Genomic DNA, 67,000 nt, shown 5'->3' with positions numbered 1-67,000 from the left:
CCCCTCTGGCAATGGACCCACCACCGTTCTTGGCAAATTTTACAAAAGGATAACGATCTCCACAACCTTCCTTATTACAAATCACTATAGAGTCTAAAGCACACAAAAGAATAACAACCTCCACAACTTTCCTTATTACAAAATCACTATAGAGTCTAAAGCACACAAAAGAATAACAATCTCCACAACTTTCCTATTACAAATCACTATAGAGTCTAAAGCACACAAAAGAATAACAATCTTCACAACTTTCCTTATTACAAATCACTATAGAGTCTAAAGCACACAAAAGAATAACAATCTCCACAACTTTCCTTAATACAAATCACTATAGAGTCTTCAGTTAGTTTGTAATTGTATCCCTTTTTGCTCCCCCTTTTGGTTGATTTGGATAATGTCCACAGAGTTCATTAGTTTTTCTTAAGAGTCACTTTCAAGTTCCCAGGCTGGCTAGTCACTCTCCACTGGTTATTTGTGGCAACCGGGCCTTTCACTCGGCTGGCGTGAGTCCACCCCTTTTTGGCCGTCCTGACTGCCGTTTCTGTGGTAAGCAAAACAAGAAAGGGACCGTCCCAGCATGGAGTTAAGGAATCTTCCTTCCAAGACTTAATAAGTACTTGATCCCCTGGTTTTATCTTATGGATTGTGATATCCAGAGGTGGTCTCTGTGCCAATACTCCTTTCTTTTTCAATTCCTGCCTTCTGCTCATAATTTGGGTGATGTAAAATTTAATATGAGAATCTTTTAGGCAGGGGTGATCTGTGGGGGCTTCCATATCATAAGGCATTCCAAATAGCATTTCAAATGGGGAGATTCCCACATCAGTTCGGGGTTGAGTTCGAATGTTCAATAAGGCAAGAGGTAGGCACTTAACCCATGACATTTTTGTTTCCAGCATTAACTTTGTGAGTTGTTTTTTTATTTCTCCATTCATCCTTTCCACCCTCCCCGAGCTCTGTGGATGCCATGGGGTGTGATATTTCCATTGAGTCCCCAAAGCTGTCAGGACATCTTTTGCAATTTTAGAGGTGAAATGGGGTCCCCGGTCCGAGTCTAAACACTCAATTAACCCATACCGGGGGATAATTTGCTCTAATAATACTTTTACCACAGTGTTCAAAGTAGCTTGGGCTGTAGGATAAGCTTCCACGTAATGGGTTAAGTGGTCTACCAGTACCAATAAATATTTATACCTCCCCACTTTTGGTAATTCTGTAAAATCTATTTGTATATGTGAAAAGGGTCGTTGTGCCAGTTCCCTTCCGCCCATTGGTCTTTCTCTTAATTGTTGTTTATTTATTCTTTGACAGGTTAAACATTGTTGGGTTACCTGTTTTGCAAGATTATAGACCCCTATGCACATATATTTAATTGCAAATTGGTCAACCAGGGCTTGAATTCCCCAGTGGGTTTTCCTATGGATTGCTTGCAGGACCCTCATTGCCATTCCTTTTGGGAGTACCTCCCGCCCGTCCGGTAGTATCCACTTGCCTCCCTCTTTTTCCTTCACCCCCATTTGGTTTAATTTTTGTTTTTCCTGTACCATGAAGACTAACACATGGTTAATGGGTCCATGGAACCGGCAATGTTTGTCTTGGGGGCTATCACAGGCACACTGTATCGAATCAATCCCGTATGCATCCCAACAAGCCCAACATGGTTCTTCCTCTAAGTCAGCTCCACAAGTGGAGCAATCTTCCCTTCGTGTGACCCCCCCCCTTTATATGGTTTTAAACTCCCCGTACTGAGTTTCCCATCCCCACTTGATGTCCTTTTACATGAACAATAGCTATTCTTTCTGGACCTCTCAAGGCCTGGAGCACTTTCCGAATTAATTCCCCATGTATCAACCCCTTTCCCTGTGAATTGATAAGTCCCTTTTCTTCCCAAATTTTACCAAATGTATGAACCACCCCATAAGCATATTTTGACTCAGTATAAATGGTCCCAACCTTTCCTCTTAGTAGTTCTAAAGCTCTGAGTACTGCATACAATTCACATGCTTGTGCTGACCAGCTGGGACTAAGAGGACCAGATTTTATTTTCTTAAGAATATTCCCATCCACAATAGCATACCTAGATTTCCTTTTCCCTTCAAGGACCTGAGAGGATCCATCTACATAATATCGATATCCTTCCTCTAATTCCTCCTCTTCGAGGTCTGGTCTTATTTTTGTTTGTTCCTCTATTTGCAAAAGACAATAATGAGTTAGTCCCACAACTGGTTCCCCGTATAGAAACTGGGCTGGATTTTCTAAGCTTGTGGTTTCAATACTTAACCTAGGAGAAGAAATTAGGATGCCTTCATACTTTAGGAGTCTGGCATCTGTTATCCATTTATCAGCTTTTTGTTGTAGTACTCCACGGATGTTATGAGGAGATAAAACCTTCAGCTCACTCCCAAAAGTTATCTTTCCAGCTTCTTCTACCAAAAGGGCAGCAGCCACTATCGATTGCAGACAGGCAGGCCACCCTCGACTAACAGGATCGAGAAGCCTTGAGAGATATGCCACTGGTTTCCTTCCTCCAGCCCATTCCTGGGCTAACACCCCGTATGCCACCCCTAATTAATGAATAAATGAATAAAAAGAATGGTCTTTTTAGATCCGGGAGGCTGAGAACCGGGGCATTGACCAGTTCAGTTTTTGATGATTTTAACCGGGTCTCATCCTCGGAGCTCCATTTTAATAGCCCATCTGTTGTTAATTTTTCATACAGAAATTTAACTTTCCCACTAAAATTTTCAATCCATTGTCTGCAATAACCAAAAAGTCCCAGTAACTGTCGAACCTGCCTTTTAGTTTTTGGAGCTTCCAGGGAAAGTATTCCTTGGACTCTATCAGTATCCAATTTCTTAGTCCCCTGAGTCAGCCAGTACTTAACTTCCTCTTCCACAAATTGTAATTTCGACTTTGAAACTTTGAGTCCCTTAAGGCTCAAATAATTTAGGAGTTTTATAGTCTCTTCCCTTACTTTTTCTTCTTCTTTCCCTGCAATTAATAAATCATCTACGTATTGTAGAAGCACAACCCCCTCCCCCTGTGAATATTCTGCCAATATTTGTTCCAGAGCTTGCCCAAACAAATTTGGGGATTCGGTAAACCCCTGGGGAAGGACTGTCCACCTCAATTGTTGTTTTCTATGTGTATCCGGGTCTTCCCATTCAAAAGCAAAATAATCTCTAGAGGTTTCCTTAAGGGGACAGGCCCAAAAAGCATCTTTAAGATCTATTACACTATACCACTGGTTTTCTGGGCCAAGTTGGCTTAAAATAGTATGTGGATTGGCTACGACCGGGAATCTTTCAACTGTTCTTTTATTGATTTCCCGCAAGTCATGCACCAATCTGTAACTGCCATTTGGTTTCTTTACTGGCAGGATGGGGGTATTGAAAGGGGACATGCAGGGTTCTAAAAGTCCCTTTTCCAAAAGTCTCTTTATTTCTGTTTTCAGTCCTTCCCTCCCCTCTTTGGGTATGGGATATTGCCGAATCCTGACAGGGATTTCTGGGTTCCTGATAGTTACCTCAAAGGGTTCAATATTTAATTTCCCCACACTGTCGGGGGTATACCAAACTTCTGGGTTAATCTTTTTCTCGTCTTCAGCCCGGAGAGGATATAGCTTTACTGTTAGTTCTCCTTTTTTTGCCTCTATCCCTATCCCCAACTCGACCATCAAATCTCTCCCTAATAGATTATAATCTGCTTCTGGAACTAGTAAAAATGACCCAATTCCTAATTTAGAATCACTTTCTAAGAGTACATCCTTAATTACAGGTACTCCAAAGGGTTCCTCTTTGGCCCCAATCACCTGTATTATTTCAGGTGAAACCTTACACCCTTGGGGAAGGGTCTCTCCGCCCCTGAGTCCACAAGGAACTCATATTCTTGTTGCTGGGGACCTATTTTTAATTTTACCAGGGGTTCTGTTCTTTCTCTTGTCCCCAGTAGATAGAGCCCCCGACCCCCTTAATCTTCTTTGAACTGTTCCTCATCAGCAATCCTCTGCCGACACTCTCTCCTCATGTGTCCCTTCTTCCCACAATAGAAACAGACAATGCTCTCTCCACCTCTTGACTTCCCTTCAAACCAACTCTCGACTTCCCTTCAAACCAACTTCGCTGAACGTCAGTCCGACCTCTGGACCTCCAGTTCCCCCCCTGGGGACTCCGCTGTCCCCCCCCACTGCTGCTAACACGATTCCAGACTGCTTTTTAAAACTCTCATCCTCTCTCCCAACACACACCTTTTGAGCCTCTCACAACAACTCATCCAATCCTCTCGCCTGCCATCCCTCCAACCTCTCCAACTTCTTCCGAATGTCCACCCAAGAATCGACCACAAAATGCACCTTCAAAAGTGTCTCACCCTCTGGGGTATTGGGGTCCACCCCTGAATACAACTGGAAAGCTTTCTTCAATCTCTCCCACTATCCAAAGAGCTGCATATTCGCTCTCCTCTTGGTTAAAGGGCTCTTTGGAGTTAACATATATATTTAGAGCTTGACAGATCCAATCCTCAAACGACCCAAATACGGGCCAATATAGTTGGTCTCCCCTTATTTGTTTACCTCCCCAAATTTCCATACAATAATGGATCATTTTAACCTTATCTTTTCCTTTTCTAGAAGGAAAGGCATCCCAATACTCTACCATTAAGCCTAGTGGACTCTCCTCTGGGATCTGAGGAAGTTTTACCGAGATTCTCCCACCCATGGGTTCAGCAGATTTACTTTTTCTCTGACCCATCTTCTAGAGTGCCTTCTCACACTCAACACAAACAATACGACAGTCGCTTCCCCCAATTCGTGGCCCACTCCGTCGCCGGATATGGGAAACGCCCTACTATGGGGTCCACACTCACTTGGGGAATCTGAGCTGCCAGTTCCCCTCTCACACACACGTTCGCATTCGCTGCACTCCAGGACTCCCACCCCTGACCGAGCGACCAGGCGGACCGGACTACTCACGTCTTTCCGGCGCCTCCGTTTCTCGACCGGGGCTTCGCCCTGTGTGTCTTCTTATGCACCTCAATCACCCCGGGACTACACACCCCTAAACGACTCTTAAAGACCCCGTTTCCGGGGTCGAGGCTTTGTCCCTTTCACATGCACTCCGGAGCCCGCTTGTACGGGGCCCACCGTCTTTTTCACACGCACACGCATTCCGGAGCCCGCTTGTACGGGGCCCACCGAGCACATACACTTATACTAAATTAGTAAGCCGAAACTTGGGGAAGTTTCTCTGGGGATCCCCCGCCCCAGGAACTTTGACGCAGTCCACCTCCGCGTCTGGGTTAGGCCCGCTTGCTCTCCTCCTAACCCAGGAGCCTCCCCACCGAGGGTAACTCGACGCCGAGGGGGTGCAGCTCCCCTCCTCCTACGTCCCCCAACCCTGGATGCGCTTGGAACATTAGTCCCTCAATCCAGCAGGTTTGAATCAACCCTGGATGCTCTTGGAATATTAATCCCTCAATCCAGCAGGTTTTAATCAACCCTGGAAAAAGGAGGCCCACCACCCACCGGGGGCTACTTACGCTTCCTGCGTGTTCACTCTTCCGCGGTTCTTCGTGCACAAAGATTAACGGGGGTACCTTTGCTTGCTACTGAGTTTTAGGTTCGTCGGTAAAGGCCCAAGGAGGAAGCCCCCCCTTAGGTCCACCGCAAAAAGGCGGTGGGGCGCCTCACCCTAGTGGGGCCTCCCTCCCAGGTTTCCTTTATCCGAGTCACGGCACCAAATTGTGATAAATTGAGGCAAATAATTTGATTCAGCCTTTTTAAGGTCAATTAGAATTTTATTAATTACAGCAAGCAGTAGCAAGCAAAACAGCGCTGGGTGGGTAGGGGTCTCCAAGCCGCCCCTCCTGCAGTGTCCCACACTGCAGTGCCCCACACCCCACTCCCCTTATTCAGTCTTTTTTTATAGTTTCTTGGAGGTTCCTTCATTCGCGTCTCTTGCGATAGCGGTGGGCGTAGCTTGAGCATCCCTCTGCATCGTGTCTGCGTTGTGTCGAGGCAGGTGATCGTTGGTTTCACAATCGGCTCCGGACAGTGATGGGCGTACCCGGAGCACTCCTACGTTGTCTAGTCCGGTGGCCGCCGCCCGGTGGTCGCTGATTTCATAATCAGCTCCGGCCATCCCCCAACATCCTTAGCCTGTGTCTGCAAGAGAAGCTAAGAAAAGCTCCCTAAATGGTGATTAATCATACTTGTGGTCTTCCGTTTTGCAATATGTCTAGAGCCTTGCAATATGCCTATAGCCTTGCGGTTTGTAGCAGTTGCTTCCTGTTTCCCAACGTCACAGATGCTTCCCCTATCTCCTAACAAGCAAGCTGGTCCCTTATACTTTAATTTTATATTTCCCCCTTTAATATTCTAATTCTTTTGATGAACAAACAAGTTACCACAGTTTATCACAAGGATATTGCTTTTAAGGTTATTCCTTGGTTCACAAGGCACGCTTGTCATGGCTTAAGTGCCCGAGAGCATCCGGACGTCAATAATTCTTTGCTTTTTATTGTCTTGTAATTGTCCTAACTCTAAATTTTTATTACTCTAATTGTATTACGATTTTATAACATTTTATTAAACTTTAAAAATTTTTAAAACCAAGTGATTGGCGTTTTTCACACTTCATGAGGCACACAGGGATGTTTTGGGCTCTCTGCTGAGCTGTGCAGGGATCCCTCATGAGGCACACAGGGATGTTTTGGGCTCTCTGCTGAGCTGTGCAGGGATCCCTCATGAGGCACACAGGGATGTTTTGGGCTCTCTGCTGAGCTGTGCAGGGATCCCTCATGAGGCACACAGGAGTATTTCTGGCCTCTCCTAAGCTGTGCAGGGATCCCTCATGAGCTGTGCACCAGGGTAAATGTCAGGGGCTTTTTCACTCTTCACAGCACAGCAAAGGGACACTTGGCCAAGGTTTTGCAAGGCTGGGAGAAAGCCTCTTGCAAAGCCTGGGGCCCAAAAGGCTGTGGGCACAGCGGCCGGGCGGAGCCCATCCCCTGGGGCCAGGCCGGGCTGCTCAGGCCGGGCCGGGCCGGGCCGGGCCAGGCCAGGGCCCCGGCAGGGAAGGGCCGCGGCCCTGGGCTCTGATGAGGCTGCTGAGCTCCGCCCTGGCCCTGTGCTGCAGCCCAAGACATTTCCAGCCAGGGCCGTGCCCTGGGCCACAGGAGGCACCGGGGCTACAAGTGAGGCCGCGCCTTCTGGCTCTCAAGGGGGCTGGCTCTGTTCCCTGGGAGGATGCAGAGCCTTGTGCCTCGGCCTGATGGGGCAAAAATCCCCCCAACATCCCTCTGTTTGCAAAAATAAAGGCTTTGCGCTCATTCATAGGAAAAGCTGTAGGGGTGGCCTGCAGCTAATGTTCTTTTGTTGGCTGGACCCCAGTCCTTGCTCAGGTCTCAATGACTGACCCAGCCCCAAGCTGCTCTTAAGACTGATTTGAACAAAGGCACTGAACTTCTTTTGACTACAAATTCTCCAGGAAAACAAGCACAGGAACTTGGCTAATGTTGGTGACAAAAACAGAGTGCAGAGTTGAACCTTTGAGGCCGCCTCACTGCCACCTCCCCCCACCCTTTTCTTTTGAATTGATTCAATATTCTGAATGCCAGTTCTTGCATGAAATGGGCCCTCAGCAAGGAGCTGCTGGGCCTCCTTGTGGTGAACAGGCAAAATGCAATTAAAAGGAGGCTGATGACTTTTATAAAAAATGTGCCTGTTCATTAAAACTTATAACAACAGAGGCCGAGGCCTCAGGGTAAGCCTAGGGCCTGCGCCACAAGCCAGAGGTAGCTCTAACAGCGCTGTGTGACAAGGTGTTCCTGCGGGCACGAGATGCCCTCAAAAGAGCCCGGCTGCTCCGCACCCAGGGATTTTTTAAAGTCTCTTGGGGGTGCTCGATTGGTGCCCTTTGGATCCTCTTGCCGACCGGTCCTTTTCTTGGTGGCTGATCGCTCTGTAAGATGGTGCAGTCCTGACCAATCATTTTGGAACACAGCAAACTTACTGGGTGGCTCGTTTCCCAATCGTAGTTCCAGTTGCTGTCATCGCCCTATGATGTCACTTTTCTAGAAGATTCTTACCTTATTACCACCCCCCTTTCTCTGTTTAGTAGCCATACACATACACTTCAACAACTGTACATTCCACTCAACAACTCATCCCATGAATTATATAACAACTCATTATATTCATTAACAATCCATAACAACTTATTGTAATAATTAACCATTAAGAACTCCACCTTTGAAAGTGAATTTATTTATAACATCCTGGGTGTCGCCCAAGGGAAGCCGTTTCTGTCTTGCATCACAGAACTGGCAGGTTTTTTGCAAAGACAGCCCTTTACAAAGGACTTGTTGCGTGCATTAACATCCGAGGGGCTGCTTCCAAAGACAGACAAAAAACCCATGAACAACCAGCAAACCAACCAAACCACATATTAAAAATGAGTACTTTATTTTTAGCTCTTGCTTTTAATGTTTTCCCAGCCGGCCTCCTTTTCCACTGCAGTATTTTTCTTTGCACAGATAAAAACCCTTGCCAGATGATGTGACTTAACAAGGAAAACACAACAAACACACGATGGATATATTAAAGCTAAACATGCAGACTCCCATTATCACAATCGTCATCATATCATTTCTGTTCATTTTTATGTCAGATTGTTTTCAGAAGGGTGAAAACACTATCTGAGATGCCTTGGCTAGTTTGATGCCATAGCCACTTCTTATCTCTCCTTTCTTATGATCTGTCCTTCCTGTAGTTCCTCTGCCCATTTGTTGCTCTTGGAGCTCTGCCTCCTTCACCTGATTTTTATCTTTTTCTGGATTTGTGGGGATGTTTCTGTTGGTTTTGTTGTTTTCTTGGTGGTTGTTGTGTTTGCCTGTTTGATTTGGTCACGGTTTTACTTTTGCTTTTTGGGTTTTTTTTCATCATCTTAACAGCAGAAATCAGCTTGTGATTTGTATTGTGAAGTTTTGATACACAGGTGTTGCACATAAAGGTTGTTTTTGTTTTTAAAGTCATCTCAGACACAGACCTGCAAGCCCCTGTGACTTTGAGAACGGAGTGCTCTCAGACAGCAAATTGTGCATGGATAGGAAACTTGTAGTTCCTATCTCCATTACACACGGCAAAATGTCAAGGGGTTGGAATGGTACCAATTGTAGCCTTTCTTTTGCCTTCTTTTGCTGCCATGCCATAAAACCGTGTCAGATTCATCAATGACCTCGGTTCTTCCAGGATGGGGCGTGCAGGGATGATCCCTCAGCTCGTGTGTGCACCTGGTGTGCACCAGGCCAGACACGTGACTGTCATCCACAGCCAGCCTCTGTCTGCAGAGAGAGCAGGGAGCTGCAGCTCTGAGGAACTCAGGGCTTAGGGAGCAAACAGACCAAATCCCTAATTTATATCAGTTACTTCACTCGAGTATTTTCTGCTGATAGATTTTTATTTTCCTGCCCAGAGCTGGAAAAAAGAACGCTGACAGTTTGCTATAGCTATGAAGTGAAGAGACTCTTCTCAACAGGTTCCAGCTCGGCTGCTTCTTGGAATAAAAGGCAAAGCAAAACTCTTCTGTTGGTCACATCAAACCAACATAGGTTTCATAAGTCTGTGAAAGACATAAGAGTGTAAAAATTATTCCATTTTATAGTACTTACAGTTTTCTAATTCAGCCATGGGGAAATTATGCCATCCTTCACAAAATCAAATAACTGGAAAAAGCACTGGAAAATAATCTTTTTTTAAAACTAAGTTTTTTAAACTAAGTTTAAAAAAAGGGAAAGAATTCCATAAAGGAAATCAAATAGTAAGAATACAGTAATTTAAACTTCTCAAAGCCCTTTGCTAATGGAGCCCTGAAGCCCAGTCATGTGCAGTGCGGCCTCGGCGGTGCCTTTGAGCCCAGAACTGCCAAGGGTCAGGGCCGGGATGAGCCTTCACCCAAAACAGGCTCCAAGACTGAGTGGGAATCAATCCAGAACAGGGCTCACACAAAGAGCAAAGCCTCGAGGCCAAAGCCAAACCTTCATCAGGTTGGATTTGTTTGAACACTGAACAGGAGCAAATTTGCTTGTCTGGTAACATCAGTGTCACCATGAAACTTTACATGAGCTACTAAATAAGCACTGTCCTGTCCTGAGCTGTGTGGCCCAAATACTGTTGAGAACTTGCCCTGCCTCTGCCCTGTGCCCCCGGGGCTGCTCTTGGCCTGGCAGCCTCAGTGGGAGCCAGCACTGGCTGCAGCCCCAGCGGGCCCCCCAGGACAAGGCCCAGCAATGAAGAGGCCAATGAAAGCACTGGGCAGCAGCAGAGCCCTCAGCAGAGTTCTTTGGACAACCACGGACTGGCCACAGCTCCAGTGCAGCATGACTACGAGTCAGGCTACCAATGCTATGAGCAGAGTTACAAGAAAGCTGTGGAGAAAAATCAACAACTGACCGTCTGCTCTGGTACAGCTTCCGAATGCCAAGATAGCAGCCGATCAGCACGAGGGGCACGGTGAACAGTGTCACCACCGTGCCTATCATGCAGGACCTGCGCACATCCTGGGGGCAGACAATTCTTGGGAGGCGCACTGGATCCGGGGCAAATATTCCTGTTTCAGTGATAACGTCTGTGGGAGCAGTGGGGAGCGTGAGCCCGTGCTGTGCTGCGCTGCCGAGCTGGCAGCACGGTGGATACGGCCAGGACGTTCTCAGTTTCCCCCAGAGCTGGGGCCTGCAGGCCCCTTGCCGCCCCTTGGCACAGGCTGTGCCACCCAACAAAGCCCAGCAGGCCGGGAGGAGAGCCCGGGGCCAGCGCAGCTGCTTGGGCAGTCGCTGCTTCGAGGGACACGGGCCAAACCCATCCCTGAGCAGCCCCTGCCAGCCCTGGCCCTCCCTGCCCTGGGACAGCTCCCCCAGCCCCAGGGGACAGAGTCAGGCCCTGTCAGGACACACAGGAGCCTTGCTCTCCCTCTCTGCCCTTTCCCCACCATGGGCACCCCGTGCAGCCACTCCCAGGTTTCGGGGCGTGTCTCCCATGTGTAAGAGCCCGTCTGAAGCCCCTCATTTTCCATTCTGCCTTCCGATTGCCACAAGAAAGAATCCCTTCCTCCACTGCAGTTCCGGCTTAGAACAGGACACAGCACAGGTGCAACCACTGAACCGTCACGCTGGCTGTTCTGAACAAGGCCTGGCAAGAACTTGGCAAGGACTTGGCAAGGACTTGGCAAAGACCTGACATGGACCCAGCACGGGACAGCCTGATGCGCAGCCTGCTTCTCATCTCCGTTCTTAAGCCAAATGAACTTTTGGGGTGACTCCCGTGGTCCTTCATTGAAGACCCCTCATCTGCCTCGTTACCACTGTGACAAACAAAGAATGAGAACCCTCCTCCCAAGGACTGAGACTGAGACCCCTACTACAGGGAAGAGGGGAAATTGGTGGTCTGACCACTAATGACATGACCTGTTTCCCTTCAGTAATTTTAATGGACTTATTCTTCATTGTATTCGTCTTGCTTTGGTGGTTTCTGTGGACTCACCTGTTCCCGCGTGGCGATTACAATGGACTTTCATTGTTACACTTGTTCCCCCCTCTTTCCTCTGTGGACTATAACTGGACCCACAAGTCGACCAGAACTTCGAAGACTTCCCCGACACGACAGACGGATCCCCATCGTCCGGACCACTGAGGATCTCGCCTGTGTTGGTAGCTATTCCCATACCCCTCTTCTCTCTCTCTATCCTTTATCTCCTTTCCGATCCCCACTATCGCATTTGCTGTTTTGGCCCCTAATAAAGGTGCATTTGTTGTGATTAACTGACAGTCCCTTGTTGTTTGCCTTTTTTGCACTTTTGGGATCGGTGAAAAGAACCATCACGACACCCCGCAAGAAGCGGATCGTGACATTAAAATTGGCGTCACGGACAGGATTTCTGTCTAGACAGAAGGGCTGCAGCTGAAAAGGCACCCACACTGTCTTTGGGAATTCACAAAGGATCCCCTAGTGCAAAAGGCGGGACTCTGTTGTTTTGTTGTTGGTTGTGTGTATCTGGTCTGGGAAGGAAGGGACAACTTGAAGAAACTAAGCAGAGCCTCCCAGGCAGATTATTGTCCTTTCACCCACCCCGGGAAGCGAAGGGCGACACAGCGAGGGCTGTGTAGTTTTGTGGAACTTAAGTTTGTACCTCCCTGTCGTGGTTTTGGTCCCTTCACAAAATGAGTGACAATCTTAGCCTTGAAATTAAAGCTGAATTTCATGCACTACTAGCCAAACACAATGCAAAACCTTCTACAGAAGGAGAAAAATGGGCACAGAGTAATTGGTTGAACTTAGAAAATGTTATTGATAGAGTGTGTTCATTACAACATGAAACAAAATTCAAACTGGGCAAAAATAAAACTATCTTATGCTCAGGTTTGGGAGCTTGTCTTATGGCAGCTATAGAAAATGGCTTCGAGCGAAGAAGTGAGGAACATGCTATAATAGACTCCCTTCAAAATCTAGTTGAAATTTTGCAAAAACAATTATATGAAGCAAAAAATGTGATCTATGCATTGCGAGCTGCCTTAACAGAGGAACATATTAACAAATCACATAATGCTGATTCCTCTACAGAGCTTGAGGAGAAGGAAACTCCTCACATTAAACAAATCTATCCTCATCAAGAACTTGAAGCAGCAAGTAATTGTGGGGAACATTGCTGCCATCACTTGAGACCCTTGATTAAAACAGAGTATAACTATCTCAGTGATGATGATCTCCAACCTCACATCACAACCAAACACATACCATCACAACTAAACACTGCCACCGAGCTAGCTAAGCTTAAAAGGGAATACGGACACCCTCCACATGAATCAGAAACAGAATATGTTTTCCGGGTGTCCCTCACTGGTGGTGATCAAATTCAATTAACTGAACAGGAAGCCAGTGGGTATTGGGGACATGGTGTCTTCTTAACAACAGGAGAGAAGGTGACACATGGTCCCTGACACAGCGTGCAGCTTTTTGGGCCGGGGGAACAAGCCCCTTGGAAAGGGGAGATCCCATAGCTAGAATTAGTACCCCTGACCAACTCTTGGAAAATGTGCACAAAGCTGCTTGCCTGCAAATGACTCACAAAAAGAAATTAATTCCTGACTTTGAATCCCTGATGCAATTACCTGTGAAGCCCGAGATAATGACCCCTTTAATTTGTGGGCTTCCAGAATCACTCAAACCTACAGCAATTCTCCTTCAAAAAACTATAGCAGCTGTATCTCCTGTAGAAAGACCAGACAGATTTCCTAGTAACTGGAACGACCCATTTGTTCCCCTTTATGACTTGTTGAGGAAAGGGGTGAAATGGGATTGGAGTCTTTCTCAGGAGTCAGCATTGCAATTGCTGATTTTTGAAGCAACAGCTCATCAAGCACTGGGCCCTATCCATCCTACAGATCCTTTCCAGGTGGAATGGGGATTTGCCTCCTCAGGGCTGTCAGTACACATATGGCAGCGGGGTCCTGAGGGTCCGACAAGACCTGTTGGTTTTTACTCACGTGGTTCCAAAGATGCTGAGAAAAGATACACTACCTGGGAAAAAGGATTGCTTATGGTTATCTTAGCTTTCATAGAAGTAGAAAAAATTGCACAAAACAACCAATTGTATTGAGAGGCCCCTTCAAGGTTATTAAGACAGTCACTAGTGGGACTCCCCCTCCTGACGGGGTGGCCCAGAGGGCCTCAGTGAGAAAGTGGTATGCTCAGGTTGAACATTACTGTAACTTCTTCTCAATGACAGAAAGACCTGTAAAAACTTTAGCAATCCAAGAAACTGACAGCTTGGACAAACCTGCCTCTGTAATCAAAGTAACCCCTCCTTTCTGCCCCAAACAATCAGCAAACTCTTGGTTTACTGATGCTTCTGCTAAAGGGAAAGGAAAAGTATGGAAATATAGGGCAGAAGCCCTCCACTTTTCCTCTGGTGAGCAAATGATTACAGAGGGAGAAGGTAGTGCACACGTTGGGGAGCTGAAAGCTGTCTGGAGTATTTTTCAACGAGAAGCACAGAATTCCTCTTTGGTCTGCATCTACACTGACTCCTATGCTCTGTACCAAATGATCCTAATAATCCAGCTCATGACCCTGGCCAACCTGTTCTGGTGGACCTCTCTTACTATAGGACTAGTAGCACTTGTGCTAAAACCCCCTCTGAATAAATATGCATGGGAAGCCTCTGGTGCTCTAGGGAAAGAGCATTGGACAAATGCATGCTGGATAATTCCATCATTCTAACTTTCCTGCCTCTCGGCGGCAGAATTCTGTTGTGTTTACTTTTTCAGAAGAACTCCGAGGGACATGAAGACCACCTAATCCATGATAAAACTGGTAATATTTTTCTGCATCCTACCACAACCCCATGGCCAGAAACCAGCTGAGTGGCCGTGGTCTGAAATAATTGTGGTAGCATGCAGAAAAAAGTGAAAGGATCTCTTTAAGCACAAAAAGGTCTGCACGCACCCAAGCGTGCAGGATTGTTGGCACAATTTTACACTAACACAGACTGCAGAAGTGGTTTGCTTATGGGAAAAAACACCAAAGGGCTTTCTTTTAAGTTTATAATAAATGCTGTAGCCCAATCTACTACGGTTTATACCACCACCACTACCACCACTCGAGCCCAGCCACCAGTTATGCTTACCCCGAAAATTTTTGAAGTTGGACCATATATAATCAGGAAAACTGGCCAACAACAGATATTATTTAATCCAGCATGGTCTCTTAAACAAGTCAAATTGCTGATGCAAAACAATGTCTCAGAAATACAACCAGCTTGTTCACCCTTTTTGCAAACCTCTTTTCAGGGTTGGACAACCTGGCTGCGACAGTGGAACCCTCCTAAAAACCGGGTGCAAAGAGACATAACTGGTGTCGTGGGAACGGGACTGGGAATCCTAAATAGTATTGATTCAGAAGTATTAATGAATAAATTGGCCTCCACGACTAAAGATTTAACCAAAATACAGCAGCCACTGCAATCGTCCTTATCGGCCTTGGGAACACATCAGTGGTTGCTATCAAACATTCTACCAAATTGGGAAAAGATAAATGTAAATGATAGCAAATTGATAATTGATGCACTTAATGCCACACAAAGCAACGTTTCCTTAGCTCTTAGCTGTATCCAGGCTCAATTATGGATGCAGTCAGTTGCTGCCTCAATTATAAGAGAAAGTGAAGAAGGCACTTTTCCTACTGAAATTAGGAAAATAGTCTGGGACAGTGCCACTGACTTTGAAAGAGATTTCCAATCCTGGTGGAATTTAGTGAATTTTACCTATGACCCTAACACAAACACAGCCACAGCATTTGTGTTGACCATAAGTAATGCCTCGGTGCATTTGATATTCCCTATCATTGCACTAGGATTAAATCATGACGGAGCCACTTTCTATCCTTCTGAACATAGAGAATGGGCCCGTCAAATTAATGACAAATGGCAAACTGTCAATTCAGAGTCCTGTACTATCCGAGAACAACTAGGGTTTATCTGTGAAGGTAATGCAATTATAGCTCAAGATATCTGTTTAGACACAGAACAAAATAGCTGTCATTTTGACATTCATCCTAACGAGACTTCTGAAACAGTCCTTGTATATACAGGCAATGGGTGTGCCTGCTTTGGAACCACTTGTGATACTGTGTTTATAGAAAGTACAGTAGTAGATACTAAAAATCATTCAAATTTTTGTGCTTGCAACTTTACTAAAATTGCAGGATGTGATTTTTCTTTTGTAGCTCCAGTTACCTTACATGAACTTTTAGAATCCAATCTCACGTTGATTCACAAGCTACTGCCTACTCCCATTGGGATGAACCTTACTTTGGTAAAGCAACTATTACTTCATCAAGATCTAATAGAGATCCTAGGAAAAATCAAGGAGAATGGACAGAAAACTCTGGTAACTGTTCATCATGATGTGCAAGAAATACATCGTGTTGTAGAAAGGGTGAAAAGTGATGCCGTGCACAGGTGGTGGGATACCCTTTTCGGGTGGTCGCTCACTGCCACCGGTGTCCTGAACAAATTGTGTCATCCCATTGTTGTTCTTTTGATTTTAGTTATGATTGGTTTTGTTTTATCAGTAATCTTGCTTATTGTGAATTGGAGAATGATGAAACGATGAACAAAATTGACATCTATAATTAATGCACACCACTTGGCCGACATCCTTTACACTATAGATGTTCCCAGGACTGTAGACACAAGGAGATTATAAGGTTAGAAGATATGTTTTACATAATTTTCTCTTATGATTTGTTTTAATCACTGTTTTAATTATTTTTGTTTATTGATTAGAAAATTGTACTGAGTAATATTGATTATACTAGGTTTATTATTTTATTGTTTAATATTGATTATACTGGTTTATTATTTGATCAATCTGTTGTTCAATTGATGAATATTGATTATTATCTAAACAATTTATTGTTTAACTATTACTGGTTTAATTAATACTTATTGTATTCTGCTTATTATTTAATTATAATTTGCTTACTAATTGTTTTAGTTTTTCTGTTTTCTCTTTCCTTTCCTTTTCTCTTCTCTTTTCCCTGGGATTGCTGCCAACACTTGACGAGTCCTGAAGACTCCACGACGACACCATGGAACCCTGCTGATGAAGATCTTTCGAGGGCAATCGTCAGTCACGGGGTGGTGTAAGAGCCCGTCTGAAGCCCCTCATTTTCCATTCTGCCTTCCGATTGCCACGAGAAAGAATCCCTTCCCCCACTGCAGTTCCGGCTTAGAACAGGACACAGCGCAGGTGCAACCACTGAACCGTCACGCTGGCTGTTCCGAACAAGGGCTGGCAAGAACTTGGCAAGGAGTTGGCAAGGACTTGGCAAAGACCTGACATGGACCCAGCTCGGGACAGCCTGATGCGCGGCCTGCTTCTAATCTCTGATCTTAAGCCACTGAAGGCTGGCAGTGAAATATCACTGTAGGATCTTGCTGCACTTGGCTTTTGGCCCCTTCTTAAGAGCTTTGCCTTCAAGGGCAGGAACATGTTTCCTACTGGGAACTGGAATTCCAGACCCTTGGAGTGTGTGCCGTGCAGGACCATAGAGACTGGGATCATGCGGACTGGGATCATATGGACTGGGATCATGGGGACTGGGATCCTACAGACTGGGGGTGCACAGACTGGGACTATGTGGATCAGGACCATCCAGACTGGGATCATACAAACTGGGATCATTTGGACCGGGATGACTGCACTGAACAATGTGAACGGAGGCGGTCCCACGCTGCCCAGGGCTCCCTCCCAGTCACTCCCAGCCACTCCCAGTCCCAGTGCTGCTCTGGGGTGCAGCCAAAGCTCCCCAGAGTGATCTCGGAGGTCCCAGAGCAATCCAGGTACAGATCCCAGCACCGGTCTTGGAGCAATCCTGGTCCCGATGCCGACCTCGGTCTCAGTGTCGGTCCCAGAGCACCCCCAGTACGGGTCTCAGTGCACCCACTCGATGCCATGTTCTCTAGCCCAGGTGTTGGCAATGCCGCTCTTGAAATGAGTCCCCTTGTCTGACTCAGTCCTCTCAGGGGTGCCATGCCTCCCCAGGACTTGCTTTTCCAGGCCCAGGATGGTGTTGGGGCAGTGCTGTGAGGCACAGGGGAGGTCTCCAAGCATCCCGTGGTGGCTTCTACCATGGTGAGCACGTAGCGCTTGCCTTGGCGTGTCTGGGGCAGTGTGACGTGGTCAATCTGCCAGGCCTCCCCATACTTGTACTTGGACCCCCGCCCACCATAGCACAGGGGCTTCACCCGCTTGGCCTCCTTGATCACAGCACACGTCTCACAGTCATGGATAACCTGAGAAATACTGTCCATGCTTAGATCCACCCCTCGGTCTCGTGCCCACTTATAGGTGGCATCTCTGCCCTGATGACCTGAGGCATCGTGAGCCCATCGAGCTCAGAACAACTGCCCCTTGTGATGCCAATCCAAGTCTATCTTTGACACCTCTGTCTTTGCAGCCTGATCTACCTGCTCGTTGTTTAAGTGCTCCTCATTAGCCCGACTCTTGAGGACATTGGCATCTACATGGCAGACTTCCACAGGTACCTTCTCAATCCGAGAGGCAATGCCTTTCCGCTCATCAGCATTCCAGACTGGTTTTCCTCTAAGCTGCCAGTTGGCCTTTTTCCTCCTTTCCAGGCAGCCCCACAGAGCATTGGCTGCCATCCATGAATCGGTATAAAGGCAGAGCTTTGGTCACTTCTCTCTCTCAGCAATGCCCAGGGCCAGCTGAACGGCCTTGAGTTCAGCAAGTTGACTTGATCCACCTTCTCCTCAGTAGCTTGTGCAGCCTGCCGTGTGGGGCTCCATACGGCTGCTTTCCACTTCTGGTTCATCCCTACGATGCGACAGGAACCGTCCGTGAAAAGAGCGTAGCGTGTTTCCTCTGCTGGTAGATGTTTGTATGGTGGAGTTTCTTCAGTCCATGCCAATTGGTCCTGCTCCTCTTCATCAGTGAGACCAAACTTTTCACCTTCTGGCCAGTTTGTATTTCCAAAATCCTAGTTCTGGTTCCAAATACGGGTGCACTGTGTGATGAGAGCAATCCACCTGCTCTGTGTGGCGTCGGTGGCGTGGCAGGATGTGGGAACCTTTCCTTGAAACATCCACCCCAGCACCGGCAGTCGGGGTGCCAGGAGGAGTTGTGCTTCTGTGCCAATCACCCCCAAGGCAGCTTGAACTCCTTCATAGGCGGCCAAGATTCCCTTCTCTGTGGGAGTGTACTTGGCTTCAGACCCTCTGTAGCTTTGGATCCAGAATCCCAGTGGTCGGCCTCGAGTCTCCGCAGGCACCTTCTGCCAAAGGCTCCAGGACAAGCCATTGTTCCTGGCTGCAGAGTAGAGCACATTCCTCACCTCTGGTCCCGTCCTGACTGGGCCAAGGGCGACTGCATGAGCGATCTCCTGCTTGATGTGGGCAAAGGCTTGTTGCTGTTCAGGGCGCCAGTGGAAATCGATCTTTTTGTGGGTGACCAGGTAGAGAGGGCTCAAAATTGGGTTTTACTCAGGAATGTGCAATCTCCAAAAACTGGCTTCTAGCAGAATCTGGACAATCCTCTCTCCTTTCTCAAATACTTCCATTGCTGTGTTCCTCCACACAATGATGCCATCGATGTACTGCAGGTGTTCTGGAGCTTCACCCTTTGCCAGTGCAGCCTGGATCAGTCCATGGCAGCTGGTGGGGCTGTGCTTCCACCCCTGGGGCAGTCGGTTCCAGACAGTCTGATAGTCCAGGCAAGGTGTTCAACTGCTTCATGTCCTCTGCCTCTCCAGCAGCTATGCCAAAAGCCCACCTGAGTCCCTTTGGGTCTTTGTAGTAGCCATTCTGGAGGAAGTCTATGCCCAGAATACACGGGGCCTCTGGGCCGGTCACAATGGGATGTTTCTGCCACTCCTTCCCAGTCAGGCTCACCTCGGCTCCCAACAGGGTCAATTGCTGTGATCGATCCCCCCGTCAGCCCGGCAATGGAAACAGGTTCTGCCCCCACATGTCCCCATGGTATCAGGGCACACTGCGCACCAGTATCAGCTAAGGTTTCATATTTCTGTGGCTCTGATGTGCCAGGCCATCGGATCCACACTGACCAGAGATCCGGTTTTCCCGTGCCTCTCCCTGGCTCGAGGCAGGGCCCCTCTAGCCCTGGTTCCCATTTCTTCCCTGGCCATACATACTAGAGGCTCCTTCAAGGGGATCTGACAGATCATACCCGGCAGCTCGGTCACGGGAGGCTGAGGCTACCTTCACCTTAGTGGAATTCTCTCGATTAGTGTTTCCCTGCTTGCATAGACACAGCCATGCTGCCAGGACAGAAGTGAGCTGATGAACTTTGGACCTGATTAGCATAAAAGATTTGCTAGTCAGAATGCCTTGGCAAGAAGAAACAGAGCTTTGAAGACTGCAAGAAGACTGAATCAAGAAAGAAGATTGAATCAACTTCTATGAGCAAGACATATTGCAAAATGGATAAGTTTGATTATGTGAAGATTAACCCAATCATTGTCAAAAAAAATTACTAGTCTTCCAAGAATTGTGTATAAGCATGTGTAGCCCATGTGAAAAACATGTTCACTCTCCTGTGAAATGTAAAAAGTTTAATAAAAGACAATAGGAGACAAGGACCACAGAGCAAAGGTTATTTATGGCCGGGTGCATCATGGCACTCAGCCAAGAGCACCCTGTTACCTTCGGGGATCCCCCTTAAATACCTTTTCCCTCACATCAGCCTGTTGCATATTCACAGCCCCTTATGCATATCCATAACCTAGTTTACATTTTCCAGGAACTATTTTACATGGCCCCTCCTTGGGTCCCCCTTTTCAGAGCATGCGTGTTTCCTGGCTGGGGTTTGGCTCCTTCTCTTTATCACTTCCAGTTCGGGCCTTGGTCCACACTGCCTTCAGACGGTGAGTGCTGATCGTTGGCAGATCTGTAGCAGGTGTCCTCATCCTGTGTTCATTGGATGTTATCCCATCCAAGCAGGCATTTTAACACAAGCAGACTTCTATCAGCTATTGCACTACTATGTCTAAGCTTAATTAACAACAAAATTAGAAACTATATCTTTGGAACAAAGTTACTTGAACATCACACATATAAAATCCACTTTGATATTTGCAAAAGCCAATATTATAATATGTATTGATAACACTCCTCTCCTGCAAGGAAAGGCTGACACAGCTCGGCTTCTTCAGCCTGGGCAAGAGACTGAGACTTGATCCAACTGTGGCCTTCCAGGACCTGAGGGCAACCTACAAGAAAGCTGGACAGGGGCTTTGTAGGAGGGCAGGCAAGGACAGGACAAGGGAGAATGGATCCAAATGGAAAGAGAGTCGGTTTAGGTGAGGGATTCAGAAAAAAGACTCTCCTGGAACAGGTTGCCCAGAGAAGGTGTGGCTGTCCCATCCCTGACAGTGCTCAAGGCCAGGCTGCATGGAGCTCTAGACAAGCCAGGCTAGTGCAAGGGGTGCCCAGCCACAGCAGGGGGGTTGCAGCCGTGTGATTTTTCAGATCCCTTCCAAGCCAAACCATGCCACGACTCCATGATTCTGGGATACTTCCCCTCCTCATCCTCTGGCAGAAAAAGTAACTTGGCCCCAAGTTCCACATTGCAGACCATGTCCTTTGGCAGCCTGCAACTGTCTCAACAGAAGATGAAAAGAGATCAATTTAATGACACGATTTCCCTTTACTACTTGGAAATTAAATGCTGCACTCCTGTCCAAAAACTGTCGGAAAGTGTCAGAAAAGGCAATTCTTCCCCATGAAATGCTACACCTCAGCCAAAGAAGAAAGAAGCCACAAGCCAACACTCTTCTTTATTGCTACATTGTTTGATTTGGTTACTTCTCTAATAGGAATTCCTTTGGGGTTTTATTTGTTTGTTTCTCTCTTTCGTTCCGCGGGGCGCGCGGCGGCTCCTCCGTTGGGTTCGCGGAGGCAACGGAGGAACGTTCGCGAGCTGCGGCGGTTCAGCAGCAGCAGCAGCAGCAGCAGCAGCAGCAGCAGCAGCAGCAGCAGCAGCAGCAGCAGCAGCGCTTCTCTCGATCAGTTTTCCGCTCGACTTTGCACTCGCTCCCCATCCCCTTCTCCCTCTCACGCTCACTCCACTCCACTCCCGTCCCGTCTGTGTCCCGCCTCTCCCAGCCCGGCTGATGCCGCGTCCCGCAAGGCGCCCCTCGGCGGGGCCGCCCCGTGCCCGCCCCTGCCCGTCCCGCCGCGGAGCCGCCTCCGCCGGGCTCTCTCCGTACTGGCTGTGGCGCCGCTGGAAGTGCCGCTCGCTCTGGTGCTGGCGGAGCAGCGCGGTCTTTTGGCTCCGCCTGGCGCGGGCTCTGGCCCGGCCCCGGCCGAGGCCCCGGCCCCGAACGAAGCCCCTGCCGCGGTTCCGCCCGCAGCCGCCCCGCTGCCGCCCCGCGCCCGCCCCGTCGCCGACAGCGTCGCCGGCGGCTTCCCCGCTCCGAGCTCCGCCGCTCGTCAGCTCGGCCGCCGGCCCCGAGCCGCCGCAGCCCGGGGCGGCTCGGCAAGCAGCAGCGCGCCGGGCGCTCGGCTTGCCGGGGCAGAAGAGCGGGAGCGCGGTGCCGCCCGCACGGGCAGAGAAGCCTCCCCTGGAGCAGCTCTACCGCGAGGGCCCGCTGCTGGGGAGCGGCGGCTGCGGCAGCGTTTACTCCGGGACCCGGCTCGCCGACGGCGCCCCGGTAAGAGACGGGGCCGGAGCGGAGGGGGCGGCGGGCGGCGGGCAGCGAGCTCAGCCCGGCGCTCGCCTTGGCTTGCAGGTGGCCATCAAGCGAGTGTGCCGCGATCGCATCCCGGAGTGGGCGCGGCTGGTGAGTGAGCGGGGCCAGCGGGAGAAGGCGGCGGGGCGTGCCGGGCGGGGCTAAGGCGAGGCCCGGCAGGGTGGCAGCCGGAAGGCTGCGAGGGGAGCGAGCGGGGAGTGAGCGGGGCCCGCGCAGCGTCCCGGGCCGGGCAATGGCGAGCGGCGGCGGGGCCGGGCAGGGGGTGGCCGAGGCGCGGCGCAGCATCGGCCCCGCTGAGGGCATCGCGGTCCCCCCGCAGCACAACGGCGCCCTGGTGCCCCTGGAGCTGGCGCTGCTGCGGATGGTGTCGTGCCCTGGCTTCCGCGGCGTCGTGCGGCTCCTGGACTGGTTCGAGCTGCCCGACGGCTTCGCGCTGGTCATGGAGCGTCCGCAGCGCTGTCAGGACCTCTGGGACTTCCTGCACGAGCGGGGGTTCCTGACGGAGCCCGTGGCGCGGGGGCTGTTCCGCCAGGTGCTGGAGGCCGTGCGGCACTGCACCAGCCGCGGCGTCCTGCACCGCGACATCAAGGCCGAGAACGTCCTCGTCGACCTGGCCACGGGCGAGGCGAAGCTCATCGACTTCGGCTGCGGCACGATCCTCCAGGACACGTTCTACACCCGGATGTCAGGTGAGCCCAAAGCCGGGGCCCAGCCGGGCAGCGGAGGTTCCCCCCTTGGCTGGCAGAGGGGGAAGAGGGAGACAGGGAGGGGAGGGTGCAGAATCCTCCTTCAGCCGGCTGCAGCCAAGTTGCTTTTCGGCGGGGCAGGGGCTGGCTGTTGTGGAACGGGGGCGGGCTGGGAGGGAGGGAGGGAGGGAGGGAGCAGCATCGGCCTGATGAGCTGTGCCCGTGTCCCATAGGAACGCCGGAGTACAGCCCACCGGAGTGGATCCTCTTTGGCTGCTACCATGGCCAGCCAGCCACCATCTGGTCCCTGGGCATCCTGCTCTATCACCTGGTCTGTGGGCACCTTCCTTTCCAGACAAACGAGGACATCGTCCGGGGCCAGCTCTTCTTCCCGCCCTGGGTGTCTCAAGGTGGGGCTGCGCCTTCAAGGCTCGGGAGGAGGAACGGGGCTGGGAGGGGGCAGCTGGCACATCAGCATCCTGCTCTTGCAGCTAGTGAGGCGGTTGATCTCCTGGGCTTAGCTGGAGGAGGTGGCACGTGTGCCTCTGTGCTGCTCTCCTCCGGAAGGGAGGATCGATGGGAAGCTTTTGGCTGCAGCTCTGAGCACTCCTAGTGTGGCCTGGGCACCGTGGAATGTGGGAGAGCATGGACAGGAGCCTTGTCCCGCTGAGCGGCGGTTTCTGGTTTCTCTCTGCAGAGTGTCAGCACCTCATCAGGTGGTGTTTATCCATGGACCCCACAGACAGGCCATCACTGGAAGACCTTTTTGAGCATTCTTGGCTGCAGGAGCCCTGCCTGGCCCAGGAGACAGCAGAGATCCATCCCTCTGCTCAGTAGGATCCAGGAGCCCAGCAAGTACCAGCTGCACGCGTCTGGTGACACTCCAAGAAAACCCCGGAGCGTTTCCCTGAGGCCGCGGCACGGAGGAGAGAGCGCAGCCGAGGAGATGCTTCCGCTGGTCCCCGGCGAGTTGTGGAGGGAGCGGCTCAGTGCTCCCCGTGCCACTGGAGAAGTGGTGGCAGTGCGGTGAAGGTGCCACGGACTGGAACAGGGGAAACATCCCCCTGCAGCTCAATGGCATCGGGATGTCCCCGCAAGCCGAGGCACAGCTGGCGTGTTCTTCTGGAGCACCACGTGGAGCTGGGAACACCATCCTGGAGCTGGCCGCTGGCGGGGCAAAGCCGAGCGGCTTTGGCTGCGGCCCCTTCCTGGAGGACACGCTCTGCGCCCCGATGAAATCAAGATGAGTCCCCAGCCGGCGCAGGGGCGGGGGGATGCTCGTGCTTCCAGGCATGGCAGGGCTCGGCCTGGCCACGCGCCGCAGGTTCCCCGCTCGGCGGCGCTGGGGAATATTAATTTTTTCCCATGGCTGCCGAGCTGCTTTTTGGTGGGACAGGGGACGGATGTTGTGGAAGGGGAGCCGGCTCCTGGCCTTGCTGACAGCTTCTGCCAGCCAGCCTGGCACGGGCTGGGGCGGGGACAGCCAGCCTGACAAAGCATCCATCCATGTGGATGGGGGCAGCAGAGGGGGACGGGTTCCGAAGCCGTGCCCCAGCTGGTCTGCTTTGCAGGCCCTCGAGGAAGGGGTGCGTTTATGGGCGGGAAAGGTGGGGTTTTTCCCCACCCGTGGACAGGTTTCATTCTCGCATGGAGTGGTCAGACCCTCCCCAGGCCCGTGAAACGGTGACAGGCTGTGTTGTTTTTCTTGTTTCCAGGTCTTGTTTTGAATTGACTTCCATGCAATTGTTCTTTGTTTTTCCCAGGAAGATTACACCTGGTGCCCGGACCGCATTGGGAAGCGCCTGCACCGTCCGTGGAGCACATCCAGTGCCAGCGCTACCCCAGGGGCCACGGTCTGCAGGGACATCCCCTTCAAGAAGGACGAGGACCTCGTGCGGGATCGGCTCCTCTCCTGGCAGCAGGTCTGCAGAGGTGGGTACCCGGCTCCACAGCTGGGCTGGCAGAAGGGCTTCGGGCAGAGGGCAGCGGGCACACGGGCATCCCGCCCTTGCAGCTGCTGAGGAGGCTGCTGTGCTGTGCTGAAGCGGAGGAGGTGGAACGTGGCCTGCCACGCTGCCCTTCTCTCGAAACAGAGAATGGCTCGGGAGGTTTGGGCTCTGAGCACAGCCAGCAGCCTGGCCCGGGCACAGGCCATGGCAGGACAGGGCACAGGAGCCTTCTGTGACTGACCGTGGCTCTCTGGTTTCTCTCCGCAGGCTGCCAGCACCTCATGCCATGGAAACGGCTCCGCTCGGCCTGCCAGGCTGGGAGGGCTGGAGGGCGGCGGGTGTTCACTTGCTGTCAAAAAGAAATCGTTCTATTTTTTTGTCATCGTCATGATCAGAGCATTTCTTTCATCCTTTTCCAAGCTTTTGGCCTCCCTTCCTCCAGGGTAATCTTTTTGTGTCCTTCCTCAGCCACTTGATGGCATTTGGCAGGGGGGGTTAAGCAATGTGAAAAGTTCAACAACAGCTCCTGTTGCCAACTGCAGCAGCCCCTTCAAGAGCCCTGAGCTTCCAGCGAGGTCCACGTGTGCCTTGCAAAAGGGAGTGGTTTGCAGCGATGGGGTTGTCACCCTGCTGCAAAAGCTGGGAGGAAATCACAAGTGGCAAAATGCCAATTTGGCTCAACCCCTGCCCAGGTTCTGCATCTTTCCCCTCTGCTCGGTGACAGGCAGGCAGGGCTGGACTCCAGCAAGGTTCAAGTTCTTGGTGCTCCCTGGCATCGAGGGGATCAAGTAAAGTCTTGTATGCAGTGACTGCAATAGGGCTACTGAAGGGAAAAAGGAGATGTCGTGAGGTGGGGAATCCTTCTTGTCTCCTTTGTCTCCCCAGGAGCCCCTTGGAAAGGGAAATGCCCACACGGGTTTATCTGACTCCTTCCCAGCCAGCCTTTCCCTCAGTCCCGGCTCTCATTTGCTCCGCAGGCTTCAGCAGCTCGCTCAGCTCAGAGGAGCTCTCAGAGGAGAAAACGCTGCCTGGCGTGGGGCTGGCTGATCCCTGTCTCATCTTGATTCCATTTCCCCGCTCCCTCCCCCATCCAAGAGAGCGAAGGATCCCCCGCAATCCCCCGGTCCTGCAGCAGATCCCGGGCACGTTCCCTCCTCCGCTCCTTGGTGGCCCTGGGGAGGCTCCAGAGCCCTCCCTGTGTGCGGGACAGCTGCTGCAGCACCGCTGTGCCAGCGTGCGAGCGGCGCCCCAGGAGCAGCTGCGCGAGTTCCGAGTCTGAAGTGGAATCCTCAGCGCACACAAATGACAACTGGCATTTCAGGGGCTGGCAGGAGAAGCTAAATCCTGCTCGCTGCCCTTTCGAGCCATGGCCTCGCTGGTGCAATTGGAAGAATTGCCCCTGCCCAGGAAGCTCTCAGGTGGAAGAGAGGAGCAAAAGCCACGTGTTTCTGAAACACAAACTATCAGAATAAGGCTCCTTAACACTAATTTGCTATTTAAGAGGGGATCATTTATTGAGGCCTGAGGTCCAGTGAGGGATAACTCCTAACCTTATGTGGACATGGAATTCGACCAGTGTGTTGCTTATACACAGTTGCTAAATGTGTATTACAATTTCCCCATTTCCATAAAACCCACCCCAAGTTCCCAGATCCAGCCCTTGTTTTCTCCATCACTGCATTCTTGAGCCAGATATCTTCTTCTTCTCTGCCAGCCATCCTTGCTGGGACAGCAGGACCTGCATGCCTTTTTCCTATGCTAAAAGTTCACAGGCAGGGTAAAAATGGAATGAACCCTTTTGGTATCAAGGCCAAGGCTTTGTGTGGCCAGGCAGAGGCAGGCAGGAGGCAGAGCTGTCAGCAAAGGAAGGGGCCAGCGAGGTGGGGCAGCCGGGGGATGAGGACAGCCGGCAGGGACAGAGGCGCAGGGCAGGGACACCGTAGGACAGCCTGGGCTGCAGAGGGCACAGGCATGTGCAGCAGCTGCAAGGCCCTGACAGAGCCAACCTGTGCAGCACTTTGGCCGTGGCTGCTGGCCCTGGGCCTGAGGCCACCAGGGGACAAGTGACCCTTGCAGCCCTGGGGCCTCACTGCCTCTTTGTCCCTGCTCAGCAGCCTGGCAGGGGCTGCCCCAGGGTCCTGCCCTTGGCATTGCACAGCCCCACATCCCAGGGCCCATCCCGGGAAGAGCCCTGAGCAACCAGGGAGGGACAGGATCTGCCTTGCCAGGGGCTGGGGCTCAGCCCTTGGCCCTTTTGCATTCCTGAAACACATCCCCACGATTTCCCTCATCCAGCCCCTGGCACTCAGAACAGCTGAGGAATGGAGTCACATCCAGGGGTGTCCCCAGGGCTCAGGACTGGGGCCAGGTCAGTGAAATCTCTTTAGTGCTGATCTGGACGAGGCCATCGAGGGCACCCTCAGGCAGTTCCCAGGTGAGCCCAAGCTGGGTGGCAGTGTGGCTGTGCTGGGGGGCAGGAAGCTCTGCAGAGGGATCTGGACAGGCTGGAGCCGTGGGCCCAGGACAATGGGATGAGGTTCACCAAGGCCAAGGGCCGGGTCCTGCCCTGGGCTCACAACCACTCCAAATCCGTGGCCATGCCCTGCCCCTGATCCCCACAGCCCGTCCTGTTTCCTTCATCCCTGCATTGCCAGGGACATTCTGAGACAAGATAGCTCTGCTCTGGCTATGGAGGGAGGTTCAAGCGCCAGCACTGGAGTGGGAACCACAACTCATCAGGTTTGTGTCCTTTGGGGGTGAGGAACTGGTGAGAGTCAGAGGCACAGAAAGTTTCTCTTCATGGCCATCAGACCATAGTAGAACAGGACACAATTTAATAACAATCACACTCTTCCCTGAGCTATGTGCAACGTCCCAGCAGCGTCTGATGAGTCCACCATCCACAGGTGATTTCCATACTAAAATTGATTTTAGATAAATGTGGTTCTGTGATAGATATAAACACAATTAAGTTCTTTTATCAGGATGCTTGTCCTGAAGCGGGGGCAAAACAGCTCAGAACAATCTCTGAGCAGGGGCCCGCTGGGGCTGCAGCCAGTGCTGGCTCCCACTGAGGCTGCCTGGCCAAGAGCAGCCCCAGGGGCACAGGGCACAGGTAAAGCAAGGTGGGGAGGAGAAAGAGCGGGGACGAGATTGCCCTTGAAAGGCAGACGCACTCTGGGGCCCGCTCCTGGCCAGGGAGCCTGCCCAGAGCCGTCCCCTGCTCGCCGGGGCCTTGAGGGGCAGCTGTCCAGCTGGACCAAGCTGTGCCAGCAGCTCCAGCCGTGCTGGGGAGCCTTGCCAGCTCTGGGCCCTGCTGTGCAGGAGAGTCCCAGTGTGCCACTGGCAGCTGGGGGCCTCAGCCACTCCTCTCTCCAAAGGTGCTCCTGCCCATCTTCAGAAGACGAGCCTAACAACGCAGGCAGAGAGAACTTGACCCGTGTTCCCAGCTCTTCACTTCTGTCCCCATCTGCCCTGCCACAGCTGCAGCACTGTCTTGAGGCCATCCCCAAACTCACCCCTCCACAACGAGACCCTCAGCCCCTGAGCCCCCTGGTCCTGTTCCCCAACCACGACTGAAGGTGGGCAGGCTCTGTCAGCCAGGGCAGGGCTTGGCCCACATTTTCTGTTCAAATAAAGACATAGAGTTGTCAGAGATATGTCCAGGTGGTAGCAGCAGCAAAGCCCAGCCGGCACCAGCGCTGGCTGAGCTCCATGCCCAGGAGCAGCCGTTCCTGGGCTGAGGGCACATTTCCTCCAGTGGCATCATCTGGGCCTGCACTTCATGAGGCACACAGGGATGTTTTGGGCTCTCTGCTGAGCTGTGCAGGGATCCCTCATGAGGCACACAGGGATGTTTTGGGCTCTCTGCTGAGCTGTGCAGGGATCCCTCATGAGGCACACAGGGATGTTTTGGGCTCTCTGCTGAGCTGTGCAGGGATCCCTCATGAGGCACACAGGGATGTTTTGGGCTCTCTGCTGAGCTGTGCAGGGATCCCTCATGAGGCACACAGGAGTATTTCTGGCCTCTCCTAAGCTGTGCAGGGATCCCTCATGAGCTGTGCACCAGGGTAAATGTCAGGGGCTTTTTTACTCTTCACAGCACAGCAAAGGGACACTTGGCCAAGGTTTTGCAAGGCTGGGAGAAAGCCTCTTGCAAAGCCTGGGGCCCAAAAGGCTGTGGGCACAGCGGCCGGGCGGAGCCCATCCCCTGGGGCCAGGCCGGGCTGCTCAGGCCGGGCCGGGCCGGGCCGGGCCAGGCCAGGGCCCCGGCAGGGAAGGGCCGCGGCCCTGGGCTCTGATGAGGCTGCTGAGCTCCGCCCTGGCCCTGTGCTGCAGCCCAAGACATTTCCAGCCAGGGCCGTGCCCTGGGCCACAGGAGGCACCGGGGCTATAAGTGAGGCTCTCAAGGGGGCTGGCTCTGTTCCCTGGGAGGATGCAGAGCCTTGTGCCTCGGCCTGATGGGGCCAAAATCCCCTCAACATCCTTCTGTTTGCAAAAATAAAGGCTTTGCGCTCATTCATAGGAAAAGCTGTAGGGGTGGCCTGCAGCTAATGTTCTTTTGTTGGCTGGACCCCAGTCAATGTCAGCAGGCAAAAGAAAGGTGTTGCTGAGGAATGACCTTGGATCAAGCAAAACATTTACAGTTCAGGGCAGTCCATTTGTGCAGATGGGGGACGCTCTGGGGGTACAGCTCAGGCCATGAGCTCACAGCAGGCTCTGGGGTCACAGCAGGCTGAGGTCACAGCAGGCTCTGAGGTCACAGAGGTGCCAGAGCCCCGTGGTTGCACAGCACCACAAGGAGCCAGCAGTCAGTCCTTGAGCACAACTGTTGCGGCAGCAGCGGCGGTGGCAGCAGTGGTGCTGACATTGGGACAGCGGTGTCAGGACAGTGGTGGCAGCAAGAGCTGGGGACTGGCAGAGGGCAAGGCACCATGGCCCTTGCTCTGCGCCTCTTCCTCCCGCTCCTCCTGGCCGTGGCCCTGCCTGCCAGGGCTGCCCAGGCTGCTCCGCTGCAAGCGCGGGGAGCAGGTGAGCCGGCAGCCTGGCTCCCCTTTCCCGGGACAGCGCTCCCTGCTCCCTGGAAAGTGCTGGGGGATGGTTTTTCCCCTGGGCTTTAGGGAGGGTTTCCTCTGTGGGAGGGAGAGAGCCCCCATGGGCCCTGGGCTGCTCCAGCTACCCTCCCAGGGATGTTGCACAAGAAAGGAAATCGTGTGGAGAGTGGCCAGGAGCCAGCCCAGAGCTCCCCAGGCCCCTGAGCAGCTTTGGCCCTGGCCATTCTCATCTGGCCCCCACAGCCTTACCCAACCCCCTTGCAGTGCCCAGTTCCCAAAGGCACAGGGGGATCCCAGCAGACCAGGAAATGGTTCTGATCTCTGATCCCTTCTAGCTCGGGATGGCGACATGGCTTATCCAGATGCCGTATTGGATGACAGCTTGGAGAATTCTCTTGGAGAGATTCTCTTGGAGAATGCTGGAGGCAAGTTTTCTGTGTGCCTTTCCTGAGAGAATAATCAGTGCCTCATGAGCCATTTCCCTTAGCAGCATCACAGGGTTGAAAGATTCTGGAAAACTTGCCCGGCTCCATTCTGGATCCCTGAGGGATCCCACAGAATGGCTGTCAGTGGCAGGAAGGAGCATTTAGCTGTCCATCTTCCTTCCGTGTGCAATTCCAGTGTGCGCTTCCGTGTGCTCTGTGCAGCCAGGAAGAAGAGCAGAGAGGGAAGGGGCCGGGCCCAGGGCTGTGCCCCGGGGCTGTGCCTTTTGCAGCTCCTTTGCCGGCCCCGGGGTGCCTGAGCTGCTCCTGCTGCTGCTGCCAAGCCCTGGCCCTGCCTGGGGCTGGGTTTAGAGCTGCTGGCAGCTCCAGGGAATCCTTTCTCCCCCGAGGACGGCCCTGCAAGGGGCTCCTTCCATGCCAGTGTGGGGCCACCGCAGGCACGTGGTCCCCCTGGCCCTGCTCCTGAGTGGAAGGCAGAGCTGAGGGAGTGCTTTGGAGGGCACCAATCACCCAGGGGCACTCACTGCCACTCTGGCCTGAGGGGGACATGGAACATCTTTATGTTAAGGTCCTTCTCCATGGAAGAACGTAGACAGCGGAGACAAGAAATCCCTGGAGGCAGCCAAACATCTGGACCAGATGCTAAGTGATCTGGAGAGACGCCGTGGTGGGTGCATTTCTGTCAGCCTTCCCCTGGGACTCAGCAGCCGGGGGCTTTCCCTGCACATCTGGAAACGCCGTGCCCAGCACAGAGGGAAGGGATCCATGGCAGCCTGGCTGCCCCGCTGCTGCTTTCCTGCCCTGCAGGGCTGTTTCCCAGCCTGGCCTGGCTGCAGCTTCTCCCCAGCCTCTGCAGGAAGGCATTTGGCACCAGCTGGCAGGGAGCCCAACCTGCACCATGGGCCCGAGATGCCTGCAATTTCCCGGTCTCCGGGTAGATCAGGAATGGCACCTGTTTGTAGAAGGGAGTGGCCTGGCCAATCCCAACAGTTTTGATGATTTCCTGAACCATGAGCTTGTCCAGTATTGCCTCTTGAAGATGCCATCTCCCAGAAGGGGAACGGCTCCATCTAATGCAGCTGTGCCTCTTCCTGTCTCCAGAGATGAAGCGAAAGGCTGTGCTGAAGGCAGCATTTCCTGGAGGAAGCAGTGGCCCATTGGCAGCCCCTGCTGCAGGAAGTGAGGCGATGCCAGGCACAGTCACAGGAGGTAATTGCTGAGGCCTGAGCTGCCATCTCTGCTGTGTGGCAGTACCTGCCCTCCAGGGATGTTGCACAGGGCCTGCAAAGAGTGTGGAGAGTGGCCAGGAGCCAGCCCAGAGCTCCCCAGGCCCCTGAGCAGCTTTGGCCCTGGCCATTCTCATCTGGCCCCCACAGCCTTACCCGACCCCCTTGCAGTGCCCAGTTCCCAAAGGCACAGGGGGATCCCAGCAGACCAGGAAATGGTTCTGATCTCTGATCCCTTCTAGCTTGGGATGGCGACATGGCTTATCCAGATGCCGTATTGGATGACAGCTTGGAGAATTCTCTTGGAGAGATTCTTTTGGAGAATGCTGGAGGCAAGTTTTCTGTGTGCCTTTCCTGAGAGAATAATCAGTGCCTCATGAGCCATTTCCCTTAGCAGCATCACAGGGTTGAAAGATTCTGGAAAACTTGCCCGGCTCCATTCTGGATGCCTGAGGGATCCCACAGAATGGCTGTCAGTGGCAGGAAGGAGCATTTAGCTGTCCATCTTCCTTCCGTGTGCAATTCCAGTGTGCGCTTCCGTGTGCTCTGTGCAGCCAGGAAGAAGAGCAGAGAGGGAAGGGGCCGGGCCCAGGGCTGTGCCCCGGGGCTGTGCCTTTTGCAGCTCCTTTGCCGGCCCCGGGGTGCCTGAGCTGCTCCTGCTGCTGCTGCCAAGCCCTGGCCCTGCCTGGGGCTGGGTTTAGAGCTGCTGGCAGCTCCAGGGAATTCTTTCTCCCCCGAGGACGGCCCTGCAAGGGGCTCCTTCCATGCCAGTGTGGGGCCACCGCAGGCACGTGGTCCCCCTGGCCCTGCTCCTGAGTGGAAGGCAGAGCTGAGGGAGTGCTTTGGAGGGCACCAATCACCCAGGGGCACTCACTGCCACTCTGGCCTGAGGGGGACATGGAACATCTTTATGTTAAGGTCCTTCTCCATGGAAGAACTCAGACACTGGAGACAAGAAATCCCTGGAGGCAGCCAGACACCTGGACCAGATGCTGAGTGATCTGGAGAGACGCCGTGGTGGGTGCATTTCCCTCAGCCTTCCCCTGGGACTCAGCAGCCGGGGGCTTTCCCTGCACATCTGGACACGCCGTGCCCGGCACAGAGGGAAGGGATCCATGGCAGCCTGGCTGCCCCGCTGCTGCTTTCCTGCCCTGCAGGGCTGTTTCCCAGCCTGGCCTGGCTGCAGCTTCTCCCCAGCCTCTGCAGGAAGGCATTTGGCACCAGCTGGCAGGGAGCCCAACCTGCACCATGGGCCCGAGATGCCTGCAATTTCCCGGTCTCCGGGTAGATCAGGAATGGCACCTGTTTGTAGAAGGGAGTGGCCTGGCCAATCCCAACAGTTTTGATGATTTCCTGAACCATGAGTTTGTCCAGTATTGCCTCTTGAAGATGCCATCTCCCAGAAGGGGAACGGCTCCATCTAATGCAGCTGTGCCTCTTCCTGTCTCCAGAGATGAAGCGAAAGGCTGTGCTGAAGGCAGCATTTCCTGGAGGAAGCAGTGGCCCATTGGCAGCCCCTGCTGCAGGAAGTGAGGCGATGCCAGGCACAGTCACAGGAGGTAATTGCTGAGGCTTGAGCTGCCATCTCTGCTGTGTGGCAGTACCTGCCCTCCAGGGATGTTGCACAGGGCCTGCAAAGAGTGTGGAGAGTGGCCAGGAGCCAGCCCAGAGCTCCCCAGGCTCTGGGCAGCTTTGGCCATGGCCATGGAAATTTGGCCCCCACAGCCTTACCCGACCCCCTTGCAGTGCCCAGTTCCCAAAGGCACAGGGGGATCCCAGCAGACCAGGAAATGGTTCTGATCTCTCATTCCTTCTAGCTTGGGATGGCGACATGGCTTCTCCAGATGCACTATTGGATGACAGCTTGGAGAATTCTCTTGGAGAGATTCTTTTGGAGAATGCTGGAGGCAAGTTTTCTGTGTGCCTTTCCTGAGAGAATAATCAGTGCCTCATGAGCCATTTCCCTTAGCAGCATCACAGGGTTGAAAGATTCTGGAAAACTTGCCCGGCTCCATTCTGGATGCCTGAGGGATCCCACAGAATGGCTGTCAGTGGCAGGAAGGAGCATTTAGCTGTCCATCTTCCTTCCGTGTGCAATTCCAGTGTGCGCTTCCGTGTGCTCTGTGCAGCCACGGAGAAGAGCAGAGAGGGAAGGGGCCGGGCCCAGGGCTGTGCCCCGGGGCTGTGCCTTTTGCAGCTCCTTTGCCGGCCCCGGGGTGCCTGAGCTGCTCCTGCTGCTGCTGCCAAGCCCTGGCCCTGCCTGGGGCTGGGTTTAGAGCTGCTGGCAGCTCCAGGGAATCCTTTCTCCCCCGAGGACGGCCCTGCAAGGGGCTCCTTCCATGCCAGTGTGGGGCCACCGCAGGCACGTGGTCCCCCTGGCCCTGCTCCTGAGTGGAAGGCAGAGCTGAGGGAGTGCTTTGGAGGGCACCAATCACCCAGGGGCACTCACTGCCACTCTGGCCTGAGGGGGACATGGAACAACTTTATGTTAAGGTCCTTCTCCATGGAAGAACTCAGACACAGGAGACAAGAAATCCCTGGAGGCAGCCAGACACCTGGACCAGATGCTGAGTGATCTGGAGAGACGCCGTGGTGGGTGCATTTCCCTCAGCCTTCCCCTGGGACTCAGCAGCCGGGGGCTTTCCCTGCACATCTGGACATGCCGTGCCCAGCACAGAGGGAAGGGATCCACGGCAGCCTGGCTGCCCCGCTGCTGCTTTCCTGCCCTGCAGGGCTGTTTCCCAGCCTGGCCTGGCTGCAGCTTCTCCCCAGCCTCTGCAGGAAGGCATTTGGCATCAGCTGGCAGGGAGCCCAACCTGCACCATGGGCCCGAGATGCCTGCAATTTCCCGGTCTCCGGGTAGATCAGGAATGGCACCTGTTTGTAGAAGGGAGTGGCCTGGCCAATCCCAACAGTTTTGATGATTTCCTGAACCATGAGTTTGTCCAGTATTGCCTCTTGAAGATGCCATCTCCCAGAAGGGGAACGGCTCCATCTAATGCAGCTGTGCCTCTTCCTGTCTCCAGAGATGAAGCGAAAGGCTGTGCTGAAGGCAGCATTTCCTGGAGGAAGCAGTGGCCCATTGGCAGCCCCTGCTGCAGGAAGTGAGGCGATGCCAGGCACAGTCACAGGAGGTAATTGCTGAGGCTTGAGCTGCCATCTCTGCTGTGTGGCAGTACCTGCCCTCCAGGGATGTTGCACAGGGCCTGCAAAGAGTGTGGAGAGTGGCCAGGAGCCAGCCCAGAGCTCCCCAGGCCCTGGGCAGCTTTGGCCATGGCCATGGAAATTTGGCCCCCACAGCCTTACCCGACCCCCTTGCAGTGCCCAGTTCCCAAAGGCACAGGGGGATCCCAGCAGACCAAGAAATGGTTCTGATCTCTCATTCCTTCTAGCTTGGGATGGCGACATGGCTTCTCCAGATGCCCTATTGGATGACAGCTTGGAGAATTCTCTTGGAGAGAATCTCTTGGAGAATGCTGGAGGCAAGTTTTCTGTGTGCCTTTCCTGAGAGAATAATCAGTGCCTCATGAGCCATTTCCCTTAGCAGCATCACAGGGTTGAAAGATTCTGGAAAACTTGCCCGGCTCCATTCTGGATCCCTGAGGGATCCCACAGAATGGCTGTCAGTGGCAGGAAGGAGCATTTAGCTGTCCATCTTCCTTCCGTGTGCAATTCCAGTGTGCGCTTCCGTGTGCTCTGTGCAGCCAGGAAGAAGAGCAGAGAGGGAAGGGGCCGGGCCCAGGGCTGTGCCCCGGGGCTGTGCCTTTTGCAGCTCCTTTGCCGGCCCCGGGGTGCCTGAGCTGCTCCTGCTGCTGCTGCCAAGCCCTGGCCCTGCCTGGGGCTGGGTTTAGAGCTGCTGGCAGCTCCAGGGAATCCTTTCTCCCCCGAGGACGGCCCTGCAAGGGGCTCCTTCCATGCCAGTGTGGGGCCACCGCAGGCACGTGGTCCCCCTGGCCCTGCTCCTGAGTGGAAGGCAGAGCTGAGGGAGTGCTTTGGAGGGCACCAATCACCCAGGGGCACTCACTGCCACTCTGGCCTGAAGGGGACATGGAACATCTTTATGTTAAGGTCCTTCTCCATGGAAGAACTCAGACACAGGAGACAAGAAATCCCTGGAGGCAGCCAGACACCTGGACCAGATGCTGAGCGATCTGGAGAGACGCCGTGGTGGGTGCATTTCCCTCAGCCTTCCCCTGGGACTCAGCAGCCGGGGGCTTTCCCTGCACATCTGGACACGCCGTGCCCGGCACAGAGGGAAGGGATCCATGGCAGCCTGGCTGCCCCGCTGCTGCTTTCCTGCCCTGCAGGGCTGTTTCCCAGCCTGGCCTGGCTGCAGCTTCTCCCCAGCCTCTGCAGGAAGGCATTTGGCATCAGCTGGCAGGGAGCCCAACCTGCACCATGGGCCCGAGATGCCTGCAATTTCCCGGTCTCCGGGTAGATCAGGAATGGCACCTGTTTGTAGAAGGGAGTGGCCTGGCCAATCCCAACAGTTTTGATGATTTCCTGAACCATGAGTTTGTCCAGTATTGCCTCTTGAAGATGCCATCTCCCAGAAGGGGAACGGCTCCATCTAATGCAGCTGTGCCTCTTCCTGTCTCCAGAGATGAAGCGAAAGGCTGTGCTGAAGGCAGCATTTCCTGGAGGAAGCAGTGGCCCATTGGCAGCCCCTGCTGCAGGAAGTGAGGCGATGCCAGGCACAGTCACAGGAGGTAATTGCTGAGGCCTGAGCTGCCATCTCTGCTGTGTGGCAGTACCTGCCCTCCAGGGATGTTGCACAGGGCCTGCAAAGAGTGTGGAGAGTGGCCAGGAGCCAGCCCAGAGCTCCCCAGGCCCTGGGCAGCTTTGGCCATGGCCATGGAAATTTGGCCCCCACAGCCTTACCCGACCCCCTTGCAGTGCCCAGTTCCCAAAGGCACAGGGGGATCCCAGCAGACCAGGAAATGGTTCTGATCTCTCATTCCTTCTAGCTTGGGATGGCGACATGGCTTCTCCAGATGCCCTATTGGATGACAGCTTGGAGAATTCTCTTGGAGAGATTCTCTTGGAGAATGCTGGAGGCAAGTTTTCTGTGTGCCTTTCCTGAGAGAATAATCAGTGCCTCATGAGCCATTTCCCTTAGCAGCATCACAGGGTTGAAAGATTCTGGAAAACTTGCCCGGCTCCATTCTGGATCCCTGAGGGATCCCACAGAATGGCTGTCAGTGGCAGGAAGGAGCATTTAGCTGTCCATCTTCCTTCCGTGTGCAATTCCAGTGTGCGCTTCCGTGTGCTCTGTGCAGCCAGGAAGAAGAGCAGAGAGGGAAGGGGCCGGGCCCAGGGCTGTGCCCCGGGGCTGTGCCTTTTGCAGCTCCTTTGCCGGCCCCGGGGTGCCTGAGTTGCTCCTGCTGCTACTGCCAAGCCCTGGCCCTGCCTGGGGCTGGGTTTAGAGCTGCTGGCAGCTCCAGGGAATCCTTTCTCCCCCGTGGACGGCCCTGCAAGGGGCTCCTTCCATGCCAGTGTGGGGCCACCGCAGGCACGTGGTCCCCCTGGCCCTGCTCCTGAGTGGAAGGCAGAGCTGAGGGAGTGCTTTGGAGGGCACCAATCACCCAGGGGCACTCACTGCCACTCTGGCCTGAAGGGGACATGGAACATCTTTATGTTAAGGTCCTTCTCCATGGAAGAACTCAGACACTGGAGACAAGAAATCCCTGGAGGCAGCCAGACACCTGGACCAGATGCTGAGCGATCTGGAGAGACGCCGTGGTGGGTGCATTTCCCTCAGCCTTCCCCTGGGACTCAGCAGCCGGGGGCTTTCCCTGCACATCTGGACACGCCGTGCCCGGCACAGAGGGAAGGGATCCATGGCAGCCTGGCTGCCCCGCTGCTGCTTTCCTGCCCTGCAGGGCTGTTTCCCAGCCTGGCCTGGCTGCAGCTTCTCCCCAGCCTCTGCAGGAAGGCATTTGGCATCAGCTGGCAGGGAGCCCAACCTGCACCATGGGCCCGAGATGCCTGCAATTTCCCGGTCTCCGGGTAGATCAGGAATGGCACCTGTTTGTAGAAGGGAGTGGCCTGGCCAATCCCAACAGTTTTGATGATTTCCTGAACCATGAGTTTGTCCAGTATTGCCTCTTGAAGATGCCATCTCCCAGAAGGGGAACGGCTCCATCTAATGCAGCTGTGCCTCTTCCTGTCTCCAGAGATGAAGCGAAAGGCTGTGCTGAAGGCAGCATTTCCTGGAGGAAGCAGTGGCCCATTGGCAGCCCCTGCTGCAGGAAGTGAGGCGATGCCAGGCACAGTCACAGGAGGTAATTGCTGAGGCTTGAGCTGCCATCTCTGCTGTGTGGCAGTACCTGCCCTCCAGGGATGTTGCACAGGGCTTGCAAAGAGTGTGGAGAGTGGCCAGGAGCCAGCCCAGAGCTCCCCAGGCTCTGGGCAGCTTTGGCCATGGCCATGGAAATTTGGCCCCCACAGCCTTACCCGACCCCCTTGCAGTGCCCAGTTCCCAAAGGCACAGGGGGATCCCAGCAGACCAGGAAATGGTTCTGATCTCTCATTCCTTCTAGCTTGGGATGGCGACATGGCTTCTCCAGATGCACTATTGGATGACAGCTTGGAGAATTCTCTTGGAGAGATTCTTTTGGAGAATGCTGGAGGCAAGTTTTCTGTGTGCCTTTCCTGAGAGAATAATCAGTGCCTCATGAGCCATTTCCCTTAGCAGCATCACAGGGTTGAAAGATTCTGGAAAACTTGCCCGGCTCCATTCTGGATGCCTGAGGGATCCCACAGAATGGCTGTCAGTGGCAGGAAGGAGCATTTAGCTGTCCATCTTCCTTCCGTGTGCAATTCCAGTGTGCGCTTCCGTGTGCTCTGTGCAGCCACGGAGAAGAGCAGAGAGGGAAGGGGCCGGGCCCAGGGCTGTGCCCCGGGGCTGTGCCTTTTGCAGCTCCTTTGCCGGCCCCGGGGTGCCTGAGCTGCTCCTGCTGCTGCTGCCAAGCCCTGGCCCTGCCTGGGGCTGGGTTTAGAGCTGCTGGCAGCTCCAGGGAATCCTTTCTCCCCCGTGGACGGCCCTGCAAGGGGCTCCTTCCATGCCAGTGTGGGGCCACCGCAGGCACGTGGTCCCCCTGGCCCTGCTCCTGAGTGGAAGGCAGAGCTGAGGGAGTGCTTTGGAGGGCACCAATCACCCAGGGGCACTCACTGCCACTCTGGCCTGAAGGGGACATGGAACAACTTTATGTTAAGGTCCTTCTCCATGGAAGAACTCAGACACAGGAGACAAGAAATCCCTGGAGGCAGCCAGACACCTGGACCAGATGCTGAGCGATCTGGAGAGACGCCGTGGTGGGTGCATTTCCCTCAGCCTTCCCCTGGGACTCAGCAGCCGGGGGCTTTCCCTGCACATCTGGACACGCCGTGCCCGGCACAGAGGGAAGGGATCCACGGCAGCCTGGCTGCCCCGCTGCTGCTTTCCTGCCCTGCAGGGCTGTTTCCCAGCCTGGCCTGGCTGCAGCTTCTCCCCAGCCTCTGCAGGAAGGCATTTGGCATCAGCTGGCAGGGAGCCCAAACTGCACCATGGGCCCGAGATGCCTGCAATTTCCCGGTCTCCGGGTAGATCAGGAATGGCACCTGTTTGTAGAAGGGAGTGGCCTGGCCAATCCCAACAGTTTTGATGATTTCCTGAACCATGAGTTTGTCCAGTATTGCCTCTTGAAGATGCCATCTCCCAGAAGGGGAACGGCTCCATCTAATGCAGCTGTGCCTCTTCCTGTCTCCAGAGATGAAGCGAAAGGCTGTGCTGAAGGCAGCATTTCCTGGAGGAAGCAGTGGCCCATTGGCAGCCCCTGCTGCAGGAAGTGAGGCGATGCCAGGCACAGTCACAGGAGGTAATTGCTGAGGCTTGAGCTGCCATCTCTGCTGTGTGGCAGTACCTGCCCTCCAGGGATGTTGCACAAGGCCTGCAAAGAGTGTGGAGAGTGGCCAGGAGCCAGCCCAGAGCTCCCCAGGCCCTGGGCAGCTTTGGCCATGGCCATGGAAATTTGGCCCCCACAGCCTTACCCGACCCCCTTGCAGTGCCCAGTTCCCAAAGGCACAGGGGGATCCCAGCAGACCAAGAAATGGTTCTGATCTCTCATTCCTTCTAGCTTGGGATGGCGACATGGCTTCTCCAGATGCCCTATTGGATGACAGCTTGGAGAATTCTCTTGGAGAGAATCTCTTGGAGAATGCTGGAGGCAAGTTTTCTGTGTGCCTTTCCTGAGAGAATAATCAGTGCCTCATGAGCCATTTCCCTTAGCAGCATCACAGGGTTGAAAGATTCTGGAAAACTTGCCCGGCTCCATTCTGGATCCCTGAGGGATCCCACAGAATGGCTGTCAGTGGCAGGAAGGAGCATTTAGCTGTCCATCTTCCTTCCGTGTGCAATTCCAGTGTGCGCTTCCGTGTGCTCTGTGCAGCCAGGAAGAAGAGCAGAGAGGGAAGGGGCCGGGCCCAGGGCTGTGCCCCGGGGCTGTGCCTTTTGCAGCTCCTTTGCCGGCCCCGGGGTGCCTGAGTTGCTCCTGCTGCTACTGCCAAGCCCTGGCCCTGCCTGGGGCTGGGTTTAGAGCTGCTGGCAGCTCCAGGGAATCCTTTCTCCCCCGTGGACGGCCCTGCAAGGGGCTCCTTCCATGCCAGTGTGGGGCCACCGCAGGCACGTGGTCCCCCTGGCCCTGCTCCTGAGTGGAAGGCAGAGCTGAGGGAGTGCTTTGGAGGGCACCAATCACCCAGGGGCACTCACTGCCACTCTGGCCTGAAGGGGACATGGAACATCTTTTTGTTAAGGTCCTTCTCCATGGAAGAACTCAGACACTGGAGAAAAGAAATCCCTGGAGGCAGCCAGACACCTGGACCAGATGCTGAGCGATCTGGAGAGACGCCGTGGTGGGTGCATTTCCCTCAGCCTTCACCTGGGACTCAGCAGCCGGGGGCTTTCCCTGCACATCTGGACACGCTGTGCCCGGCACAGAGGGAAGGGATCCATGGCAGCCTGGCTGCCCCGCTGCTGCTTTCCTGCCCTGCAGGGCTGTTTCCCAGCCTGGCCTGGCTGCAGCTTCTCCCCAGCCTCTGCAGGAAGGCATTTGGCATCAGCTGGCAGGGAGCCCAACCTGCACCATGGGCCCGAGATGCCTGCAATTTCCCGGTCTCCGGGTAGATCAGGAATGGCACCTGTTTGTAGAAGGGAGTGGCCTGGCCAATCCCAACAGTTTTGATGATTTCCTGAACCATGAGTTTGTCCAGTATTGCCTCTTGAAGATGCCATCTCCCAGAAGGGGAACGGCTCCATCTAATGCAGCTGTGCCTCTTCCTGTCTCCAGAGATGAAGCGAAAGGCTGTGCTGAAGGCAGCATTTCCTGGAGGAAGCAGTGGCCCATTGGCAGCCCCTGCTGCAGGAAGTGAGGCGATGCCAGGCACAGTCACAGGAGGTAATTGCTGAGGCTTGAGCTGCCATCTCTGCTGTGTGGCAGTACCTGCCCTCCAGGGATGTTGCACAGGGCCTGCAAAGAGTGTGGAGAGTGGCCAGGAGCCAGCCCAGAGCTCCCCAGGCCCCTGGGCAGCTTTGGCCATGGCCATGGAAATTTGGCCCCCACAGCCTTACCCGACCCCCTTGCAGTGCCCAGTTCCCAAAGGCACAGGGGGATCCCAGCAGACCAGGAAATGGTTCTGATCTCTCATTCCTTCTAGCTTGGGATGGCGACATGGCTTCTCCAGATGCACTACTGGATGACAGCTTGGAGAATTCTCTTGGAGAGAATCTCTTGGAGAATGCTGGAGGCAAGTTTTCTGTGTGCCTTTCCTGAGAGAATAATCAGTGCCTCATGAGCCATTTCCCTTAGCAGCATCACAGGGTTGAAAGATTCTGGAAAACTTGCCCGGCTCCATTCTGGATCCCTGAGGGATCCCACAGAATGGCTGTCAGTGGCAGGAAGGAGCATTTAGCTGTCCATCTTCCTTCCATGTGCAATTCCAGTGTGCGCTTCCATGTGCTCTGTGCAGCCAGGAAGAAGAGCAGAGAGGGAAGGGGCCGGGCCCAGGGCTGTGCCCCGGGGCTGTGCCTTTTGCAGCTCCTTTGCCGGCCCCGGGGTGCCTGAGCTGCTCCTGCTGCTACTGCCAAGCCCTGGCCCTGCCTGGGGCTGGGTTTAGAGCTGCTGGCAGCTCCAGGGAATCCTTTCTCCCCCGTGGACGGCCCTGCAAGGGGCTCCTTCCATGCCAGTGTGGGGCCACCGCAGGCACGTGGTCCCCCTGGCCCTGCTCCTGAGTGGAAGGCAGAGCTGAGGGAGTGCTTTGGAGGGCACCAATCACCCAGGGGCACTCACTGCCACTCTGGCCTGAAGGGGACATGGAACAACTTTATGTTAAGGTCCTTCTCCATGGAAGAACTCAGACACTGGAGACAAGAAATCCCTGGAGGCAGCCAGACGCCTTGACCAGATGCTGAGTGATCTGGAGAGACGCCGTGGTGGGTGCATTTCCCTCAGCCTTCCCCTGGGACTCAGCAGCCGGGGGCTTTCCCTGCACATCTGGACACGCCGTGCCCGGCACAGAGGGAAGGGATCCATGGCAGCCTGGCTGCCCCGCTGCTGCTTTCCTGCCCTGCAGGGCTGTTTCCCAGCCTGGCCTGGCTGCAGCTTCTCCCCAGCCTCTGCAGGAAGGCATTTGGTACCAGCTGGCAGGGAGCCCAAACTGCACCACGGGCCTGCAATCCCCTGCAATTTCCCGGTCTCCGGGTAGATCAGGAGTGGCACCTGTTTGGAGAAGGGAGGGCCCTGTGGCAGCCCCAAGAGCCGTGGCCTTTTCCTGATCCTTATCCATGTCTTTGAAAAGTAGAACTTGCTGAAGATGCCATCTCTCCAATGGGGAATGGTTCCACCTGATCCAGCTGTCCCTTTTCCTTTCTCCAGAGATGGACCAAAGGGCTTTGCTGAAGGCAGCACTTCCTGAAGGAAGCCGTGGCTCCGTGCCAGCCCCCGATACACGAAGGGAGGAGATGCCAGACAGTGCCACAGAAGGTGATTGCTGTGCCAGGCTCAGCCAGGCTGAGCAATCCTGCTGGGGTCCCTCCGTGGGAGACATGTCCCAAAACCTGGGAGTGGCTGCACGGGGTGCCCATGGTGGGGAAAGGGCAGAGAGGGAGAGCAAGGCTCTCGTGTGTCCTGACAGGGCCTGACTCTGTCCCCTGGGGCTGGGGGAGCTGTCACAGGGCAGGGAGGTCCAGGGCTGGCAGGGGCTGCTCAGGGATGGGTTTGGCCCGTGTCCCTTGAAGCAGCGACTGCCCAAGCAGCTGTGCTGGCCCCGGGCTCTCCTCCCGGCCTGCTGGGCTTTGTTGGGTGGCACAGCCTGTGCCAAGGGGCGGCAAGGGGCCTGCAGGCCCCAGCTCTGGGGGAAACAGAGAACGTCCTGGCCGTATCCACCGTGCTGCCAGCTCGGCAGTGCAGCACAGCACGGGCTCACGCTCCCCATTGCTCCCACAGACGTTATCACTGAAACAGGAATATTTGCCCCGGATCCAGTGCGCCTCCCAAGAATTGTCTGCCCCCAGGATGTGTGCAGGTCCTGCATGATAGGCACGGTGGTGACACTGTTCACCGTGCCCCTCGTGCTGATCGGCTGCTATCTTGGCATTCGGAAGCTGTACCAGAGCAGACGGTCAGTTGTTGATTTTTCTCCACAGCTTTCTTGTAACTCTGCTCATAGCATTGGTAGCCTGACTCGTAGTCATGCTGCACTGGAGCTGTGGCCAGTCCGTGGTTGTCCAAAGAACTCTGCTGAGGGCTCTGCTGCTGCCCAGTGCTTTCATTGGCCTCTTCATTGCTGGCCTTGTCCTGGGGGGCCCGCTGGGGCTGCAGCCAGTGCTGGCTCCCACTGAGGCTGCCAGGCCAAGAGCAGCCCCGGGGGCACAGGGCACAGGCAGAGCAAGTTCTCAACAGTATTTGGGCCACACAGCTCAGGACAGGACAGTGCTTATTTAGTAGCTCATGTAAAGTTTCATGGTGACAGTGATGTTACCAGACAAGCAAATCTGCTTCTGTTCAGTGTTCAAACAAATCCAACCTGATGAAGGTTTAGCTTTGGCCTTGAGGCTTTGCTCTTTGTGTGAGCCCTGTTCTGGATTGATTCCCACTCAGTCTTGGAGCCTGTTTTGGGTGAAGGCTCATCCTGGCCCTGACCCTTGGCAGTTCTGGGCTCAAAGGCACCGCCAAGGCCGCACTGCACGTGACTGGGCTTCAGGGCTCCATTAGCAAAGGGCTTTGAGAAGTTTAAATTACTGTATTCTTACTCTTTGGTTTTCTTTATGGAATTCGTTCCCTTTTTTTTAAACTTAATTTTAAACAAACAAATTCTTTTCCAGTGCTTTTTCCCGTTATTTGAGATAGTGAATGATGGCTGGACCATCGAGGATCTCGTCTCGACAGTGGTAGCTCTATTCCCCTTCCTCTCTTTTCTCTCTATTTCCCTTTTCTGTCCCTTCTATCGCATTTGCTGTTGGTACCTAAATAAAGATGCATTTGTTGTGATTCAAGTGATGGTCCCTTGCCATTTGCAGTTTTGCACTTTTGGGATCGGTTAACAAACCATCACAAACACCCCGCAAGAGTGGATCGTGACCGGTTGTGGGGGATCCTTCGCTCTCTTGGATGGGGGAGGGAGCGGGGAAATGGAATCAAGATGAGACAGGGATCAGCCAGCCCCACGCCAGGCAGCGTTTTCTCCTCTGAAAGCTCCTCTGAGCTGAGCGAGCTGGTGAAGCCTGCGGAGCAAATGAGAGCCGGGACTGAGGGAAAGGCTGGCTGGGAAGGAGTCAGATAAACCCATGTGGGCATTTCCCTTTCCAAGGGGCTCCTGGGGAGACAAAGGAGACAAGAAGGATTCCCCACCTCACGACATCTCCTTTTTCCCTTCAGTAGCCCTATTGCAGCCACTGCATACAAGAGTTTACTTGATCCCCTTGATGCCAGGGAGCACCAAGAACTTGAACCTTGCTGGAGTCCAGCCCTGCCTGCCTGTCACCGAGCAGAGGGGAAAGATGCAGAACCTGGGCAGGGGTTGAGTCAAATTGGCATTTTGCCACTTGTGATTTCCTCCCAGCTTTTGCAGCAGGGTGACAACCCCATCACTGCAAACCACTCCCTTTGGCAAGGCACACGTGGACCTCGCTGGAAGCTCAGGGCTCTTGAAGGGGCTGCTGCAGTTGGCAACAGGAGCTGTTGTTGAACTTTTCACATTGCTTAACCCCCCCTGCCAAATGCCATCAAGTGGCTGAGGAAGGACACAAAAAGATTACCCTGGAGGAAGGGAGGCCAAAAGCTTGGAAAAGGATGAAAGAAATGCTCTGATCATGACGATGACAAAAAAATAGAACGATTTATTTCTGACAGCAAATGAACACCCGCCGCCCTCCAGCCCTCCCAGCCTGGCAGGCCGAGCGGAGCCGTTTCCATGGCATGAGGTGCTGGCAGCCTGCAGAGAGAAACCAGAGAGCCACGGTCAGTCACAGAAGGCTCCTGTGCCCTGTCCTGCCATGGCCTGTGCCCGGGCCAGGCTGCTGGCTGTGCTCAGAGCCCAAACCTCCCGAGCCATTCTCTGTTTCGAGAGAAGGGCAGCGTGGCAGGCCACGTTCCACCTCCTCCACTTCAGCACAGCACAGCAGCCTCCTCAGCAGCTGCAAGGGCGGGATGCCCGTGTGCCCGCTGCCCTCTGCCCGAAGCCCTTCTGCCAGCCCAGCTGTGGAGCCGGGTACCCACCTCTGCAGACCTGCTGCCAGGAGAGGAGCCGATCCCGCACGAGGTCCTCGTCCTTCTTGAAGGGGATGTCCCTGCAGGCCGTGGCCCCTGGGGTAGCACTGGCACTGGATGTGCTCCACGGACGGTGCAGGCGCTTCCCCATGCAGTCCGAGCACCAGGTGTAATCTTCCTGGGAAAATAAAGAACAATTGCATAAAAGTCAATTCAAAACAAGACCTGGAAACAAGAAAAACCTACACAGCCTGTCACTGTTTCACGGGCCTGAGGAGGGTCTGAGCACTCCATGCGAGAATGAAACCTGTCCATGGGTGGGGAAAAACCCCACCTTTCCCACCCGTAAACGCACCCCTTCCTCGAGGGCCTGCAAAGCAGACCAGCTGGGGCACGGCTTCGGAACCCGTCCCCCTCTGCTGCCCCCATCCACATGGATGGATGTTTTGTCAGGCTGGCTGTCCCCGCCCCAGCCCGTGCCAGGCTGGCTGGCAGAAGCTGTCAGCAAGGCCAGGAGCTGGCTCCCCTTCCACAACATCCGTCCCCTGTCCCACCAAAAAGCAGCTCGGCAGCCATGGGAAAAAATTAATATTCCCCAGCGCCGCCGAGCGGGGAACCTGCGGCGCGTGGCCAGGCCGAGCCCTGCCATGCCTGGAAGCACGAGCATCCCCCCGCCCCTGCGCCGGCTGGGGACTCATCTTGATTTCATCGGGGCGCAGAGCGTGTCCTCCAGGAAGGGGCCGCAGCCAAAGCCGCTCGGCTTTGCCCCGCCAGCGGCCAGCTCCAGGATGGTGTTCCCAGCTCCACGTGGTGCACCAGAAGAACACGCCAGCTGTGCCTCGGCTTGCGGGGACATCCTGATGCCATTGAGCTGCAGGGGGATGTTTCCCCTGTTCCAGTCCGTGGCACCTTCACCGCACTGCCACCACTTCTCCAGTGGCACGGGGAGCACTGAGCCGCTCCCTCCACAACTCGCCGGGGACCAGCGGAAGCATCTCCTCGGCTGCGCTCTCTCCTCCGTGCCGCGGCCGCAGGGAAACGCTCTGGGGTTTTCTTGGAGTCCCACCAGACGCGTGCAGCTGGTACTTGCTGGGCTCCTGGATCCTACTGAGCACAGGGATGGATCTCTGCTGTCTCCTGGGCCAGGCAGGGCTCCTGCAGCCAAGAATGCTCAAAAAGGTCTTCCAGTGATGGCCTGTCTGTGGGGTCCATGGATAAACACCACCTGATGAGGTGCTGGCACTCTGCAGAGAGAAACCAGAAACCGCCACTCAGCGGGACAAGGCTCCTGTCCATGCTCTCCCACATTCCACGGTGCCCAGGCCACACTAGGAGTGCTCAGAGCTGCAGCCAAAAGCTTCCCATGGATCCTCCCTTCCGGAGGAGAGCAGCATAGAGGCACACGTGCCACCTCCTCCAGCTAAGCCCAGGAGATCAACCGCCTCACTAGCTGCAAGAGCAGGACGCTGATGTGCCAGCTGCCCCCTCCCAGCCCCGTTCCTCCTCCCGAGCCTTGAAGGCGCAGCCCCACCTTGAGACACCCGGGGCGGGAAGAAGAGCTGGCCCCGGACGATGTCCTCGTTTGTGTGGAAAGGAAGGTGCCCACAGAGCAGGTCATAGAGCAGGATGCCCAGGGACCAGATGGTGGCTGGCTGGCCATGGTAGCAGCCAAAGAGGATCCACTCCGGTGGGCTGTACTCCGGCATCAGCCGGGCTGGGAGAGGCGGGACACAGACGGGATGGGACGGGAGTAGAGTGAGTGTGAGAGGGAGAAGGGGATGGGGAGCGAGTGGAAAGTCGAGCGGAAAACCGATCGAGAGAAGCGCTGCTGCTGCTGCTGCTGCTGCTGCTGCTGCTGCTGCTGCTGCTGCTGCTGCTGCTGCGGAACCGCCGCAGCTCGCGAACGTTCCTCCGTTGCCTCCGCGAACCCAACGGAGGAGCCGCCGCTCGCCCCGCGGAACGAAAGAAAGAAACAAACAAATAAAACCCCAAAGGAATTCCTATTAGAGAAGTAACCAAATCAAACAATGTAGCAATAAAGAAGAGTCTTGGCTTGTGGCTTCTTTCTTTTTTTGGCTGAGGTGTAGCATTTCATGGGGAAGAATTGCCTCTTCTGACAATTTCTGACAGAAGTTTTTGGACAGGAGTGCAGCATTTAATGTTCAAGTAGAAAAGGGAAATTGTCTCAGTAATGTCATCTCTTTCCATCCTCTGTTGAGACAGTTGCAGGCTGCCAAAGGACATGGTCTGCAATGTGGAACTTGGGGCCAAGTTTGTTTTTCTGCCAGAGGATGAGGAGGGGAAGTATCCCAGAATCATGGAGTCGTGGCATGGTTTGGCTCGGAAGGGATCTGAAAAATCACACAGCTGCAACCCCCCTGCTGTGGCTGGGCACCCCTTGCACTAGCCCGGCTTGTCTAGAGCTCCGTGCAGCCTGGCCTTGAGCACTGTCAGGGACGGGACAGCCACACCTTCTCTGGGCAAGCTGTTCCAGGAGAGTCTTTTTTCTGAATCCCTCACCTAAACCGACTCTCTTTCCATTTGGATCCATTCTCCCTTGTCCTGTCCTTGCCTGCCCTCACACAAAGCCCCTGTCCAGCTTTCTTGTAGGTTGCCCTCAGGTCCTGGAAGGCCACAGTTGGATCAAGTCTCAGTCTCTTGCCCAGGCTGAAGAAGCCGAGCTGTCTCAGCCTTTCCTTGCAGGAGAGGAGTGTTATAGCTACATATTATAATATTGGCTTTTGCAAATATCAAAGTGGATTTTATATGTGTGATGTTCAAGTAACTTTGTTCCAAAGATAAAGTTTCTAATTTTGTTGTTAATTAAGCTTAGACATAGTAGTGCAATAGCTGATAGAAGTCTGCTTGTGTTAAAATGCCTGCTTGGATGGGATAACATCCAATGAACACAGGATGAGGACACCTGCTACAGCTCTGCCAAGGATCAGCACTCACCGTCTGAAGGCAGTGTGGACCAAGGCCCGAACTGGAAGTGATAAAGAGAAGGAGCCAAACCCCAGCCAGGAAACACGCATGCTCTGAAAAGGGGGACCCAAGGAGGGGCCATGTAAAATAGTTCCTGGAAAATGTAAACTAGGCTATGGATATGCATAAGGGGCTGTGAATATGCAACAGGTGGATGTGAGGGAAAAGGTATTTAAGGGGGATCCCTGAAGGTAACAGGGTGCTCTTGGCTGAGTGCCAAGATGCACCCGGCCATAAATAACCTTTGCTCTGTGGTCCTTGTCTCCCATTGTCCTTTATTAAACTTTTTACATTTTCACAGGAGAGTGAACATGTTTTTCACATGGACTACACATGCTTATACACAATTCTTGGAAGACTAGTAATTTTTTACTACAATGATTGGGTGAATCAACACATAAACAAACTTATCCAATTTGCAATATGTTTTGCTCATAGAAGTTGATTCAATCTTCTTTCTTGATTCAGTCTTCTTGCAGTCTTCAAAGCTCTGTTTCTTCTTGCCAAGGCATTCTGACTAGCAAATCTTTTATGCTAATCAGGTCCAAAGTTCATCAGCTCACTTCTGTCCTGGTAGCATGGCTGTGTCTACGCAAGCAGGGAAACACTAACTGAGAGAATTCCACTAAGGTGAAGGCAGCCTCAGCCTCCCGTGACCGAGCTGCCGGGTATGATCTGTCAGATCCCCTTGAAGGAGCCTCTAGTATGTATGGCCCAGGGAAGAAATGGGAACCAGGGCTAGAGGGGCCCTGCCTGGAGCCAGGGAGAGGCATGGGAAAACCGGATCTCTGGTCAGTGCAGATCCGGTGGCCTGGCACATCAGAGCCACAGAAATATGAAACCTTAGCTGATACTGGTGCGCAGTGTGCCCTGATACCATGGGGACATGTGGGGGCAGAACCTGTTTCCATTGCCGGGCTGACGGGGGGATCGATCACAGCAACTGACCCTGTTGGGAGCCGAGGTGAGCCTGACTGGGAAGGAGTGGCAGAAACATCCCATTGTGACCGGCCCAGAGGCCCCGTGTATTCTGGGCATAGACTTCCTCCGGAATGGCTACTACAAAGACCCAAAGGGACTCAGGTGGGCTTTTGGCATAGCTGCTGGAGAGGCAGAGGACATGAAGCAGTTGAACACCTTGCCTGGACTATCAGAGAACCCATCTGCAGTAGGACTCCTGAGGGTGGAAGAGCAACGAGTGCCAATTGCCACCTCGACAGTGCACCGCCGGCAGTATTGAACGAATCGGGATGCCGTGATCCCATCCACAGAATGATCCGTGAGCTGGAGAGCCAAGGGGTGATCAGCAAAACCCACTCACCCTTCAGCAGCCCCTCTTGGCCTGTGCACAAGTTGACAGAGAATGGAGATTGTGGACTATCATGCCTTGAATGAAGTGACTCCACCGCTGAGCGCTGCTGTGCCCGACATGCTGGAGCTCCAGTACGAGCTGGAGTCCAAGGCAGCACAGTGGTACGCCACTGCTGACATTGCTAACGCGCTTTGCTTCATTCCTCTGGCAGCAGAATGCAGGCCTCAGTTTGCTTTCACCTGGAGGGGCGTGCAGTACACCTGGAACCGACTGCCCCAGGGGTGGAAGCACAGCCCCACCAGCTGCCATGGACTGATCCAGGCTGCACTGGCAAAGGGTGAAGCTCCAGAACACCTGGAGTACATCGATGGCATCATTGTGTGGGGGAACAGAGCAATGGAAGTATTTGAGAAAGGAGAGAGGATCGTCCAGATTCTGCTGGAAGCTGGTTTTTGGGGAATGCACATTCCTGAGTAAAACCAGATTTTGAGCCCTCTCTACCTGGTCACCCACAAAAAGAACGATTTCCACTGGGGCCCTGAGCAGCAACAAGCCTTTGCCCAGATCAAGCAGGAGATCGCTCATGCAGTCGCCCTTGGCCCAGTCAGGACGGGACCAGAGGTGAGGAATGTGCTCTACTCTGCAGCCAGGAACAATGGCTTGTCCTGGAGCCTTTGGCAGAAGGTGCCTGCGGAGACTCGAGGCCGACCACTGGGATTCTGGATCCAAAGCTACAGAGGGTCTGAAGCCAAGTACACTCGCACAGAGAAGGGAATCTTGGCCGCCTATGAAGGAGTTCAAGCTGCCTTGGGGGTGATTGGCACAGAAGCACAACTCCTCCTGGCACCCCGACTGCCGGTGCTGGGGTGGATGTTTCAAGGAAAGGTTCCCACATCCTGCCATGCCACCGACGCCACACGGAACAAACGGACAGCCCTCATCACACAGCGCACCCGTATTTGGAACCAAAACTAGGATTTTGGAAATACAAACTGGCCAGAAGGTGAAAAGTTTGGTCTCAGTGACAAAGAGGAGGAAGAAGAAGTGACACGGGCTAAAGAAGCTCCACCATACAACCATCTACCAGCAGAGGAAACACGCTACGCTCTTTTCACGGACGGTTCCTGTCGCATTGTAGGGATGAACCAGAAGTGGAAAGCAGCCGTATGGAGCCCCACACGACAGGCTGCACAAGCTACTGAGGAGAAGGTGGATCAAGTCAACTTGCTGAACTCAAGGCCGTTCAGCTGGCCCTGGGCATTGCTGGAAGAGAGAAGTGACCAAAGCTCTGCCTTTATACCAATTCATGGATGGTAGCCAATGCTCTGTGGGGCTGCCTGGAAAGGAGGAAAAAGGCCAACTGGCAGCTTAGAGGAAAACCAATCTGGAATGCTGATGAGTGGAAAGACATTGCCTCTCGGGTGGAGAAGGTACCTGTGGAAGTCTGCCATGTAGATGCCAATGTCCACAAGAGTCGGGCTAATGAGGAGCACTTAAACAACGAGCAGGTAGATCAGGCTGCAAAGATTGAGGTGTCAAAGATAGACTTGGATTGGCATCACAAGGGGCAGTTGTTCTGAGCTCGATGGGCTCACGATGCCTCAGGTCATCAGGGCAGAGATGCCACCTATAAGTGGGCACGAGACCGAGGGGTGGATCTAAGCATGGACAGTATTTCTCAGGTTATCCATGACTGTGAGACGTGTGCTGTGATCAAGGAGGCCAAGCGGGTGAAGCCCCTGTGCTATGGTGGGCGGGGGTCCAAGTACAAGTATGGGGAGGCCTGGCAGATTGACCACGTCACACTGCCCCAGACACGCCAAGGCAAGCGCTACGTGCTCACCATGGTAGAAGCCACCACGGGATGCTTGGAGACCTCCCCTGTGCCTCACAGCACTGCCCCAACACCATCCTGGGCCTGGAAAAGCAAGTCCTGGGGAGGCATGGCACCCCTGAGAGGACTGAGTCAGACAAGGGGACTCATTTCAAGAGCGGCATTACCAACACCTGGGCTAGAGAACATGGCATCGAGTGGGTGCACTGAGACCCGTACTGGGGGTGCTCTGGGACCGAGACTGAGACCGAGGTCGGCATCGGGACCAGGATTGCTCCAAGACCGGTGCTGGGATCTGTACCTGGATTGCTCTGGGACCTCCGAGATCACTCTGAGGAGCTTTGGCTGCAACCCAGAGCAGCACTGGGACTGGGAGGGACTGGGAGTGACTGGGAGGGAGCCCTGGGCAGTGTGGGACCGCCTGCGTTCACATTGTTCAGTGCAGTCATCCCGGTCCAAATGATCCCAGTTTGTATGATCCCAGTCTGGATGGTCCTGATCCACATGGTCCCAGTCTGTGCACCCCCAGTCTGTAGGATCCCAGTCCCCATGATCCCAGTCCATAGGATCCCAGTCCCCATGATCCCAGTCTCCGTGGTCCTGCACGGCACACACTCCAAGGGTCTGGAATTCCAGTTCCCAGTAGGGAAATATGTTCCTGCCCTTGAAGGCAAAGCTCTTAAGAAGGGGCCAAAAGCCAAGTGCAGCAAGATCCTACAGTGACATTTCATTGCCAGCCTTCCTAACTTCACCCATGGTCATTGCAGCTCCTGCACTGGGAATTAAATCAGGGCAGGGTCTTTGGTGGCAGCTGCCCTGGCTCAAGGGAGACACAGAGAGAAAGAGAGCAGGCAAAGAGAGGCAGGAGAGAAAGGATGACACAAACACAATCAGCTGAGAAGGTGGCACTCTGCAAACAGAACTGCAACGGACTGAAAATGAACGGGACAGAAATCAGTAAGTCTGAAAGTTTTATTCACTATCAAATACATCCCAGCCACCCAGCTCCACACAATCCCCATCCCACCGCTCCAAATTGGGATCCCACTTCTCCCAATCTCCTTCCAACCCCATCTCAACCTGGCGGCTGTGGAATCAAGTGAGTTTGGCGTGGGATTGAGTTTTTCTGAGTTGGGAACAAGCCATTTTGAGGTGGGATTGAGCCCATATGAATTAAAATTGAGTTGTTTTCAGTGGGATTGAGTTGTTTTGAGGTGACCCTCTTGGCTTTTGGAGGGCAAAGAGATGGAGTACACTGCCCAAAATACCTCCAGAACCCACATCTATCCTCCAGAATATTGTCCCCAGCAAGGATCACAGGGAATGTGGGTCACCAGGGCTGTGCCCAGCGTGGGTCCTGCAGTGGGGGATGGAGCTGGAGCAGCACACGAAGCTCTTCCCGCACTCGGGGCACTCACAGGGCTTCCCTTACCGGTGCCTCCGTTGGTGTTGGGTCAAGGCAGAGCTCTGTGAGAAGCTCTTCCCACACTGGGGACACTCGTAGGGCCTCTCCCCAGTGTGGATGCACTGGTGGCTGATGAGGTGGGAGTTCCTCCTGAATCCCTTCCCACAGTCGGGGCAGCAGAAGGGCCTCTCCTCCGTGTGAACCCGATAGTGTTTGAGGAGATTGGAGCTGGTCTGAAACCTCTTCCCACACTTGGAACACTCGTAGGGCCTCTCCCCAGTGTGGATCTTCAGGTGGCTGACCAGGTTGGATCTCAGGCAGAAGCTCTTCCCACACTGCCCACACTCGTAGGGCCTCTCCCCAGTGTGGGTCCTCTGGTGCCTCATGAGGTTTGGGTTGTACTTGAATCCCTTCCCACAGTCGGGGCAGCAGAAGGGCTTCTCCTCTGTGTGACTCCGGTAGTGCAGGAGGAGATCGGAGCTGGTCTTAAACCCCTTCCCACACTCAGAACACTCGTAGGGCCGTTCCCCAGTGTGGGTCCTCTGGTGCACAAGCAGGTTGGAGCTCTGGCTGAAGCTCTTCCCACACTCCCCACACTCGTAGGGCCTCTCCCCAGTGTGGGTCCTCTGGTGCCTGCTCAGCTGGGAGCTCCACCTGAAGCTCTTCCCACACTCTGAGCACTTGTGGGGCTTCTCCCCATCCTGGAGCTGCTCATGGACCACCAGCTCCGAGCTCTGGCTCCATCTCCGGCTGCCTCCCCGGCCCAGGCTGGGTCTTTCCTCCCCAGATCCCCACGATTTGCGTTTGCAGCCCCTCCTCGTGCAGCATCTCCAGGGCTTTTCCTCCCCGTTGGGTTCCTGCACCGTGGAGCCGCTCAAAACGGCCTCTTCCACAAGGTTCTGCCGTGGGGATTTGTCCTCCCTGCTCTCCATCCTCAGCTCCTGCTCTGGGGGAGGAAGGACAAGGAGAGGGTCTTCCTCTTCTTCGCAGCCTGCCATGTGCTAGGAATGGGAAATCCTGGTTTGGGGAAAACAAGGAATGAGCACGTTGAGTTTGAAGGTCCCTCTGCCCGAATCCATCTCTAGAAGTCCCTGGCCACCTGGGCTCCATAAAAACCTCCCAAACACCAAGATTCAGCCCTGAAAAAGCCTCCCAGGAGCTCCCCGTCCCTGCTCTCTCCCCTTTGCTGTTCGGGCTTCCCCCCTGTCCCAGCTGCTGGGGGTCACGCTTGGATTGGGGGTCCCCCTTCTCCTCGGTGCCCGCCCTCCCCAGGCTGCCGGGAGTCCCAGCAATCCCAAAAGCTCCCCCCTCTTGGCTCTCCCCATTTAGGGCTGCCGGGGCTTTTTGGGCTCCCGGGCTCCCTTCTCCCCTTCTTCTCTGCTTTGGGCTGCAGCGGCTCCAAGGAGTCCCCCCTGCCCCTCTCCAGGCTCTTGAGGGTCCCGCCCATGGCGGCGCTCCCCCCTCTCTGGGCTCCCCACTTTGGGCTCCTGGGGGACACAGGGCTCTGCTCCTCCAGGCTGCCTCTGCCGGCAGCCGCCACCGGCACCCCCAATGTCCCCCCAAGGGGCCTTTTCCGCTCAGCTTTGCAGTTCTTCATTCTCCAAACATCCCCCCAAAAAACCCAACCCAGGCACCCCCCAGGATATCTGGGCCGAGCTCCCCCTCCCCGCTCACCTGCGGGATGGGGGGCGATGATCCCACAGGTGGGGGCTGCAAATTCAGGGAGTGCTCGACCTCGTGAATCCTCCTGCTGGCCTTGATCCGCCTTTGTCCCTCCTCTTCCTGCCGCTCCTCCTCTGCCATCCCACCCTCCTCCTCCCTAACCCCACCTCCTTCTCATCTTCCATCCATCCCCTTCCACCCCTCCTCTTCGATCCCCCCTCCTCTTTTTCTCTAAGCCCACGTCCTTCTCCTCTTTCCATCCCCCCTTTCCATCCTCTATAAGCCTCCTCCTTCTCCTCCTCCATCCCTGCCCTTCCCTCCCTCCTCCTCCTCCCCCAGGAGCAGCGACACCCTCGGTGTCCCGTTCCCGCAGCCCTCGCAGCCCGCGGCAGGAGCGGGGATGGAGCCGGGCCAGGTCGGGATGGGCAGCGCGGGGCTCTCGGCTGCTCCCACCCGCTGTTCCATGGGGGGGAACCCGGCCCGGGCAAAAGGAGAGGCAAACTGGGAAAACTGGGGGCTGCACATCCCAACTGGGCCCTGCACATCATCCCCCATACTCGGGGTGAGTGGCAGCAACTGGGAGCACGGTGGGAGCAAATGGCATCATACTGGCACTGACTGGGTTGATCTAGCTGGAGGCAACTGGGGCCCCGGGAGCCCCAGACCCCTCCATCACTAAATGGGGAGATGGAAAAGGGGGGAGCTTTTCATATTCCTGGGACTCCTCGGGAGGGTGGAGATTGAGTAGACAGGGACCCCCAATCGAAGTGTTACCCCCAGCAGCTGGGACAGGGGAAACACTGAACAGCAAAGGTGAGGGACCAGGGGCAGGGAACTCCTGGGAGGCTTTTTCAGGGCTGAATCTTGGTGTTTGGGAGGTTTTTATGGAGCCCAGGTGGCCGGGGATTTCTAGAGATGGACTTGGGCAGAGGGACCTTCAAAGTCAATGTGCTCATCCCTTGTTTTTCCCAAAGCAGGATTTCCCATTCCCAAGCCTTGGCTGCATGGAGGAGGAGGCTGTGAGGAAGAGGAAGATGCCCCGAGACAGCCAGGCAGGTGAGGAGGAAGTCAGTGCCCCTTTCCCCCTCTCTCCTGCTCCATCTCCCAGCCCAGCACGGCCCCCGGCTGCAGGACAGCCCCGCTGCTGGATTATGGGAAGAGCTTCAGGCAGAACTCCCACCTGATCCAGCCCCTGAGGATCCACACCAGGGAAAGGCCCTACAAGTCTGGGGAGTGTGGGAAGGGTTTCAGCTACAGCTCCCACCTCGTCGTCCACCAACACAGCCACACTGGGGAGAGGCCCTACGAGTGTCCCCAGTGTGGGAAGAGCTTCTCCAGGAACTCTGACTTGACCCAACACCAACAGAGGCACCGGTAAGGGAAGCCCTGCGAGTGCCCCGAGTGTGGGAAGAGCTTCGTGCACTGCTCCACCTTCATCCCCCATTGGAGCACCCACCAGAGCCCTGGTGACCCACATTCCCTGTGATCTGTGTTGGGAAGACACCTGGCTGCTTGTCCTTTTGGTTTGGCCCTGATTTTCTTTTGATTCATCTTCTTCCCTTTAAAACAGACAAAACTGGGGTAAGAGTCAACAAATTCATCAAAGGCATCTTAAGCCTCACTCTTTGCTATTGTTTCAGGGGAATCTGGGATTCAGGGAGATACTTGGGAGGATCTGCACCACGGGCCATGCACAGCCTGAGATCCTCTGCAATTTCCCGGTCTCTGAGCACATCTGGAGGGGCAGCTGTTTGGAGGAGGGAGGGCCCTGGAGCAGCCCCAATAACCTGGTCTTTAGCCTGAATCTCATCCATGACATGGACAAGCATTGCCTCCTGAAGATGCCACCTTCCCGTTGGGAAACAGCCCCACCTGACCCAGCTGTCCCTTCTCCTTCCCCCAGAGATGGAAGGAGAGGCTGTGCTGAAGGCTGAGTTTCCCAGAGCAAGCAGTGGCCCATTGGCAGCCTCTGCTGCAGGAAGGGAGGCGATGCCAGGCACAGTCACAGGAGGTAATTGCTGTGCCTCTGGGCCTGAGCCTTGCTGAGGGGACATGGAACAACTTTCTCTTAAGGTCCTCCTCCATGGAAGAACTCAGACACTGGAGACAAGAAATCCCTGGAGGCAGCCAGACACCTGGACCAGATGCTGAGTGATCTGGAGAGACGCCGTGGTGGGTGCATTTCCCTCAGCCTTCCCCTGGGACTCAGCAGCCGGGGGCTTTCCCTGCACATCTGGACACGCCGTGCCCGGCACAGCGGGAAGGGATCCATGGCAGCCTGGCTGCCCCGCTGCTGCTTTCCTGCCCTGCAGGGCTGTTTCCCAGCCTGGCCTGGCTGCAGCTTCTCCCCAGCCTCTGCAGGAAGGCATTTGGCATCAGCTGGCAGGGAGCCCAAACTGCACCATGGGCCTGCAATCCCCTGCAATTTCCCGCTCCCTGGCACATCAGGAGCGGCAGCTTTTTGGAGAAGGGAGGGCCCTGTGGCAGCCCCAAGAGCCGTGGCCTTTTCCTGATCCTTATCCATGTCTTTGAAAAGTAGAACTTGCTGAAGATGCCATCTCTCCAATGGGGAATGGTTCCACTTGATCCAGCTGTCCCTTTTCCTTTCTCCAGAGATGGGCCAAAGGGCTTTGCTGAAGGCAGCACTTCCTGAAGGAAGCAATGGCTTCGTGCCAGCCCCTGATACACGAAGAGAGGAGATGCCAGACAGTGCCACAGAAGGTGATTGCTGTGCCAGGCTCAGCCAGGCTGAGCAATCCTGCTGGGGTCCCTCCGTGGGAGACATGTCCCAAAACCTGGGAGTGGCTGCACGGGGTGCCCATGGTGGGGAAAGAGCATAGAGGGAGAGCAAGGCTCCCGTGTGTCCTGACAGGGCCTGACTCTGTCCCCTGGGGCTGGGGGAGCTGTCCCAGGGCAGGGAGGGCCAGGGCTGGCAGGGGCTGCTCAGGGATGGGTTTGGCCCGTGTCCCTCGAAGCAGCGACTGCCCAAGCAGCTGCGCTGGCCCCGGGCTCTCCTCCCGGCCTGCTGGGCTTTGTTGGGTGGCACAGCCTGTGCCAAGGGGCGGCAAGGGGCCTGCAGGCCCCAGCTCTGGGGGAAACAGAGAACGTCCTGGCCGTATCCACTGTGCTGCCAGCTCGGCAGTGCAGCACAGCACGGGCTCACGCTCCCCACTGCTCCCACAGACGTTATCACTGAAACAGGAATATTTGCCCCGGATCCAGTGCGCCTCCCAAGAATTGTCTGCCCCCAGGATGTGCGCAGGTCCTGCATGATAGGCACGGTGGTGACACTGTTCACCGTGCCCCTCGTGCTGATCGGCTGCTATCTTGGCATTCGGAAGCTGTACCAGAGCAGACGGTCAGTTGTTGATTTTTCTCCACAGCTTTCTTGTAACTCTGCTCATAGCATTGGTAGCCTGACTCGTAGTCATGCTGCACTGGAGCTGTGGCCAGTCCGTGGTTGTCCAAAGAACTCTGCTGAGGGCTCTGCTGCTGCCCAGTGCTTTCATTGGCCTCTTCATTGCTGGGCCTTGTCCTGGGGGGCCCGCTGGGGCTGCAGCCAGTGCTGGCTCCCACTGAGGCTGCCAGGCCAAGAGCAGCCCCGGGGGCACAGGGCAGAGGCAGGGCAAGTTCTCAACAGTATTTGGGCCACACAGCTCAGGACAGGACAGTGCTTATTTAGTAGCTCATTGAAAGTTTCATGGTGACACTGATGTTACCAGACAAGCAAATCTGCTCCAGTTCAGTGTTCAAACAAATCCAACCTGATGAAGGTTTGGCTTTGGCCTTGAGGCTTTGCTCTTTGTGTGAGCCCTGTTCTGGATTGATTCCCACTCAGTCTTGGAGCCTGTTTTGGGTGAAGGCTCATGCCGGCCCTGACCCTTGGCAGTTCTGGGCTCAAAGGGACCGCCGAGGCCGCACTGCACGTGACTGGGCTTCAGGGCTCCATTATCAAAAGCCTTTGAGAAGTTTAAATTACTGTATTCTTACTATTTGGTTTTCTTTATGCAATTCCTTCCCTTTTTTTAAACTTAGTTTTAAAAAAGATTATTTTCCATTGCTTTTTCCAGTTATTTGATTTAGTGAAGGATGGCGTAATTTCCCCATGGCTGAATTAGAAAACTGTAAGTACTATAAAATGGAATAATTTTTACACTCTTATGTCTTTCACAGACTCATGAAACCAATGTTGGTTTGATGTGACCTACAGAAGAGTTTTGCATTGCTTTTAATTCCAACAAGCAGCAGAGCTGGAACCTGTTGAGAAGAGTCTCTTCACTTCATTGCTAAAGCAAACTGCCAGTGTTCTTTTTTTCCAGCTCTGGGCAGGAAAATAAAAATCTATCAGCAGAAAATACTCAAGTGAAGTAACTGATATAAATTAGGGATTTGGTCTGTTTGCTCCCTAAGCCCTGAGTTCCTCAGAGCTGCAGCTCCCTGCTCTCTCTGCAGACAGAGGCTGGCTGTGGATGACAGTCACGTGTCTGGCCTGGTGCCCACCAGGTGCACACACGAGCTGAGGGATCATCCCTGCACGCCCCATCCTGGAAGAACCGAGGTCATTGATGAATCTGACACGGTTTTATGGCATGGCAGCAAAAGAAGGCAAAAGAAAGGCTACAATTGGTACCATTCCAACCCCTTGACATTTTGCCGTGTGTAATGGAGATAGGAACTACAAGTTTCCTATCCATGCACAATTTGCTGTCTGAGAGCACTCCGTTCTCAAAGTTACAGGGGCCTGCAGGTCTGTGTCTGAGATGACTTTAAAAACAAAAACAACCTTTATGTGCAACACCTGTGTATCAAAACTTCACAATACAAATCACAAGCTGATTTCTGCTGTTAAGTGGATGAAAAAAAACCCAAAAAGCAAAAGTAAAACCGTGACCAAATCAAACAGGCAAACACAACAACCACCAAGAAAACAAGAAAACCAACACAAACATCCCCACAAATCCAGAAAAAGATAAAAATCAGGTGATGGAGGCAGAGATCCAAGAGCAACAAATGGGCAGAGGAACTACAGGAAGGACAGATCATAAGAAAGGAGAGATAATAAGTGGCTATGGCATCAAACTAGCCAGGGCATGTGAGATAGTGTTCTCACCCTTCTGAAAACAATCTGACATAAAAATGAACAGAAAAGAAATGATGACAATTGTGATAATGGGAGTCTGCATGTTTAGCTTTAATATATGCATTGTGTGTGAGTTGTGTTTTCCTTGTTAAGTCACATCATCTGGCAAGGGTTTTTATCTGTGCAAAGAAAAATACTGCAGTGGAAAAGGAGGCTGGCTGGGAAAACATTAAAAGCAAGAGCTAAATTAAAGTACTCATTTTTAATATGTGGTTTGGTTGGTTTGCTGGTTGTTCATGGGTTTTTTCTCTGTCTTTGAAAGCAGCCCCTCGGATGTTAATGCACGCAACAAGTCCTTTGTAAAGGGCTGTCTTTGCAAAAAACCTTCCAGTTCTGTGATGCAAGACAGAAACGGCTTCCCTTGGGCGACACCCAGGATGTTATAAATAAATTCACTTTCAAAGGTGGAGATCTTAATGGTTAATTATTACAATAAGTTGTTATGGATTGTTAATTAATATAATGAGTTGTTATATAATTCATATGATGAGTTGTTGAGTGGAATGTACAGTTGTTGAAGTGTACGTATATGGCTACTAAGCAGAGAAAGGGGGGTGGTAATAAGGTAAGAATCTTCTAGAAAAGTGACATCATAGGGCGATGACAGCAACTGGAACTACGATTGGGAAACGAGCCACCCAGTAAATTTGCTGTGTTCCAAAATGATTGGTCAGGACTGCACCATCTTACAGAGCGATCAGCCACCAAGAAAAGGACCGGTCGGCAAGAGGATCCAAAGCGCACCAATCGAGCACCCCCAAGAGACTTTAAAAAATCCCTGGGTGCGGAGCAGCCGGGCTCTTTCGAGGGCACCTCGTGCCCGCAGGAACACCTTGTCACACAGCGCTGTTAGAGCTACCTCTGGCTTGTGGCGCAGGCCCTAGGCTTACCCTGAGGCCTCGGCCTCTGTTGTTCTGAGTTTTAATAAACAGGCACATTTTTTATAAAAGTCATCAGCCTCCTTTTAATTGCATTTAGCCTGTTTATCACAAGGAGGCCCAGCAGCTCCTTGCTGAGGGCCCATTTCATGCAAGAACTGGCATTCAGAATATTGAATCAATTCAAAAGAAAAGGGTGGGGGGAGGTGGCAGTGAGGTGGCCTCAAAGGTTCAACTCTGCACTCTGTTTTTGTCACCAACATTAGCCAAGTTCCTGTGCTTGTTTTCCTGGAGAATTTGTAGTCAACAGAACTTCAGTGCCTTTGATCAAATCAGTCTTAAGAGCAGCTTGGGGCTGGGTCAGTCATTGAGACCTGAGCACGGACTGGGGTCCAGCCAACAAAAGAACATTAGCTGCAGGCCACCCCTACAGCTTTTCCTATGAATGAGCGCAAAGCCTTTATTTTTGCAAACAGAGGGATGTTGGGGGCATTTTTGCCCCATCAGGCCGAGGCACAAGGCTCTGCATCCTCCCAGGGAACAGAGCCAGCCCCCTTGAGAGCCAGAAGGCGCGGCCTCACTTGTAGCCCCGGTGCCTCCTGTGGCCCAGGGCACGGCCCTGGCTGGAAATGTCTTGGGCTGCAGCACAGGGCCAGGGCGGAGCTCAGCAGCCTCATCAGAGCCCAGGGCCGCGGCCCTTCCCTGCCGGGGCCCTGGCCTGGCCCGGCCCGGCCCGGCCCGGCCTGAGCAGCCCGGCCTGGCCCCAGGGGATGGGCTCCGCCCGGCCGCTGTGCCCACGGCCTTTTGGGCCCCAGGCTTTGCAAGAGGCTTTCTCCCAGCCTTGCAAAACCTTGGACAAGTGTCCCGTTGTGATAAATTGAGGCGAATAATTTGATTCAACCTTTTTGAGGTCAATTAGCATTTTATTAATTACAGCAAGCAGTAGCAAGCAAAACAGCGCTGGGTGGGTAGGGGTCTCCAAGCCGCCCCTCCTGCAGTGTCCCACACTGCAGTGCCCCACACCCCACTCCCTTATTCAGTTTCTTTTTATAGTTTCTTGGAGGTTTCTTCATTCGCGTCTCTTGCGATAGCGGTGGGCGTAGCTTGAGCATCCCTCTGCATCGTGTCTGCGTTGTGTCGAGGCAGGTGATCGTTGGTTTCACAATCGGCTCCGGACAGTGATGGGCGTACCCGGAGCACTCCTACGTTGTCTAGTCCGGTGGCCGTTGCCTGATTTCATAATCAGCTCCGGCCATCCCCCGACATCCTTAGCCTGTGTCTGCAAAAAAGCTACAAAAAGCTCCCTATATGGTGATTAATCATACTTGTGATCTTGCGGTTTTGCAATATATCTATAGCCTTGCGGTTTGTAGCAGTTGCTACAAGCTAGTATAAGGCTAGTCCCTTATACTTTAATTTTTATATTTCCTCCTTTAATATTCCAATTCTTTTGATGAACAAACAAGTTACCACAGTTTATCACAATCCCCCATTTTCTCTTTTACCATTTTGTTCATCAAATCGCTTTGCTGCTTCGTATGCTAGGAGTAAAGTGTCTTCTACCTCAGGACAGTTTTCTTTCAGCAGGATTCCATGAGTTCTAAAGAGTGAAGTCAAAGTAGCCACACGTTGCAACATCCTCCAATTAGTAAAACTACAATGGGGTGACTTAAAGTGTTCATGATCCCAGTTGCAGTTGGTGACCATCCGAATAGTGCATCCCACCAGTTATGACTTGCATCCTTTTTTACTCTTTGCAGGACTCTGTTTATTTCAGTTATATCACGATGGACAGTCACGAGAGTTTTCTGCCCATTCTTGTGAATTTCTTCTATAATTTTGATTAGATCTTGGTGTTTCATTAATTGTTTAACCAGGGTTGAATTCATTTCAATGGGTGTGGGTGGTAATTTGTTGTATGTTGTGTAGTTTGATTCTATTAATTGGTGGGATACAACTGGTGCTGAGTAGTTAAAGTCGCACCCAGTAACTTTGATAAAGTTGCAAATACAGAAATTGGAATGATTTCTAGTAAATAAGGAGACCTTGTTCTTATCAATTTCTATAACATCACACACAGTCCTTAAACACACGCAGCCATTACCTATATACACTAATACAGTTCGTGGGTTGGGGTCTGGGCGGATTTCAAAGTGGCAAATGCCTTGGTCAGTGTCAAGGCATATGTCTTGAGTGCTAATTAAATTAGTCTCACAAATAAATCCCTGCTGTTCCCAAGCAATGCAATGTTCTAGGTTAATGGTTTGCCATTTCCCTCGGTTTTTCCAGGCCCATACCCTATGTTCTGAGGGGTATAATACTGACTTTTCATGACTTATTCCTAAGGCAACGATAGGGTGTATAGTGTGAATTATGGCATTCCGTATAGTGAGCACAAAGGCAGTAGCAGTGTTAGTGGTGGGATTATAGGTAAAATTTACCAAGGTCCACCAAGATTGGGAATCCCTCTCAAAGTCTGTGGCATTGTCCCAGACGACCCTTCGTACTTCAGTTGGAAACACCCCCTCACTTCCTTCTCTTATGATTAAAGCTGCTGTTGATTGTATCCATAATTGTGCTTGTATACAACTAAGGGCTAAAGATATGTTCTCTTGTGCCACTTGTAACATGTCTACCAATAAGTCATGGTCGTGATCCTCAATATCTCTCCATCTTGGCAGTACCTTTGAGACTTGCCACTGATTATCTCCTAGTGCCAATAGAGAAGACTGTAAAGGCTGCTTTAATTTTGTCAGATCGTTAGTTGCTGCAGCTAATTTGTTCATTAATATCTCAGAGTCGATCCCATTCAAAACCCCCAATCTGGTTCCTAACATCCCGGTTAAATCCCTTCGCATTCTACCTCGGAGATGTACTTGTTTTTGTAGCTACTTTGTCCATCCTTCGAAGGATGACCTTAGGAAGGGAGAGCAGGCTGGCTGAACGGCCGAGATATTAGTTTGCATTAACAGTTCAACACGTTTAAGGGACCATTCTGGGTTAAAGAGCAGTTTTTGTTGACCCGTATTTCTTATGACATATGGGCCGATTTCATAAACCTTGGGTTCAAGATTGAATGGTATATTTTTGGTGTGTACTTGAATGCTGGAGTGGTTTGTAAAAGGCTTGGCCATGGCGTTTATTGTAAATTTGAAAGACAACCCAATGGTGTTGTGGGCCCAGAGGCAAACCACGTCAACAGTTTGTCTTAATGTGAAGTTATACCAACAGTCTAATTCACTTGGATGATTGCAGACCTTCGAATGCTTGTGATTATCTACACTGATTTGGATAACTTTATTGTAGGTAGTCCCGTTAATCATTCGACACCCTATCTTAATTTCCTCTCCTATGGTTCCTTGAAGTGACCACCCCTCTTGTCTTTTCCACTCCTGCTTAGTATAGATCTGGTTATCGTGCATGACTAGAGTTGTTAAATTTAAACCTTCTAAATCAGGCTGGCTTACCATAGATCCAATGTATTGGGTAAAGGCTTGGGACCACAGCCATTCAGCATTGTCTTGACCAGAAACACCATTAGGACAGAGCAATAGAAAGCTAATAATTTGCCAATAAGGGTGGAGTCCTAGCCTTGTTTTTGTTTCGTAACATCCTGCTTTCCCCTTTTTGGCTTGCTGCTCCCTTGGTGTTTCGGAGGCACTTAGACTGGTCCTTTGAGGGATCCTAGTACTCGGCTGGCAATAGTTGGAGCATTTCAGCATTGTTCCACTTAGAGGGGGCTTGGCCTTTTCCTCTCTGCCTCGCTCGCCGACTCGGGTGCTTCGAGCCGCGAGGTAAACCATCTTCTCGGCAGCAGCAGGACTCGCCTGAGCGTCCCCTTTTCCGCTCCTGCCTAGCCTTGTACTGTTCCCAGTTCTTATCTTTGACCAGAAGTGGGTTGCAAGGAACCCCCTTCAGTTCCTTTTGACAACACCCTTTTATTATCTGAGCAGCAAATGGAGTGGGCTCGTTAGTAAACAAAAATACTCAGGGTATATTCCCTTGGTAAATATTTTCCACCACTCAGATCCAAAATTGACCCACGGATTTTCCAATTCTCCTATCCTTAGCACAGTTTCAATTAGTTTTCGCTGAGTTTTTAGCACTCAGTACAAACCTCAATTGGTGGTTTTCCCCTCTGGCAATGGACCCACCACCGTTCTTGGCAAATTTTACAAAAGGATAACGATCTCCACAACCTTCCTTATTACAAATCACTATAGAGTCTAAAGCACACAAAAGAATAACAACCTCCACAACTTTCCTTATTACAAAATCACTATAGAGTCTAAAGCACACAAAAGAATAACAATCTCCACAACTTTCCTATTACAAATCACTATAGAGTCTAAAGCACACAAAAGAATAACAATCTTCACAACTTTCCTTATTACAAATCACTATAGAGTCTAAAGCACACAAAAGAATAACAATCTCCACAACTTTCCTTAATACAAATCACTATAGAGTCTTCAGTTAGTTTGTAATTGTATCCCTTTTTGCTCCCCCTTTTGGTTGATTTGGATAATGTCCACAGAGTTCATTAGTTTTTCTTAAGAGTCACTTTCAAGTTCCCAGGCTGGCTAGTCACTCTCCACTGGTTATTTGTGGCAACCGGGCCTTTCACTCGGCTGGCGTGAGTCCACCCCTTTTTGGCCGTCCTGACTGCCGTTTCTGTGGTAAGCAAAACAAGAAAGGGACCGTCCCAGCATGGAGTTAAGGAATCTTCCTTCCAAGACTTAATAAGTACTTGATCCCCTGGTTTTATCTTATGGATTGTGATATCCAGAGGTGGTCTCTGTGCCAATACTCCTTTCTTTTTCAATTCCTGCCTTCTGCTCATAATTTGGGTGATGTAAAATTTAATATGAGAATCTTTTAGGCAGGGGTGATCTGTGGGGGCTTCCATATCATAAGGCATTCCAAATAGCATTTCAAATGGGGAGATTCCCACATCAGTTCGGGGTTGAGTTCGAATGTTCAATAAGGCAAGAGGTAGGCACTTAACCCATGACATTTTTGTTTCCAGCATTAACTTTGTGAGTTGTTTTTTTATTTCTCCATTCATCCTTTCCACCCTCCCCGAGCTCTGTGGATGCCATGGGGTGTGATATTTCCATTGAGTCCCCAAAGCTGTCAGGACATCTTTTGCAATTTTAGAGGTGAAATGGGGTCCCCGGTCCGAGTCTAAACACTCAATTAACCCATACCGGGGGATAATTTGCTCTAATAATACTTTTACCACAGTGTTCAAAGTAGCTTGGGCTGTAGGATAAGCTTCCACGTAATGGGTTAAGTGGTCTACCAGTACCAATAAATATTTATACCTCCCCACTTTTGGTAATTCTGTAAAATCTATTTGTATATGTGAAAAGGGTCGTTGTGCCAGTTCCCTTCCGCCCATTGGTCTTTCTCTTAATTGTTGTTTATTTATTCTTTGACAGGTTAAACATTGTTGGGTTACCTGTTTTGCAAGATTATAGACCCCTATGCACATATATTTAATTGCAAATTGGTCAACCAGGGCTTGAATTCCCCAGTGGGTTTTCCTATGGATTGCTTGCAGGACCCTCATTGCCATTCCTTTTGGGAGTACCTCCCGCCCGTCCGGTAGTATCCACTTGCCTCCCTCTTTTTCCTTCACCCCCATTTGGTTTAATTTTTGTTTTTCCTGTACCATGAAGACTAACACATGGTTAATGGGTCCATGGAACCGGCAATGTTTGTCTTGGGGGCTATCACAGGCACACTGTATCGAATCAATCCCGTATGCATCCCAACAAGCCCAACATGGTTCTTCCTCTAAGTCAGCTCCACAAGTGGAGCAATCTTCCCTTCGTGTGACCCCCCCCCTTTATATGGTTTTAAACTCCCCGTACTGAGTTTCCCATCCCCACTTGATGTCCTTTTACATGAACAATAGCTATTCTTTCTGGACCTCTCAAGGCCTGGAGCACTTTCCGAATTAATTCCCCATGTATCAACCCCTTTCCCTGTGAATTGATAAGTCCCTTTTCTTCCCAAATTTTACCAAATGTATGAACCACCCCATAAGCATATTTTGACTCAGTATAAATGGTCCCAACCTTTCCTCTTAGTAGTTCTAAAGCTCTGAGTACTGCATACAATTCACATGCTTGTGCTGACCAGCTGGGACTAAGAGGACCAGATTTTATTTTCTTAAGAATATTCCCATCCACAATAGCATACCTAGATTTCCTTTTCCCTTCAAGGACCTGAGAGGATCCATCTACATAATATCGATATCCTTCCTCTAATTCCTCCTCTTCGAGGTCTGGTCTTATTTTTGTTTGTTCCTCTATTTGCAAAAGACAATAATGAGTTAGTCCCACAACTGGTTCCCCGTATAGAAACTGGGCTGGATTTTCTAAGCTTGTGGTT

General features: G+C 53.2%; 6 protein-coding genes across 20 annotated transcripts; 4 read left to right on the top strand and 2 right to left on the bottom strand.

The window, feature by feature from the left end:
• Positions 1-14,511: 14,511 nt before the first annotated feature.
• Positions 14,512-17,452, top strand: LOC128783176 (uncharacterized). 2 transcript variants are annotated; one of them, XM_053933791.1, is made up of 2 exons: positions 14,512-15,936; positions 16,624-17,452. In XM_053933791.1, exons 1-2 carry the CDS (start codon positions 14,557-14,559, stop codon positions 16,888-16,890), a joined length of 1,647 nt encoding a protein of 548 aa, XP_053789766.1. In that variant the 5' UTR covers positions 14,512-14,556; the 3' UTR covers positions 16,891-17,452. The 2 variants fall into 2 exon arrangements, with proteins under 2 accessions (XP_053789766.1, XP_053789767.1); XM_053933792.1 differs by having other exon boundaries at positions 16,616-17,452.
• Positions 17,453-21,372: 3,920 nt separating this feature from the next.
• Positions 21,373-25,174, top strand: LOC128783178 (serine/threonine-protein kinase pim-1-like). Its single transcript, XM_053933794.1, is given in 6 exon segments — positions 21,373-22,243; positions 22,322-22,372; positions 22,602-22,971; positions 23,202-23,378; positions 23,666-23,793; positions 23,795-25,174. Coding segments are annotated over 6 exon segments (1,470 nt in total). The 5' UTR covers positions 21,373-21,703; the 3' UTR covers positions 23,999-25,174.
• Positions 25,175-29,641: 4,467 nt separating this feature from the next.
• Positions 29,642-44,712, top strand: LOC128783173 (uncharacterized). 7 transcript variants are annotated; one of them, XM_053933781.1, is made up of 27 exons: positions 29,644-29,948; positions 30,307-30,396; positions 30,983-31,081; positions 31,516-31,623; positions 31,883-31,972; positions 32,559-32,657; positions 33,092-33,199; positions 33,458-33,547; positions 34,134-34,232; positions 34,667-34,774; positions 35,033-35,122; positions 35,709-35,807; positions 36,242-36,349; positions 36,608-36,697; positions 37,284-37,382; positions 37,817-37,924; positions 38,183-38,272; positions 38,859-38,957; positions 39,392-39,499; positions 39,758-39,847; positions 40,434-40,532; positions 40,967-41,074; positions 41,334-41,423; positions 42,010-42,108; positions 42,551-42,658; positions 43,121-43,295; positions 43,999-44,169. In XM_053933781.1, the coding sequence occupies exons 1-27, from the start codon at positions 29,852-29,854 to the stop codon at positions 44,021-44,023; spliced, it is 2,673 nt and encodes an 890-aa protein (XP_053789756.1). In that variant the 5' UTR covers positions 29,644-29,851; the 3' UTR covers positions 44,024-44,169. The 7 variants fall into 7 exon arrangements, with proteins under 7 accessions (XP_053789754.1, XP_053789758.1, XP_053789757.1 ...); XM_053933779.1 differs by lacking the exon at positions 43,999-44,169 and having other exon boundaries at positions 29,642-29,948; positions 43,121-43,992; XM_053933782.1 differs by lacking the exons at positions 43,121-43,295; positions 43,999-44,169 and adding an exon at positions 44,552-44,712 and having other exon boundaries at positions 29,643-29,948.
• Positions 44,713-44,992: 280 nt separating this feature from the next.
• LOC128783188 (serine/threonine-protein kinase pim-1-like) lies at positions 44,993-50,029 on the bottom strand. 3 transcript variants are annotated; one of them, XR_008429028.1, is made up of 3 exons: positions 46,914-50,029; positions 45,392-46,626; positions 44,993-45,107 (listed from the first exon to the last, which is right to left on the bottom strand). XR_008429028.1 is itself a non-coding variant. In XM_053933821.1 (2 exons), the coding sequence occupies exons 1-2, from the start codon at positions 47,086-47,088 to the stop codon at positions 46,487-46,489; spliced, it is 315 nt and encodes a 104-aa protein (XP_053789796.1). In that variant the 5' UTR covers positions 47,089-48,570; the 3' UTR covers positions 45,285-46,486. The 3 variants fall into 3 exon arrangements, 1 of the variants encoding a protein (XP_053789796.1); XR_008429029.1 differs by having other exon boundaries at positions 45,402-46,626; XM_053933821.1 differs by lacking the exon at positions 44,993-45,107 and having other exon boundaries at positions 45,285-46,626; positions 46,914-48,570.
• A 2,442-nt stretch (positions 50,030-52,471) lies between these two features.
• LOC128783184 (zinc finger protein 239-like) lies at positions 52,472-54,675 on the bottom strand. Its single transcript, XM_053933812.1, has 2 exons — positions 54,593-54,675; positions 52,472-53,935 (listed from the first exon to the last, which is right to left on the bottom strand). The coding sequence occupies exon 2, from the start codon at positions 53,914-53,916 to the stop codon at positions 52,942-52,944; it is 975 nt and encodes a 324-aa protein (XP_053789787.1). The 5' UTR covers positions 53,917-53,935; positions 54,593-54,675; the 3' UTR covers positions 52,472-52,941.
• Positions 54,676-54,800: 125 nt separating this feature from the next.
• On the top strand, positions 54,801-59,926 carry LOC128783182 (uncharacterized). Of its 6 annotated transcripts, none has more exons than XM_053933803.1 (5): positions 54,801-55,142; positions 55,555-55,636; positions 56,654-56,752; positions 57,194-57,301; positions 58,754-59,926. In XM_053933803.1, the coding sequence occupies exons 1-5, from the start codon at positions 54,981-54,983 to the stop codon at positions 58,759-58,761; spliced, it is 459 nt and encodes a 152-aa protein (XP_053789778.1). In that variant the 5' UTR covers positions 54,801-54,980; the 3' UTR covers positions 58,762-59,926. The 6 variants fall into 6 exon arrangements, with proteins under 6 accessions (XP_053789778.1, XP_053789773.1, XP_053789772.1 ...); XM_053933798.1 differs by lacking the exon at positions 58,754-59,926 and adding an exon at positions 57,764-58,731 and having other exon boundaries at positions 54,812-55,142; positions 55,558-55,636; XM_053933797.1 differs by lacking the exon at positions 58,754-59,926 and adding an exon at positions 57,764-58,731 and having other exon boundaries at positions 54,812-55,142.
• The last annotated feature ends 7,074 nt before the right edge of the window (positions 59,927-67,000 follow it).

This window comes from Vidua chalybeata, unplaced genomic scaffold (genome assembly GCF_026979565.1).
Source record: "Vidua chalybeata isolate OUT-0048 unplaced genomic scaffold, bVidCha1 merged haplotype W_reject_23, whole genome shotgun sequence".
Taxonomy (NCBI): Eukaryota; Metazoa; Chordata; class Aves; order Passeriformes; family Viduidae; genus Vidua; species Vidua chalybeata.
The sequence above is the reverse complement of the archived record's forward strand: the minus strand, read 5'-3'. Positions and strand labels throughout refer to the sequence as shown.

What these genes read in the sequence shown, in the direction of transcription:
- LOC128783176 (XM_053933791.1), top strand. Translation starts at nt 14,557, where the DNA reads ATGGGAAAAAACACCAAAGGGCTTTCTTTTAAGTTTATAATAAATGCT. An exon ending in AGAATGGACAGAAAACTCTG is followed by an intron (nt 15,937 to 16,623) that starts GTAACTGTTCAT and finishes CGAGTCCTGAAG; the next exon opens with ACTCCACGACGACACCATGG.
- LOC128783173 (XM_053933779.1), top strand. Translation starts at nt 29,852, where the DNA reads ATGGCCCTTGCTCTGCGCCTCTTCCTCCCGCTCCTCCTGGCCGTGGCC. An exon ending in TCTTTTGGAGAATGCTGGAG is followed by an intron (nt 33,548 to 34,133) that starts GCAAGTTTTCTG and finishes CTTTATGTTAAG; the next exon opens with GTCCTTCTCCATGGAAGAAC. An exon ending in TCTCTTGGAGAATGCTGGAG is followed by an intron (nt 41,424 to 42,009) that starts GCAAGTTTTCTG and finishes CTTTATGTTAAG; the next exon opens with GTCCTTCTCCATGGAAGAAC.
- LOC128783188 (XM_053933821.1), bottom strand. Translation starts at nt 47,088, where the DNA reads ATGCCGGAGTACAGCCCACCGGAGTGGATCCTCTTTGGCTGCTACCAT. An exon ending in CCCGCCCCGGGTGTCTCAAG is followed by an intron (nt 46,627 to 46,913) that starts GTGGGGCTGCGC and finishes TTCTCTCTGCAG; the next exon opens with AGTGCCAGCACCTCATCAGG.
- LOC128783184 (XM_053933812.1), bottom strand. Translation starts at nt 53,916, where the DNA reads ATGGCAGGCTGCGAAGAAGAGGAAGACCCTCTCCTTGTCCTTCCTCCC.
- LOC128783182 (XM_053933797.1), top strand. Translation starts at nt 54,981, where the DNA reads ATGGAGCCGGGCCAGGTCGGGATGGGCAGCGCGGGGCTCTCGGCTGCT. An exon ending in GCCCCGAGACAGCCAGGCAG is followed by an intron (nt 55,637 to 56,653) that starts GTGAGGAGGAAG and finishes CTTTCTCTTAAG; the next exon opens with GTCCTCCTCCATGGAAGAAC. An exon ending in TGATCTGGAGAGACGCCGTG is followed by an intron (nt 56,753 to 57,193) that starts GTGGGTGCATTT and finishes TCCTTTCTCCAG; the next exon opens with AGATGGGCCAAAGGGCTTTG.